General features: G+C 41.8%; 1 protein-coding gene and 1 pseudogene across 1 annotated transcript; one reads left to right on the top strand and one right to left on the bottom strand.

Moving 5' to 3' along the window:
- The first annotated feature begins 12,493 nt into the window (after positions 1-12,493).
- Positions 12,494-39,290, top strand: TNFSF8 (TNF superfamily member 8). Its single transcript, XM_003785244.2, has 4 exons — positions 12,494-12,982; positions 23,224-23,266; positions 37,360-37,431; positions 38,865-39,290. The coding sequence occupies exons 1-4, from the start codon at positions 12,788-12,790 to the stop codon at positions 39,257-39,259; spliced, it is 705 nt and encodes a 234-aa protein (XP_003785292.1). The 5' UTR covers positions 12,494-12,787; the 3' UTR covers positions 39,260-39,290.
- Positions 39,291-48,176: 8,886 nt separating this feature from the next.
- Positions 48,177-50,354, bottom strand: LOC100960240 (annotated as a pseudogene).
- Between the last annotated feature and the right edge of the window lie 21,735 nt (positions 50,355-72,089).

The raw sequence follows: 72,089 nt of genomic DNA, 5'->3' as shown, positions 1-72,089 counted from the left end.
TCTGAACATGACCTCCAGGCAGTTTTTCTGCATAGTTAAAGTTTGAGAGGCAGTGGTTTAGAGGAACCAGGACTTGAACCAATGGACCCATAGAATGGGCAAAGCAGTGAACATAGCCAATTTCTGACACTTTTTAAAAACTCCTCCTCTGGTGGCATCTATGGATCAGTGAGTAGGGTGCCAGCCCCATATACTGAGAGTGGTAGGTTCAAACTCAGCCCCAGCCAAACTGCAACAAAAAATAGCCAGGCATTGTGGCGGGTGCCTGCAGTCCCAGCTACTTGGGAGGCTGAGACAAGAGAATCATCTAAGTCCAAGAGCTGGAGGTTGCTGTGAGCTGTGACACCACAGCACTCTACTGAGGGTAACAGAGTAAGACTCTGTCTCTAAAAAAAAAAAATGAAACAAAACTCCTCTTCACAGCCAGCTTGAATCAATATTCATGTACATATTTTCTTTATTGTTTCCTGTGTTTACTTATAATTCTTCAATCACAACATTCTAACATTCTCTAGAAGTTTCTATAAGAGAGATTAGGTCCTTCAATGTTAACCAACAATTAATCATTTACCCCCTCAGTCCCAATGCATCATGGAAAACAATTACCTCTAATACTTTAAATGTATTAACTAACATATAGGCTTTATTTCCTACCCCCCCAAATGCCTATGAAGCTCCATCACATCAAAGCAAGATAAAGAGAAAAAAAATCAAAGTCACATGGCTTTGAAGGTGGGGGCTTTCCTAACCCCATGAAACTCAGCAGAGCTGGACTAGTCTTGTTCAGCCTGGACCCTTCTATAGAGAACAGAACTTTACAGGAGGAGTTTGGGACCAAGAGATCTTTCCCCACCTTCTTAGCCATGCCTGGGTTCTAGCTCTTTGAAGGCAAAGGAACTGCCTTCCATGGCTTTGCCAAATTGGCACAATAAGCTTCTTGGTCTGATAATTTATTCTCTTTCAGTTCCCATCAAGGGTTTCCATCCTGTCCAACTACTTGTCAGCTATGCTAACATTGTGTGAAGGACAGAATGGGCTACCACAGAAAGCAAACTTACAAATAAAGAAGAAAAGGGCACACAGTCTTGGGTCAACCACTCTGTAGGCTGGTTTTGAGACAGAAATTCATTTTATTTTTTATATAGTCCACATTCTTTGGAAAGAGGTAGTGAAAAGTAATACACGGTGTTCAGATAAGGAAACACTAGATTTTCCTATGTCTCATAGGAAACTACATATTAAAAAAGAAAACAACAGTATAACACGTTCAGTATGATTCCAAGCTACTACACTTATAGTCTTCTCTATGGCAAAGATTATGAGTTGTTTCCAGTACCTTCCTTATAAAAAGTAATATGTAGACCCTATAAACAATTTGGGACAAGTGAAAAAAGATATATAGTATTATAACAAAGAGAAAAATATGAAGGATCTCCAAAAATTTATGAAAATGCATATTATGAAAAGAACTACATATGAAGTTTAAGAAGTTTTAGTACCAAAATCAACATGTACTATCTTGTTATATCTAAACTGGATCTAGTTTGAGGCACTCTGAAGGATAAAACACCAGTTTGAAAATGGCCTCTATCAGAGAAACATGAATTCTGCTAAAATTAAAGCAGGAATGAATATCAAATGTATACTGAAGCTTAGGTGGAAGAACATGAAGTCAATGATACTTTATGAAAAGCCTGTGGGAGAATAACCCCAAAGCAATCAGCAGTTTACAAATAGATAATTTGTTTTAAGAAAAGATAAGATAATGTTAGAAATGAAGCTCACAGTGGCAGACCATCCATATCAATTTGTAAAGGAAAAATCTATCTTGTTTGTGCCCTCGTTGAAGAGAGACCAGTAATTAACAGCAGAAACAAGAGTCAACATTTCAACTGACTCAGCTAACACAACTATGACTGAAAAATTAAAGTTGAGTCAACTTTCCACTCAGTGGGTACCAAAACCATTATGCCCAGATAAGCTTCACCTAAGAGTAGAACTTTCAATGGAAATTTTAAACAACTGGGATCAAGATCCTGAAGTGTAGTCTTGAAGAATTATAAGAGGAGATGAAACATTGATTTATAGAACTTTTGTATGTCTTCTGTATGATCCCGAAGACAAAGCACAATAAAAAAAAAATGGCTACCAAGACGTGGGAGTGGTCCAGTGAAAGCAAAAGCAACCTGGTCAAGAGAAAAGGTCATGGCAACAATTGGGGGCATGCACAAATGTATACAGCTATCAATTAATAAAAAAAAATAGAAGATAAGAGCAATGAATGAACTGAAAGAATGTAGAATAAAGAAAAAGCAAGAATGGTTATTATACACAGTGCAAGGGGACATTTCAAAACAACTAAAAGTATAATATAAATGTCTTACTACAACAATAAGTGAGGTGATAGTTATGTTAATTAGTTTGATTTAAGCATTCCACATTGTATATCAAATTATCATATTGCACCCCATAAATGTATACAGTTACGATTTAACAAAAATTAAGTATTAAAAAAAAAAACAATTTGGGGCCATGTTTTAGCTATTTTTCTTGTTGACTTTCTGGAGGGCCAAAGAATGATAACATTTGTTTATTATGAGAGTATTTTGAGAAAGTTAGCCAGTTAGCCAAAGCATTAGCAGAAAAAGGCCTAAGTAATCTTCACTAGAGAGTGTACTTCCACCATATTCAGGTTCTTGCTCAATCCTCTCATCAAACAAGGGCAATTTTGCAGAGTTTTGATGGAAAATCATGAGGCATTCACCTTCCAGTCCTGATTTGGCATATTTTGACTTCTATTTGATAATGTAAAAAAGACTGCCTTGACATGGTTAAATTCCCAGGACCCTCAATTCTTTACAGATTGACTAAGTGGCTGTTACCAGTGCTTACAAAAGTTCTTCAGACTTGCTAGGCATATGTTTAGAAATAAAATTCATCATCTTTTAACGTTTAATTTCATTTTTTTCCCATGAAGTTTTTGAAGTCCCTTCATATACCTGGTAAAATTTGTACCTAGGGAGTCAACAGGAGGGAATATAAGAATGAAAAAAGGAACAAAAAACAAGGAGAAAAGAAAGAGCAATAGAGCCTGGAATTACAGAAGAAGGGAGAAAGGAAAGGGGGAAAAGACGTCTTCAGTGATTTGAACCAGAGGGATAAGAGGAGTTTTGGTGTCCAGATACGTAGCCCAGTGGTTTATTTGGCTAGGTTGGAGTCTGTCATTTCAAATTAACAAAAGAAAGGCTTGGATCCTTTCAACCAATGTAAACCAAGTGCCCACTATGGACTGGGAAGTGTTCTAAGGTATTTTAAACACACACTTTACGCCTTTAACCATCCTAAAAGTGAAAATGATTGCTGTCAAGTCATCAGTGAAAACGATTGAGACTTGGGGTGACTTAGTAAACCTGCCAAGGGTTACTAGTCCCTACCCTACTACAGGTGCACAAGAAGGGTTTGTGTCAAAATACAAAGAGGGGACAAGGGATTTGAAGTCATATCTGACCCCTCTTTGAATTATTCTTCAAATATCTCACAGTCTTCTATAGCTTCATTGAACGTCATTGAATTTCCCAGAGAGATGGTCCATCAATTTTCTTTCCCATTTTCAACAGCTCTTGTGCTCCTACCCTGATATTGACTGTCCCCTCGTTGGCCCCTCCATCCATAAGCATCAAGCAGTCACTCACACTTGGGCATGTTCAGCTTGGCAATCCTCTCTTTCTCTGAACAGCTGAAAGTCTGATGATAAAGCAAAATTAGGTTGGGACTTTTTTGTTCTTTTTCCCAGTAAAAACAATCATGTCAAAAAATGAATTGGTGCATTCTGTTGTGGTTCTTCTCTTTGTTTCCCCCTTGTCCCCTTGCAACTGAAAATGTGTGCCATTGCAAATCTAGTGTACCTGTCTAACCTGAATTCATTTGCTCAGTTACCCCAACCATGTAGGGGGTAGGTTGATTTTTACTTCACAACCAACATTACTGAGCTTCATATTTCAGAGAATTGAAAAAAAAAAAAAAGCCCACTTTAAAGAGAAAAGATCACTTCCTGATTTTGCTAACTTCAGGAAGCAATGCTTTAGGACATCTCTCAGCGCCAGCCTTTGCCCCCGAAGCCCGTAAAGCTATCACAACCAGAGGATAGAGGCTTCATTCTCTATGCCAAAAGTTTAGTTGAATAACTCAGAAATGAGCCATTTTTCATTTCAAGAAAATCTCAGATCCTCCTGGAGACCATTGTCTCTAGTGAAATAAGTCAGAAACAGAAAGTCAAGTACCACATGTTCTCACTGTTAAGTGGGAGCTAAATCTTGAGTACACATGGTCATAGAGAGCGGAATAAGAGACGTGGGTGACTCAGAAGAGCAGAAGTGGGAGGGGGTGTGGGATGAGAAATTAACTAATGGGTAGTACAGACACTATGGCTAAGGGTTACACAAAAAGCCCAGACTTCATCATTTTGTAACATACTCATGTAACAAATCTAACAAATCTGCACATATGTCCCATAAATCTATAAAAATTAAAAAAAATTAAATCTTAGATCCTTCCAAACATACTTAGCCCTCTCTTGCTCTCTGCCCCCCCATCCTCCTTCCCCTTTTCTTAAATAACAACTGTACTTTCAAATCTTTTGCACATCAATTACATTCAAGGCAGAATTCCAAGAGGGCATCAATTCCCTTGCACATACACATGCTACAGTTTCTGTCTATTTCTATTTTGAATACACATGAGTGTATATACACTCAGAGGCAATAAGTGGAGTGGGAAGAAACAGGAATTTGAATTCGGAGGATGAAGGCAGCAAGAGGAAATCAGAAGGGAAGTCAGGCCTGGCATCTCTTTTCTAGGACAGTCTCATTTTGGAACCTCATCATAAGATGAAAAGTAAAAACCTCTTAAAAAAATAGTGTTTTCCCCAATGTTATGTATTTTAAATTATTAGTTTAAGCACTTAAAATGGGAGCAGCTAGGCATGGACATGTTCAAATCATGTGTTATATTCTCAAGTTGTTGCCTACAATGTGCTTTGGGCGGGGGGAGTCCTATGTAGCCACCTAGAATACAGGTAATATAATTGTATAGTGGTTACAGCAACTTGCTCTGGAGTCAGACAGGCCTGTGCCAGAAAGACAGCTCTATCACTTACCAGCAGCAAGAACCTAGAAAAGCCATTTTGCAACGCTAAGCCTCAGTTTCCTTATCTGCCAAATGAGAATAATAGCACCCACGGGATGCTTATAAAACTAAGTGAAATTACGAATGTGATGAGCTTGGTACATAACACGAGCTCGCTAAATGCAGGCAGTTGTTGCATCCATAAAATAATTACTGTCACTCTCATTATTAACTGTAGATAGAAGTGTGTAATGAAACCCTAGAGAGAAAAACGGGGATCTGTTTTTTTACTGGAAGTTGGAGGAGAGAGCCTTAAAAAGAGACAACATCTGAACAACTTTTTAAAAAATGTGTTGAGCTCCAAGATCAAGAGATGTAAGGAAGAGCAGCGAAGATGTCACCTGCATAAAAGTGGAGTCAGGGGAGGGACTGGCAGGCACAGGGATCAGGCCGAAGCAGCACCCCTGGGTGCTGGTAGGAATGTAGTGGATCAGAGGCTGAACACAAAGTTTAGGGGAAGGCCAGGCAGGCCCTGCAAAGCAGCATGGCCAGTACTGCACAGGCAAGAAGAGGCTTTGGAAGATTTGCAACTAGAGGAAGGGAGTGGAAAGGACCTAGTAAGAGCCTGGAGTAGACTCTTACTCATTAAACTAGTGTAGAGGTTAACAAATTCCCCACAAGTGCACACACGTATTCATGATCTATGTGTATATGACTTAATAAAAGGAAAAAAAATTAACTTCAAGGAAGTCCCCTAGAGAACAGTACAACTGCTGAGCTTCCCCAGTGTACACATAACCCTCTGAACCGTCTATTGTTAATATCAGTTACATTATATGATAATTGCTTATTTGACTGCCCACCTTACCTACCTAATGATAAGCTTCATGAGAGCAGGAATGATAATCGCCTTGTTCATTGCTATGTTGACAGCCCCTAGGGCACAGTGAGTTCACACACAACTAGTGGATGATGTTTCTCCTGTATCTTATATTTGTAGATATGTAGCGATCATTCTTCAGCTTTGCAAAAATACAAAAAAGGTGCAGAATCGTTTCTCTTCTTTGAAAGACAGTGGATTATTAAAGACCATGTGAGTATTAGAGTTAGTCTATACTGACAACCCCTAGAGGCCAGAAAAAGTGATGTTCTTTTTATTTATTAATTTTTTCTTGAATCTCCCTCTTCCCTAAGATCACTTTATCGTTAGTTATGCACCAATGAAAAATCATAAAACTACTTTTCTTTTAATTACTCCAGTATTTCCACTTGGTAAAAAACAAAGGCTGTTATCCTAATTCATTGCAATGGCATGCTTTAAATTCATAGATTAAAAACACCTGGCATTTTAGAATATGTTACATGGGTCAAAGCACCATTTCTCCTTTGGAGCTCATCTGCTTTTAAAAACCAAAGAGAATTACACAATCCAATGTGTTTCCTTTTTGCCATGGTTACCAGGAAGCTCAGAGGTATACACGTAATGCTCAACTCCTAAAACTGTCACTAGGATTTCTTAATATATTTATTTTACCATCTACCTTTACGTCTCATCTCCTACCCTTTACCTTGTGTTAATGTCTGTAGTTCTTCTACACCTATACATTTATCTTAATTTGCTTGCAAACCTTCTTAAAGAGAGCTCTTACATACATATGTATCTCCAAAACACACACATATGTTTCTCCCAGATGTCTCCTGTCCCACCTTTCAACTCCCATGTCCTCAGCTAGTAGATCATTTTTGTCATGCACCAACCAGAACATGTAGCCCCTCTACAATTAGTCTGCCAAAAAAAAAAAAAAAAATCTCACATGAAAGCTTCAGTTATATAGACATTAGAGAAGATTTTATGTATCTTAGGAAATACAGAAAACACATTCTTGCTTTTTCCCAAACCTCTTTTGGTTATCCTTCCTTGATCCAGGGGTGTCCAACCTGAGGCCCATGGGCCACCTGCACATTATATGAAGACTTCTTTGTTTATCCGCGATGGCAAAAATCATGAAAATTATACAAAGACCTTTTTTTAATTATTATTATCAGCTTTCATTAGTGTTTGTGTATCTAATGTGTGGCTTAAGAAAACTCTCCTCCCAATGTGGCACAGAGAAGCCAAAAGGTTGGACACCCCTGCAGGGCCCACAAAGGTTTTCTGTAAAGGGCTAAATAGTAAATATTTTAGACTTTGTGGGCTATGAGGTCTCTGTTGCAACTACTCAAGTTTGCTGTTGTAGTGGAAATGCAGCCATCAATGCAGAAGCAAATGGACATGTAAAACTTCACTTACAAAAATAAGTGGGTACCAGATTGGGCCTTGGGCCATAGCTTGCTGACCCAGCTCGAAACCTTGCCTGCACTAGACCTGTCTTCACTGGGTTCTCCCAGTGAAGTGTCACTGGGGCTGAGCTCCAATGTCCAATCTCTTCAAGTTAGCCCCAGAGAGACAGAGGGCTCTCCGGTTAATGAGACAAAATCTTTCCTCCTCAAAAGACAGTTTAGCTGCAAGGAGCCTGCCCTTTTCTCACATACGCCAAAGGTCTTTTAAACATATTTTTTCTACCACATACAGTGAAAACCACAAGAGAACCTTGGCTGAATTAAAATTATTTCCATTTGATTCCAAATATGTATCGGTCTGCATAAGCAATAGTATTTTTAGAGCCTACAAGCATAATGAGGTTAGAAACAGGGCTCATTTAAGGAATTGAAAAACTAGTCTTTACATCAACATCACCCAGTTCCGTGACCCTGAACCTGGACCATAAATTTCTCCTGCCTCCATCTTCTCATCTACACATGGAGGGAGTAGCTCTGCCCCCAGGCCAGAGTCTGGACCAAATGAACCCTTGGATATTCTTTCTGGAATTGGTACAGGTAATTTCCCCAAGCCAGTGTTTGTCAAAACGTTTCAGGCAGCTGAATTCCCTGAAGTGACTGTCAGAACGCAGATTAGAGCACCAGACCCCAGACTGAGTTTCTAATCCTGTAAGTCTAAGAGGCCTTGAAGTTCTACCGGGTTCCCAGGTGCTACAGATGCAGGTGCTGTTCAAGGGTCATAATTGGGAACCACTGGTCTCTATGACAGAGGTCATTCTCGCAGTCCCTCATATGGGAAGGCAGTGGAGGAGGCACTACATTGACCCCTCTTCAATTTCTCTTCAAAATGAGGCCCCCTCTTGAAAGGATGAGAGATTAGTTCTGTTTGTCCTCTGACTCTGAGGTGCTACAGTCACACCTCAGCAACTCATACAGGCTGCAAGGAGGCCAGTGGTCATTCTCACGAGGCCACTCTCTGAAGAAGGATGAGAAAATGGAGGACAATTGAGAAGTGAGACGTCAAAATGCCATATCCTAAACCTTTCTCTTTCCATAAACACAAACGCAACAGAAGCATTGACAGAGGGTTGACCGTATTATAAGCCCCGCACCAGGCCTCCTAGACCTACAGGATTAGAAATTCAGTCTGGGGTCTGGTGCTCTAATCTGCGTTCTGACAGTCACTTCAGGGAATTCAGCTGCCTGAAACGTTTTGACAAACACTGGCTTGGGGAAATTACCTGTACCAATTCCAGAAAGAATATCCAAGGGTTCAAAGTGGAATGCACCAAGAGAACAGAATTTTTTCACAAGAAGATAGACAAATGACCAAAAAACATATGAAAATATATTCAGCATCATTAATCATCAGGAAATTCAAATTAAAACTACAATGAGATAGCAACTTATCCCTATCAAACAGCCATTATTTAAAAAGTAATAAAAGGACTTCCTGGTAGTCTAGAGGCTGGGATTTGGCACTTCAAAAAATCTTGGAACGGTTGCAGAGAGATAGGAACACTTATGCACTGTTGGTGGGACTACAAATTAGTACAACCTCTGTGGAAAACAGTATGGAGATTCCTGAAGGAAATAAATGTAGACCTACCATTCAATCCAGCAATCCCAAAAGAAATGAAGTCATTTTATCAAAAAGATACCTGAACTCAAATGTTTATTGCACTATGATCCACAATTGCAAAGATGTGGAATCAACCTCAGTGCTCTTCAGCTCATAAGTGGATAAAGAAAGCATGGTATACATACACCATGAAGTACTATTCAGCCATAAAAAGGAATGAGAGAATGCCTTTTGCAGCAACTTGAGTGAAACTGGGGACCATTATCCTAAGTGAAGTTTCTCAGTAATAGAAAAACAAACACCGTATGTTCTCACTATTAAGTGGGAGCTAAACGAAGGGCACACAGAGGCCCAAAGAGATACAAAGGATATGAGAACCCAAGAAGGGTATGGGGGAGGATGGGTGAGGGATCAAACTTACCTATTGGGTACAGTGAACGCTATTCTGACGGCAGGCATACCCAAAGCGTTGACTTAAGCATTATGCAAGTCGTCCATGTAACAAAAACATTTGCACCCCCTTAATAAATATTTTGAAATCTAAAAGACGGGGATTGGGAGAGCGCAGACAGCTGTCAGGAACCTCAGTCTCACGGAGAAGGCAATATTCACACATGTTCACACACTTGATGTTATACATAAAGACAAGTAGATACTTAGATAATTAGGTCATGTGGCCTGGGGATAGAGGCTTCCCAAGAGAGGATGTTGGTGGCTTTGAGCAATCTGAGTAAGTTTTCCCAGGGGAGGTGAGGTGACCTGGCACGGGCTTGGCAAGACTGAAGGATGGAAGCAATGGAAAGGCAAGGAAGATACGACAAGGAGCCTGGGTGGGCCTGGAATATTAGCAGAGAGGGTTAGAAGAATGGAGGGGGGGGGCTTTTAACCCGTCTCATCCTTTCCTATGTGTGCCCTTCTTCAAGTCATTCTCATTTCTGTGTCTCAACTTCCTTATTCAGAGGAATGAGGGCTTTGGGTTAAATCACAATTTCTTTACTTTGTTCATCTTGGAGAACAGGATGAATGAGCAGGTGGAGCACAGCCCTTCTCTCCGTCCCACCCATGATCCAGCCAGAGCAATTCTGCTTTCCTGTATTCTTATACCCTCTAAACAGTTTTGCTTCCAGAAAGGACTGGAAAATCAGTCAACATGAAACTCCATAAACACTCCTTCCATTTGCAAATTGGGTGGCTTGAGTAGAAGACAGAAAACAGTCCTCTAATCCAGGAGATGGACTCCTCGGTTGGCTGGGCTAATTCTGGAACATCTGGAAAGCAGAGAGGGGCTTAGACAATGAGGGTAGGAAATAGGGAGCCCTCGACGCTTGTGGGTGGAGGAGTATCTCAGTGAAAGAAGTCAAATTGGGCCCACAAACTGCTGTACTAGAAAATGATCTGAAAAATCTCAACTGCTTAGAAGGTTCTGAGTAAAAACAAAGGGTGATTTTCCCCCTTGTCAGCCTTCCCTCCTAGGACATTACACTGTATGCAAAACGGGTAACTGTAAGACAAACATTTTTTTCCACTGCCTTTCTCAGCCCCACAGGCCTTCAGGAAGACCTGAACTTCAAGCAAAGCCTTTTTATTTTTCGACACCCACAGCTTCCATTCAACAATCACAAGTTTTCCACTTTGATCAAAGAGGCTGAACAAGAGGGCCTGTTCTCAGCAGCTCTGGGCACATCACAGGCCCTTGCTACCCACTCACCGTCCGTACTCACCGGAGGACACAGTCTTCTCCCCAACTCAGCCAGGTCCATGCTCTGAAAAACACTGGCATCCCTCATTCCACTTCAATTACTAGATGAAGTGAATGTGTACACACACCTCTTCCCAAACCACCCCCAACTTGGGACTAAGGGAGCCTCAGCTTCCCTGACTGCAAATTGGGTATATTGCCTGCCACTCTGCTTAGCCCAAGAAAGCAATATGTTTCTCGATGACTCTTTCAGCTCCAGAATCTATGCTTCTGTGGATTCCCTGGGAAGGGCTGCCAAAGGCCACACTTAAAGTCTGAGGATACTCAGGAGTCTGGAATCTGTACAAGGATATAGATAGTAACAGTACGAACCTGACTTTGGACACAGGACACTTCCTTATGGGTCATCTGGGCTCTCCTCTGGCCCTCAGTGATGTATTGCAGCCAAAGAGTCAGCAGAAAAGGAAGGGGCACTACAAAGCCTGAGACTTCCAGGGAGATATTACAAGAAGGCTTCAAAGAGCCACACCCGGAGGCGGCATTTCAAATGGTGTTTTGCGATGGAGATCATTAGTAATCACAGATGTGACCCAGCTCATGTCTGTGTCATCTCTCTAAATTCCAGACTTGGCCCCAGGGGACCACTCCGGATTTTTAACAGGAATTGTCCAACACCATCCCACACGTCTATTTCCATTCACAGAGTCCTCTTTCATCATCTCATCCGATCTTCCCCATGACTGTAACACATTGTGTCACACATTGATGAGGGAAAGGACTTGTACAAGGACCAAAGGCAAAGGGGAAGGGCTGAGACCAGCCCTCAGATTGTCAGCCTTCAGATGCAGTGAAGATTGACTGACTTAGGATAAGCATCAAACCAGGCAGGTCTGAACATACATCCAAGTTCTTCCAGTGACCAACACTGGCCATTTGGGTTGAGATGGTTTTTATCCTCTCAGAACTTTAATTTTCCCACTTGTAAAATAAATATGTTACCTGCCTCAGAGGGTGGCGATAAAAGTGGAATGACACCGTAAGTAAAGCTCCTAGCACTGTGCCTGAGACAACAGGGGTTTGATTGTGTTAGTCACATACACAACACGCAGCACACACAGCATGCAGGACGCATCACACATGCCCACCCCGGACACGTCCCATACATACACGGAACACAACACACAGCACAGATACACGTGCTCCACCTGGAACACCGCACAAAACACCCTCCCTCTCCCCCCATGCCACGCCACACCGCCTCCCCTCACCCACCCTGACCATCAATTCCTTCCTCTTTTATGTGTTTTACGGCTGGCCCAGGTTCATCTCCAAGTTTAACATATCCCAAAACATTCTGTGAGAGTTTTTGTCCAAACGACCCGTGTTCCCAGATTCCTGCTCTTTCCCGGTATCTGCCCCCGAGTTTCATACTGCCATGAGCTTGTGCCCTTTGGATAAATCTTCCCATTGTGGGCTCTTCCTTTTCAGACACCTGGCAGCATCCCTCCTTTTAAAGCAGGTGCTGATATTATCAAACTGAGCCCTTTGGAGCTGTCCTACTGCAGTCCAAGGCGCCCAGACTCCCCGAGGCCCAGCGAGGACGCTTCCTCTGAGATCCCCTAAGCTCGGGCTCCGCTACAAGAACGTGAGGCTTCTGGCGCGTGAAGGCATTTTGTGGCCAAGGCTAAAGGAAACAGAAGTTGCTCTGTGCATGCGCGCACCCTCACTCTCACACACACACACACACACACACACACGCAGAGTAGGGGAACCGTCATTTTCCTACGTGCCCTCTGACATCAGCCACCTTCTCCGTAGCGACAGTTTCTCTGCACTCATATTAATCCCTGGCAATGAAAAATGAGCCTCTCCCCCACCCTTGCTGCCGCCTGTCGCCTCACGCCCCCAGAGAAGAGTTTCTCCACGAGGCAGTGGGTGAAGGTTTTTTTCCAAGTCACATGATCCAGGATGCAGGGGGAGAATCCTACTTGGAACCCAGATGAGCCCAGAACCGAATCAGATGAGGAGAGATAAGGTGTGATGCGGGGCGGCCTATATAAAGAATGGACGCAGGGCCGCGGCAAGCACTCAGCGCGGCGGCCCCTCCTCGGGACGCAGCCATGCACGTGCAGGAGGGCTCCGTGGCCAGCCATCTGGGGACAACGAGCCGCAGCCACTTCTTTCTCACCACAGCCACGCTGGCTGTGTGCCTGGTCTTGGCTTTGGCGACCATTATGGTGCTGGTGGTTCAGAGGAAGGTAAGCGGACTCCTCTTCCTCATTCTTTTTTTCTGATTTACATTCAATTTCCCCAATTGCAGGAGCCCCGGCAACAAACTAACAAGTTAGTTGAGAGCAAAAAGTAAAAATAAATAAAACCGTGTGTGTGTGTGTGTGTGTGTGTGCAGACACACACACGTGGTAGAGAAAGGAAGAGAAGAAACAGGAACTCTGAAATAATTTGGCTTGTTTAGAGAAATACTGGTGGGCCACTATCTCAAAACTGTCCAGATCTGCCTGAACCAAAACGGTGGAGAGGCGCTATTGGCCTTGGGAAATTAAGAGTAGGTCCTGCTGAGCCCGAGACCTGTATCTCGGAGGGAAACCCGATAACACATTGGACAGCCCCTTATCATCGCTTCGAGGCTTTCGTACCAGATTCTAAGGTCCTATATTCTCAGGGGAAGTGTTCCTGAGGTTTCTGAGGTCTCAGCCGTTGAGAAGAGTTTTGTTGGAAAGAGGGCACCAGAGAAGACCCAGGTTCCTTACAGCGCTGGGCATTTGGGTGTTGAAGCCCACCAGACAACTGCAAGCTTTGAATAACTTAGAGTGTCCCAAGAAACAGCATAGAGGCAGAAAAGAGAAAAGGTTTCGTTTGAAGTAAATGGTGCAGTTTCTTTCTGAAAACAGAAGAAAAGATGAAGGAGGAAGCTTCCTCATATTTTAGGAAATTGGTGTTTACAGAGAATCTACCAGTAGGTATTGTATAGACAATATGGTAGTGAGAGCATATGGTAACTCAGGACTAGTTTTATGAAATGAAGTTTTTGGTTATTTTGACTCTGCCAGAGTGAGAACATTTCTGCTTTTGACTTCCTAGCTCCCACTTCTGTTGATATTGTAATGCTAAAGAATTGGCTTTCTGCTGTCTTAGGCTAAATACTCCATAACTCACCAATTGCTAACAAAAGAACTAGACTTTAAAAGGCTTTGACATCATTTCTCAAGTGTCTTCAAGCTTTGAAATTTAAATGAAGCGTTGAAGCTCCTAATCTCCCTAATAGTGAAAAGGGGGAAATTGCAAACATTTAGATAGCAGAATTTATAAAACTTAAAATTTATCAAACTCATCAACATCTACTAAGAATAATAGTCGTAGAGACATTCTAGGGTTCCTTTTCTTCTGTCGCGACCTTACAGTTTTTGTAATTCTAATTTGTAGGAAGGTGTCATTTGTGAGCAATGGCCAAAGAAAAGAAATTGAAGAAGGCCTAAAGAAGTTCTTTAAAGGATGTAGCTAGAACTGCTAAGGAAAGAAAGATTGAGATGTTGGGAGGAGTGGTGATGACGGTGGTATTTCAAGCTAGACAGAGCTCTAGAATGGACCTCAACCAAATCCAACTTTTTGTTAAATGTATTTGTTCTATGAAAGAACAAGAGTGGCTCTTTCTGCTTCCTTTTTGTAAAGGTGGAAAATGAGAAACAGAGAGGGACTAGGGCTTGAACCAAGTCACGCTGAAAGTGGTGGGAGAAAGTGGGAAAGCCAGAACGGATTGGTTATTCAATGAGAACGTTATTCCCTTTGCCAAAAAGATAAACACAGAAGCACCAGGACACTCTGTCTCCACTCTTCTCTTGGGACCTTTCTCTTCTTCTTGTGGATCCATGTCCTTGATTTGCCCCTCATGTTTGGATATGTAAAGATTCCCTTCACAGTCTGATTGTATGGTTTGGTGTGCTGTGATTTCTTAGCCCGAGAAATACGAGTTACTTGCTTAACACTAAGGCCTATAATATTAATACTAGCTGTGATACATGAAATCTCAAATGCTTTGCACATATCATTTCCAATAAATGGTTCAGATATTAGTTGTTGTAACAACTGACAGGAAATGTTATCCCCTTGAGCTTGAGTTATCAGGAAAGGCTTCCTAGAGGAAGAGGGAATGTAGACTGACTTTAGAATAGGAAGAACTCAGACAAGTGAAAAGACTCTGAAAGGACCTCTGGGAAAGGAACCAATGGGAGAAAGCCAAGGAGCTAGGACTCATGTGCCCATTATTAAAAATCAAACGAGTTGGTGGCTACATTGCACTCTCTACATAGGATGGGAGAAGGAAGGACAATAAGAATGGCTTTACTGGCATAAGGAGTACATGGTTCTAGATCAAAAGGCACATGTATAGACAAAATTTAAAACAGCTGAGTCCTAATATATATAATATATATATATAAAGTAATTGATGGAAGGTGGGCATACAGAGCTACCAGGAGACCACAACTTAAGGAGAGAGGGTGTTTTTCCAGGCAAGTTTAAGGACACCTCCCTGGAGACTGGAATTTCAGGTTGTCTTAAGAAATGTGAACAATTTCAAACAGGCAGGGAAGGAAGAGGAGAAGAGAGTCATTCTGGGCCGCTGGAAGAGCATGAGCCGAGAGATGGAGAGAAAAAGATATAAGGTGTATAGGAAAATCAGTAAAGATTGCCTTGAGGTCTAACTTGAAGATCAAATAACTCGAAGGTCAAATTCCTTGAGCCAGCCAGAAAAAGGAACTTAGGCTTCAGTCTCAAATATTTATTATCTCCTGTGTATAGAATGTTGCTCTGAGCACTGGGTATATAGCCTTGGACAAAACCGACAAAATCCCTGCCCCCGTGTTCCTTGTGGGTCTTAAGTAGTGATGTCTTTGAAGTCTCGGTGGTGGCCATATTCTGTTTTATGTACACTTAACACTTAAACCAGCACATCTATTATAAAAGATTACATTTACATGGTTTAAGAAAAATAAAATAAAACATGAACTTTACTTGGTTTATAAATCAGGAGAATGAAAAGAAAGTAGAATCCTCTGACATCCTCCCCACCCAACCATCAACCCTCTTTGCTGAGGGAACCACCATTAACAGTGCCTTGCGTCCTTCCAAAAATCTGTGCGTCTACAAATACATAGTACATATTATCACAAACATATCAAATTGCATCTTGCTGTCTTCGTTTGATGGTACACTCTGTGTCTTAGAGCTCCTTTCATCTCAATACATAGAAGTCCATTGCATTCTTTCGAAGAGTCACATACGCTTCTATTGTATGAATGCTGCGGAATTTAATTTATCCACGCCTAGTGAGAGACATTAATGTTTTGCTCTAGAATTCTTTCTTGTCTTCTGTGTATGTCTGTAAGTGTATCTGTGGGATAAACTTCTAGTGGTGGAAATAGAATGCTAATTTTCACTTCAGTAAATGTTGCCAATCAGCCTCCAGTATACCTTTGATGAAATAAAAGACCTTCCAACAAAGAGACACCTCTTTCCCATTAGTAGGGAAAGAAAAAATTGATTTATTTGGTTGTGTGTTGAAGAGGCACAAGAGAGGATGTGTCTAGGTAGCCTGCCAGAGACTACAAAGTCAGGATGAAACTTCACAAAATCTACATAGCAGAGCAAAAGCAAAAACAATAAAACTGTTCTTATCTCCTCAAGAGACAAAGGAATACACAATGAGATAGACCCCTAGGCTAACACTAGAGGTAGATGTTAACATTTCAGGGGGGGCCTGAGGTCTTCAACTATAACAGGCATCACTATTTTTTTTTTATTAAATGATAGCTGTGTACATTAATGCAATCATGGGGTACAGTGTGGTGTTTTCATATACAGTTTGAAATATTTTCATCAAACTGGTTAGCATAGCCTTTATGTCATTTTCTTAGTTATTGTGTTAAGACGTTTATATTCTACTTTTAGAAAGATTCACTTGTACCCTTGTAAAATAAACCATATGAAAGCTATCACCTAATTATAGCCTAAGAATTATGGGGAGGGGGAAGGAGGGAAGGGTGGAGGGAGGGTGATTGGAGGCATCACTATTTGTAAACTTGGAGACTGGATTTATCTAGCCCCAGTGGAGAACATAAATGGTTACATTTGAAAAGGTTAAGTCAAGGGCTCAAGATTGTTAGGTTTTCAAGTAGACGGTTTCTAGAAAGAAAATGAAAGTAGCTGCCTCTTTTCCCTTTCTAAGTAAAGAAAGATCTTCCTGTTAGAAAAACGTATTCTCTTAATAAAAAAAAAAAAAAGAAAGAAAGAAAAATGTATTCTCATGAACACTCTATACCCCTATTTAAGGGTGCTGATTGGCGATGGTGCTGGAGTTCTTTTGGTTTGTTTTTAAGCTCAATTACGAGGTAGGAGTGGGTTGAAAATGCCCTGTGACACTTCCCTCTGGCATTCATTCCATTTATCAACCCATATAAAAAAGTCCAGTGGAAATCTTCCTGGGAGCAGGCAAGCCCCATGCTGCTGGAAGGGGAAGGCCCAAGCGGGCAGGGCAGGACCCTGTCATCTAGGAATTCTCTGCTAAATTAAGGAGATGAAGTCAAGCGCCAAATACCAACTGCTTGATTGCTGAGTGGAATGCCACAGAATGTCACAGACCAAGGACAGGGAAATTCTGCTTAGGATGAAGGGGAGGTTTACAGAAGAACTAGAACAAAAGCCAGGCCTCCAAGAAGTAGAAGGATCATGCTTTATGCCCAAAGTTTTATTTGGAATATTTGCAAACCTACAGCAAAGTAGAATGGCAAACACCCAAAGGACCTTTCACCTAGATTCTCACATCAGTAATCTGCTGTATTTGTGCTCTCTCTGTATGAGTATCAGAAAGTAAGCTGTGGACAGCTTGGCTCTCACCCACATGCACTTTAGATTTCTTTCTAACCTCAATTCAATTGTCATGGCCAAGAGAGTTCATGTTAACTCAGTAACATCATATAATAATAATATGTAGTCCATATTTTAATTTCTCCACCTGTCCAAACATGTCTTCAATAGCTGCTGTGTTTTGTTTGCTATGATCCAGTCTAGGGTCACACACCATGTTGTGTCAAGGTCTTTATAAATCCAGAACATTGCTATTTAAAGGGTGGTCCTGGGCCCTTGTTAGAAAGGCAGAATCTTAGGCCCTGCTCCAGACCTACTGAGTCAAAAATCTGCATTTTAACAAGCTCCAAGGCCCAATCTGCAGGCACATTAAAGTTGGGGAAGCACCAATGGGCCAATCTCCCCTGCCCTTTGTTGCTTGTTCAGGGCTGACTTTTTTGAAGGGTCCAGGCCAATTCTGCATGGAGTTGTTCACATTCTGGATTTGTCTTGGTGTTTACTCATGTTTCTAGTCAGATGAAACATTTTTGGTAAGAAGAGTACACAGTATACAGCCCTACTATGAAACTAATTTATAGCTTTCATATGAAAGCTATAACCCAATTATAGTCCAATAACAGGGGGAAAGGGGAGAGGGAAGGGAGGGGAGAAGGGAGGGTGGGTGTAGGGAGAGTAATTGGTGGGACCACACCTACAGTGCATCTTACAAGGGTACGTGTGACATTTACTAGGTGTAGAATATAAATGTCTTAACATAATAACTAAGAACATGCTGTGAAGGCTATGTTAACCAATTTGACGAAAATATTTCACATTGTATATAAAACCAGCACATCGTACCCTATGATTGCATTAATGTACACAGCTATAATTTAATTTAAAAAAAGAAGAACAAGAGTACACAGGTAATGCTACATAGTTCTTCTTATAGCAGAGACAGAGGGAGATGGCAGACTGACAATTTTTGGTAATTGTATGTTTAGTCCCTTGATTAAGGGAGTGACCTTTTGTAAAACATTTCTTCTTTCATATTAATAAGTAATATACATGGTAATACTTTGAAGACATAGTATCCCTCACTCAGCGGTTTTGGCATTTCTTGCTAATCCTTTGAAGAAAGGCTAACACACTGGGCTTCAAGAAGAGTGATTGCCTAATTGTCATTCCTTCCTCATGTATCAGCTGGCCTCTGTCTGTAGAGAAAAGTGCTCCATTGGAAGGAGGGTGGCAGGTGGATACAGGGCAGGATACTCCAGAGTGAGCAGAAGCACAGCTCAGAGGAAGGCAAGCCTGGGTATGAGAAGAGGAGTGCTAGGGCCAGAGCACAGGTCAGTCCGGACTGTAAGAGCAGCAGGGAGAAGGACTAGGTGGCAAAAGGCACTGATAGAAGAGGAGAAGACAGGACACCACCCTTATCTTCAAACCAGGCAGATTTCCTAAACCCCCATCTGAGCCCAAATCCACATTCCACCTCCGGTAGCCATCTCTCAGGACTGTATGTGTCCTGAGTAATGCCTTTTTTGTATTAAGTCATATAACATAGATCATAAATACATTTATGCACATGTGGGGTACAATGTGTTGATTTTTTTATACAATCAACATAGCTTTTGCCTCATTTACTTGATTATTGTGTTAAGACATTTATGTTCTACACTTGACAGATTTGACTGGTACCCTTGAAATATGCTCCACAGGTGTGGTCCCACGTTTTACCCTCCCTTTATCAAACTCCCCCCTCCCCTCCCTTCCCACTCCATTTCTTTCCTTCATCTTGGGCTATAGTTGTGTTCTATCTTTCATAAGAAAGTGTGAGTAAATATAAGTTGGTTTCATAAAAGTACTGAGTACATTGGATACTTTTTCCTTCATTCTTAAGCCATGTGGTCCATGGCCCAGCAACACTGGCATCACCAGGAAATGTAAATCACTAGAAATGTAAAAGCTAAGGACCTCTCCCAGACCTTGAGTCAGGGTCTGCATTTTAATGAGAACCTCAGGTGATGGTAAATCCTTTCAAGTGGGAGAAGCACTGCTTTAAGCCACTCTGGTCCATTTCCCACTTTTGCAAACCATGCCAAACCAGGTACTCCGAGAAGATAATAATCTTCCCCCTGGGGATTTTCCATGACCTGTATTCTCTTTTCCATTGAGTTTCAGGAGAACTTACTGCTAAGCTTCATCTTGCCCTGATCTAAAGAGGCAATGTAGTGTGGCTTTGAAGACATTGCCTTCAAAGTCAACTCAGCTGAGTTTGAATTCCTTCTGTGCTATCTATTCACTGCCTATGGGACCTTCTATTACATAATGCAGTCACTTCTCTAAATCTTAGTCAAGCCTTCTTCTTGGGTTCAAGGCAGTGCCCCAAATAGCAACCACTTTCAAGTACTTGTGAACACTTTATATAAATATCTTATTATGTTTGGAACAATTCAGTGGAAAGATCGATTATTAGCCTCTTATCACAGTGATTAAAGGAGGGAAGAAAACAGTCCTAGGCAGGGAAGATGATTGGGATGGGGGTCATTTCACCTGGGGACAAACAGGTTAAACATGACACCTGTGCCCTCCATACCTGGAAATAACTTTATTATTATTGTAATACTCTCAGACATCCACAGAGACTACAGAAAAATAAAAAAGAGGAAGTACGCTTAAGGAAGTGTAACTGGTTGGTAACCATGGAGATGAAATTTCCTCAGCTACTAAATGGAGCTGAGAATGTTTGTATCATTTGTTTAGATCTGTGTCCAGCCCAGCCACTACCATATTCAAGGCCAAGTTACTGACCAAGATGGTTCACACTTCCCCAGCCATGACCCAGATCCCCATTCACACTTCCCCAGCATGACCCAGATCCCCAGACAAGATCTGGGGGAGAATTCTAGGGCTGGGGGACACCTACCAAAAAGAGGTTGATGGACAACACTGAGTGTAATGCGTGGGGCATAACAGCCCCCAGCAAAATTTACCAGTCATCACCTGTTTAGACCCTGAATTCCACTTCCAAATTCAAGGACTGCTTCAGGGAGTAGAGAGGAAAGAGGAATGAGCTTTTCTATCCTTGGTTTCTGAAGACAGCATCTCTACTACGCAGTGAAAAGCACACTGGAGAATGTCAGACCAGGATCTACTACTGACCCACAAGTGGGCCTCAGTTTCTTCCTCTATAAAATTAGATTGCTGGACTGAAAGATGTCTACATTCCCCCTCTAAGTTTGATTCTGAAATCTTGACTACCATGCGTGGCTAAGGGAAGCTGTAAAGACCTCGTCCCAAGAGCTCTTCTCGTTAGGAATAGTCACATTTCTGTCTCGGGTGGCCTAGGTGAAGCCTTAACCAACAGGATTCCTTTCTGTACTGAGATGCTTTGCTTTTGAGATCCTCTGTCTGCAGTTAGAAAACAAAAAAAGCACTCAGGTGACAGAAGAGAGGCCTCCCTGAGCCCCTGTACATAACTCCTCCTCCCTGATATTAGCTCTGGCAGCCTCACTGCCTAGTCCAGGAGCTTCGGTATCACCTGGGAGCTTGTCAGAAATACAGAATGTCAAGCTCTCCCCAAACCTGCTGAATTATAACTGATTTTAACAAGGTCCCTGGGTGAATCACAGGCACACTGAAGTTTGAGAAACTCTCCCTAAGGCACTCTGATTCTTTTCCTTCATAGCTCTTGCCACATTTGCAATTCTAATTATATATTCATTTGAAATTCTCTAATGACTCCCTTCATGACTAAATGGTAACATCCAGGGGATGGCTTACAATAGCCACCATAATGTCCACCGCAGGCCAGGTGCCCATGGGCGGTGTGCTGAACCAACAATTCTGTAGTAGTTCCCGGCTGCTGGTGGCCTCTGGCATGATGGCTCCACTGGTTCTGCTATTCTAGCATTCCTCTCTCTGTCCTCAGATGAATTCCTGGACAGCTGATGAATTCAACAATCTCAGGATAGGTATTACTACCACATTTAAATGTAGATATTTTTCTTTGAGCATTTGTATATCACACTCCTCAACAATCATGCCTGAGAGTCAATGAGTTGTTTATTACATTTTGAACTGTTTGTTGTCTCACAGAAGCAACACAAGGGGGAATTTTGTGATGTCAGATTTTCCTATGATCTACGTGCGTAACTGCGAGACCACAAATGTACAGCATTGTTCATTAGGTTAAGAGCTTTCAGCTAAGGCAATACAGTTGCGGAATATTACAACAGAGAGGGAAAGACCTTCCCGGCCGAGTTCTCTTCCCTTCCCATGAGAAGCTGAGGTCCACATGTTGAAACTGACTTCTTTCAGCTCCAGATGGGCGCACTGCCACAGCTTTGCCTTCAGGAGACTTTCTGGACTCATTACCACCCACTTGGGCTAGAGAAGAAGAGGTCGTTTTGTTAGATAGCAAACCATCAGGGGAGGGTAAAGAACAGAGCTCCATTTATATGTTAGAATACAAGGGGATCTCCGGATGGTTCTAGGTGTTCGCGCCTCGAAACTAAAATGTGGTCAGCTGCTAATTTCTTGCTTGGGTAAAGGCTGGGAATGTGTTTTTACCCATGTAAATGGTCATCTCTCTACATCGTTAATAGTATTTCAATTCAATGCTCCAACCTGAGCAGGTTGAAAGATGAATAAGATACTTCAATAAGATTGGCAGGGCACCTAAGGCGTGTCTCCATGGCTGAGGTGGGAGAGAGGGGAGGAGTGATAAGGGCGGGAAAGTTAGTTTCAGAGGAATTTATTAGAGGAGAATGATGTCCCCTCCACTTTTACTGACTCCTTGCTAAGAGCACCCAAACTGCACCTTCCATTGTTCACCTTCAACATCCTAGCCCGGGATTCTCTCCTTTAGAAGACAATGTTTCTATCAACCTTTTATTTATTTGTGTAAATATTGGCATGTATATTTATGTTTATTAAATTATAAATAATATATGATGTAAATTTATACATACATAACATGCATTTTGTATGTATTTATGTTACAAATTTATAAATATTTGCATACTATGTTTAAATGTAAACGTGTAATAAACCCGTGAGGGCAGGGATTCAATTTGATTATTTATGGTATTCTCACAATGCCTGGCATATAAGCAATTCAGAATTTCCAACCACAGGAGAGATAAAGATACTCCTTTCCAGGTGTGTTTATAATATACTTTCATACTTCACACAAACATGGAAAAAATAAACCACATGTACTTCTATACTATACTTGATTATTCTTATGTTGACCAAAGGAAAAAAAAAAGCACCTTAGGAGAGGGAAAAAGCACCAGACCAGACTGGGAATTCCAAGTCCCAACTGTGGTCCCTGAGCTGCCGTGAATTTACTGTTTGGCCTCAGCCAAGTGACCTTATCTCACTCAACGCCATGTCTCCAGCCCGTGAAATGGGAATGGAAATCTTCATCTCCCTTTCTAGCAGGCAGGTTGTCGAGCATATGGATAGGAAGCCCACTGGAAACCAAGTCAGTGAATTAATTTTTAAAACTTAAGAGTCCAGTGGAGAGCCAATTGTAATTGCACAGTACTTTGAGAACAACCAAAATGGAAAAGAAAAAGTGAACTGTTCCAACTGAATATCACCTCATGCTGCCTTTTCTTTTCTTCTCTTCTAGGACTCCATTCCCAAGACATTTGTCAGCGACCCCATTAAAGGAGGTAAGATCTTGGAATCAGGAGTAAATGTGTGTGAACCATCTGGTGACACTATGAGGTCTGCTGCCTGACTGTCATCCAGAAACAGTGTATGACCCAGTGGTCTAGTATATGGGTTTGGAGGTGAGAGCTGCTCACGTCTGAGGTGATGCATCAGGAATCTTCTGAGTAGTCCCTGACCAATACTTTCATGCCCACACATCTCCCACCAGCCCTGGACACGCCCACTAATGAAAATTCTGCCTCTGGCATAGGCTGTCTCGTGGATAAGAACACAAGGCAGCAGTGTGTTAAGAGCCTGAAACCTGACATCAGGCAAATGGGGGTACAAATCTTGACTCTGCTTCCTCTCTGGGAGTCTCAGCTCCTTATCTGCTAATTGGGAGTAATAATACCCACCTCATGGAGGTATTGGAAAAGCCAGACCTCATCTATAAATTGCTTAATATAGCAACCAATTGGCTTGGCACTTGTAGCTCAAGTGGCTAGGGCGCCAGCCACATACACAGGAACTGGTGGGTTTGAATCCAGTCTGGGCCCGCCAAACAACAATGATGGTAACTACAACAACAACAACAACAAAAATAGCTGGGTGTTGTGGTGGACACCTGTAGTCCCAGCTCTGGGAGGCTGAGGCAAGAGAATCACTTAAGCCCAAGAGTTGAAGGTTGCTGTGGGCTGTGATGCCACAGCACTCTACCCAGCATGAAAGCTTGAGACTCTGTCTCCAAAAAAATGACAACCAGTACATAGTAACTAGTAGTAGCCAATTGCATACTGTTGAAAACAGACATCCTCCTTAGTCTGTATACTTCCAGTCATTGACATCACTAATGAACATGTTGTCTCTACCAGCTCCAGAAGGATGGTGTGCAAAGTTCCACTAACACTGAGGATGAGAAAATATGAGCTTATCTAATTAATGTCTTCCTTGATCAAAGGAGGAAAAGTGAGACCCAGAGGAAAAGTAAGGTGTCTTGTCCATGGTCACCCAGAGCCACGCGTAGAACCCAGTTGTCCTCATTCTAGTGCAATGTCTTTTCCACCCCAAAACATCGACCCTGTAAGCCTTTAGAATATAAACAGCAAGTGCAGCTGGATAAGCAAACAGCCAGCCCAGAGAAAGAAGTAAAAAATGGGTTAGCCGAGGCACCAGGGTAGGAACACGAGGGCATCCTTGGGACCAGAGGATGCACAGGACTGGGCACAGCTCCTTACGCCAGCAGCATCACACTTGGAATTTCCTTCAAGTCACCCTTGACCAGGCCCTTCCTGTGGTCTGTCACTCAGACACTTAGGAGATGGGAGCAAAAGGCCCCAAGATTCTGGATCTTTCAAGGCAGATTCATAATCACAACTTTGTCAACAATATGTCGATCTTGGCTAGAATTACGTAGCGTCTGATCTCAATTCCCAAAATGCCTGTGTAGACAGTCACATGAATGTAAACAGGAGCATAGTATAAAGCAAAAGTCGGCAAACATTTTCTCTAAAGGGCCAGATGGTAACTATTTTAGGCTTTGTGGGGCACAGAGTCCCTGTTGCAGCTATCGGCTCTGCTGCCGTGTTGCTGAAGCAGCCAGACTGTGGGCAAATGAGTAGGCATGGCTGCGTTTCCTTGAAACTTTGTGAATGGAATGAGGTGAGGGGCTGAGTTGGGCTCACAAAACTTTGTGAATGGAATGAGGTGAGGGGCTGAGTTGGGCTCACAAAACTTTGTGAATGGAATGAGGTGAGGGGCTGAGTTGGGCTCACAAACGGGGGTTTGCTGAACCCTGTAGTCACTACGGGATTTGAAATCAAATGGTCGAGTTAAACATGAACACAGCTTCTCACGTAACACATGTCGCAAAAATTATTGACCTGAGTAAATATAACTTTTCCCTCCCCACTAGCACCATTCTTTTACTGTCTTCACCCAGATTTTCCAAGAGAGCCTGGAACTTTTGATTTTTGACAGAGGGAGGCCATCTTCACCATGAACACACTGTCAGTGACAGGGAGAGTTTTCACTCTGTTTTGGGACCTCAGCCTTTCTGGAGCTCATTTCTCACCAGACCCACGGTGAAGCGCTTCAGTCTCAGGCTGCCAAGCTTCCTAGCTCTGGTTCCAGAATAAATTTTCATCATTCCAGAGTGAATCAGAAAAAAAGGGCAAAGTAGCCCTCTTTTCACATGACTACGCCTGTGTAGGTGGCACTCTGCCTCTGAACACTCCTTTGTCCACGTTGGAGCACTAAAATGTCCTTTCTTTTACAACATAAAGTTGATGGAGATGGAATTAAGTTGGTTTGCTTTTTGCCAGAGTTATTTTGTTTTGTCTTACTGATCACTACAGGCAAAATAAAAAGTCATCTACTCCTTATTGGTCCCTGAATTTTCATTTGGGGGAAAGATTTTTTGATCTTTCAAGATCTTTATCTTTCTTTTGATAAAGTTTAAAATTGGGGGAACCATGGACCAGATCACTCATCATCTCCCCTCTTATCCGGGGTATTCCATAACTGGGAGGAGCAGACTACAAACTAATTCAAAACTAACTTCAGGTGACAATTCAATGTTTCTACAACTCGATTTTTTTAAATATGTTAATAACAATTCCTCCTAGGGCTATGAAACTTTGTTAAACATCTTTCCATACCTCCTCTGGGTTCAGCTTAGCCTCAAGCTGAATTATAGGCACACAACAGCAAGGTGGGGGTTCGTATTCCCATTTCACAGATGTGGGGCTGAGGCCCAAGGAATCAGGGTGACCTGCCTAAGATCACATGAGGAATCTGTGGCCTAGTGAGAGTCAGGACTCCTCCCCGTGCTCCTGCATGCTGCGCTTTGGCTCTGAGATGCTAGTGACTAGCTGGATGTGGTTGCTAACTTTCTCCTCTTTTTCATGCAAGTTGGTACTTCCCTTAACTCAGCAAACCACAGATAGTATAGTAGGGTGAGGTGGAAAAATTGTTCCCAGGCCCCAGAACTGACCTCCCCTCCAGCAGGCCGCGTTTATCTGGGCAAGTATTTCCTTGTCACAGGTCTCATTTGTAACCTTAACAGCAGTGTACTAAGTGAACTGAAGGCCCCTGCCAGCTTTGACACTTGATGAGACTAATTCTCTTGTGCAGTATGTGAAGGTAGAAGAAAAAAGCCCAGTGACAATCTTGAGGAAATCTGAAGCCACAGCTTCTTTCCCCAATATGTGCATCTTTATGTAAAATTATTTTTTGTACAGCGAGGGGTCTCACTATGTTGTCCAGGTTGGTCTTAAACTCCTGGCCTCAAGTGATTCTCCTGTCTCAGCCTCCCAAGTAGCTGGGACTATACAGGTGCACAACACCACACCCAGCTATTTTTTCTTATTTTCGTAAAGACGTGTCTCCCTGCATTGGCCAGGCCAGTCTTAAATCCTGGCCTCAAGAAAGGCTCCTGCCTCAGCCTCCCAAAGTGCTGGGATTATAGGTGTGAGCCACGGCACCAGGCCAACAAGCCCATCTTAGGCACAAGAGTGGCACACTGGCCATTTTGAACAAAGCCATTGGAAGACATTCCGGGCAGAGGAGAACCAATTTCCAGAAACTCCTAGGAGGAAGCTCCAAGGGCAGCGGATGGTTTGTCACTAGGAAGGGGAGAAGAGGAAGCCAGACACTTTTCAGGGGGGCCTCTGCCACTTGCTATTGAAAATCTTCCACATCAGCAGGGAAGTAGCAAAGGCCTGGAGCCTGGGATGTGAGGCCACATGCACACACCACAGTAGCAGCACAGGAGTCACCTGGCTGCAGGGAAACCACAGGAAACCTGGCCGGTTTTGGTAGTGAAAGGATTTCTGAATCCTTGTACATAAGCCTCTCATTTCCATTCAGACTGGCCCCCAGCCGCCTTGCCCCCACTCCTCTGTGCTCAACATTCAGGGGGCCATTCCAGGGGTCCACTTCCCTTCCCACATCCCCTCACAAAATCTACAGAAATTCAAATTTTACTGATTTTGTTTTGCAGCATGATTTTGGTCCTCTGGTCCCCAGAACTTCTCATTGTCCTCTGGACCTTTTTATAACAAAACACCCCACCAAATGGCCATCCTTACCTCCACTAAAAGAATCCTGTAGATAGAAGTTACAGGCATAGAGGGGTTTACTGACTTGCCTAAGATTTCACAGCTGGTAAGAAGTGAGGTGAACCCACCTTGGAGCCCTCACACATAAGGGGATCGTGCCTGTGGAATATTTAGTAAAGCTCAGGGCTGTGACTACTTCTCCTGCCCCACCTACTGTCAGTGTCTGGGACTCTTCCAACACCCTTCATCTCTTGCTCAGCACCTACACGCCCAGCTGTCTGCTTTCATGTCTTAGAAACGTACTCTCTCTTTTTGACCTCTGGGGCAGAGGGGGCTGTGGCGGGGGGGAACCTCAGCACAACAAGGGACCTAGAGGCTGAATTGAAGCCCTCATTTTTGCAACCCAAGGGTTATGTGACTTTAAGGAAGTTGGAACAGTGCCAGACCACCTGCGGGTCCTGATAACCCCTCCGCACATCCCACAACCTCCCTGAATTCAGTCTTCAGCTGCAGACTGGGTACCAAAGGCAGGGCACTAGACCAGAATTTAGGGTAGCAACAGTCCAGTTCTGGCACTTGAAGCACTCATTTTTCCTTGGGTTTTCTGTTTCAAAAATGTCAGAAATGAGGGGGATTTTGCTTTTAGTATAAAGTTTCATGAATCAAACAAATATCTTAGGATTCCTTGACCACTTTATCTTCCTAAGATTTGCAATCTTTACAAGGTTTGGCAGGCTACCCTCCCCACCTCCCACATCCACCTGCTGCTGCCAAAAAGAAAATGTGGTATTAAAGACCAGGTAAGGTGATCTCTAAGATTTCACCTAGGGAAGCCATCCCAAAGAAACACTAATAAGAGCTTCCCATTGAAGTTCCTAAAACTAGGCCAAGGAGACTGGGTCCTATGGCCACAGTCCAGATGGCTGTAGCCCCATGGGGGCACGGTTACCTCACTGCTGCCTCCCTCTGCCCGACCTGGAAAGATTGCAGGCTAGCAAGCAGAGACATTGCTTCCATCAGAGGGATTGACCTGGATCCAGAATATCCAATTCATCAAGTTAGTCTTTTGTTGTTGTTGTTATTGTTTTGTTTTTCCACAGCAAGGAGGAGTGCTCCCACTCAGGACAAATTGCTTTCCAGTCACGGGTCTCTAAGAGCCTATTTCCTTCTCCATTTACCCACTCACTCAAAACCTGCTCTTACACTCACTTTTTAAGGCAGACTTCACAGGTATCAGAAATCTCTCTGCAAGAAATAAACTAGAAAATGGGCCATTCAGAATAAAGTGAAATAGGGTTCTGGGGAGGCCATCAGAGTTCTAAAGTCATCTACCCCTAATCTCCACACTCCTGCCACCAAGCAAAGAGAAAAGAAGAGAAGAGGTACAGGGAGAGAAAAGGAAAAGGAAAAAAGATTCCGATTGCTGAGATACATGTGAAATTTAGCATTTACCAATCTTTGCATCTCAAGGAAAACTCGGGGTTCTCCATCATGCAAATATTGTGGGAAAGGAAGGAAAGGGGGGCAGAGAAACGGAGGGAAGGAAGGAGGCAGAGTAGGCCAATTCCTTGAAATAGTTTCCTTATATATTTCATTCAAGCCATCTGGACATAACATGTGTTGTCCTAAATTCCTATAACCTGAGCAGCACAAGCCGTGGACCAGGGCATGGGCACCAACCATTATTTGGTATACTTTGAGTAGTAGACACCAGGCTCATCATTCTGAATTATCTCACTTCATCCTCCAAACAACTCTTCAAGGTAGATATTATTATGCCCACTTTTAGTAAGAAGAAACGACAATTCAGAGGCTGAGTGTCTTATGCAAAACCACACGGCTAAAAAGTAGCAGAGGTTGGATTTGAACCCAAGTCTGTCTGATCCCAAGCCTAACTTTCTAAAATTGCTACATACTTTTGCTCCTCAAATAGTTATAGGGTGTTCTTTAAAAGTTATTTAAAATGTTAGCAGATATTACCCTTTGATACCAAAGTCACCTTTTTCCTTTTACATTATAGATTTTCTTTTTATCTTTTTTTGTTTCTTTTATTATTATTATTATTATTTTATTGTTTGGGATTCATTGAGGGTACAATGAATTAGGTTACACTGATTCTATTTGTTCTCTATAAGTCCCTCTTATAATTGTGTCCTGCCCCCAAGAGGTGGGCCATACACCGTGACCCTCATCCCCTTCCTCCTCCCCTCTCCCCACTACCCTCTCCCCACTTGCTCACTCCCCTACCCCATTCCTTGTATTAGCTCATCTATTGCCTTCATATTAGAATTGAGTACATTGGATTCTTGCTTCCTGCTTCTCCATTCTTGTGATGCTTTACTAAGAAGAATGTGTTCCACCTCCATTCATGTTAATACAAAAGATGTAAAGTCTCCATCTTTTTTAGTGGCTGAATGGTATTCCATGTTATACATATATCACAGCTGGTTAATGCATTCCTAGATTGGTGAGCATTTAGGCTGTTTCCACATTTTGGTGATTGTAAATTGAGATGCAACAAACAGTATAGTGCAAATTTCCATATGATAAAAGGATTTTTTTTTCTTCTGGGTAGATGCCTAGTAATGGGATTGCAGGATCAAGTGGGAGGTCTAATTTGAGTTCTTTGAGGGTTCTCTATACTTCTTTCCAAAAAGGTTGTATTCATTTGCAGTCCCACCAGCAGTGGAAAAGTGTTCCCTTCTCTCCACATCCACGCCAGCATCTGCAGCTTTGAGACTTTGTGATGTGGGGTTAGGTGATATGGCAGGGTAGTTTTGATTTGTATTTCTCTGATGATTAGGAACAATGAGCATTTTTTCATAAGTTTGTTAGCCATTCATCTATCTTCCTTGGAGAAAGTTCTATATATGTCTCTTGCCTAGTGACATATGGGGCGTTGGGTTGTTTTTGTTGATTATTTGAGTTCTCTATAGATCCTAGTTATCAAATTTGTATCTGATTCATAATATGCAAACATCTTTTCCCATTCTGAAGGTTGTCTGTTTGCTCTGGTTGTTGCTTCCTTAGCTGTACAGAAGCTTTTAAGTTAATTAAGTCCCATTTGTTTATTTTTGTTGTTGTTGCAATTGCCACGAAAGTCTTCTTCATAAAAATTTTGCCCCAAGCTGATACCGCCAAGGGTTTTTTCCACATTTTCTTTGAGGATTTTTATTGTTTCATTCCTTAGATTTACATCTTTTATCCATCTCGAATCAATTTTTGTAAGTGGTGAGAGGTACAGGTCCAGTTTCAGTCTTTTACATGTGGTTATCCCGTTCTCCCAACACCATTTATTGAATAGGGATTCTCTTCCCCAGTGTAAGTTCTTGTTTGGTTTATCAAAGATCAGGTGGCTGTAAGAGGTTAGTTTCATCTCATGGTTTTCTATTCAGTTTGGAATATCTATGTCTCTATTTTTGTGCCAGTACCATACTGTTTTGATCACTATGACCATGTAGTATAGCTGAAAGTCTGGTAGGGTGATACCCCAGCTTTGCTTTTATTACTAAGAATTGCTTGTCTATATGGGTGGTACATTTCATAATCTAATCAAAGCCATCTATGACAAATCGACAGCTAATATTATACTGAATGGAGTAAAACTGAAAGCTTTTCCACTTAGAACTGGGACCAGACAAGGCTCTCCTCTATCACCACTACTATTCAACCTAGTGCTGGAAGTTCTAGCCACTACAATCAGGCAAGAAAAGGAAAGAAAGTGTATCCAAATGAGTGCCGAGGAGGTCAAACCCTTGCTCTTTGCCAACAATATGATCTTGTACTTAGAGAACCCAAAGACTCAACCACAAGATTCCTGAAAGTGATCAAGAAAGACAGCAATGTCTCAAGATATCAAATCAATGTCCACAAATCAGTAGCCTTTGTATATGCCAATAACAGCCTAGATGAGAAGCTAATTAAGGTCCCTTCACAGTAGCTTCAAAAAAATGAAATACCTAGGAATATACATAACAAAGAGGTGAAGGACCTCCACAAAGAAAACTATGAAACTCTAAGAAAAGAAATAGTAGATGATATTAACTAATGTAAGAGAGCATACCATGCTCATGGCTGGGAAGAATCAACATTGTCAAAATGTCTATACGGCCCAAAGCACTCTATGGATTCAATGTTATCCCTGTTAAAATACCATCATCATACTTTCAAGATTTGGAAAAAGAATTCTTCATTTTGTATGGAACTAAATTATAGATTCTGAAGGTGCTTCTTACAAACCTCAAATAATGTCAATTCAACCTGCATTTAGTATAAATAAATTCCAAGGAAATGCCCATAAAGTCAGATAAGTTTATTGATTGTTGCAGATATATTGCAACAGGTCAGGATTGAAAAGACCCCAAATCCCAAGGAAACTTCATGGGATTTAAATGATTTAAATGAATTCCAACTTGATCTCAAATTGTATTTACTGATCCTTTTCTATGTGCTTAACACTAAGCACACGTGGGTGGGTATTCCCCAAATGCTGTTGTAAGTCCTTGTTGTCCTTTGTTTAACAAATGGTCCATCCTGCAGTTCATTTCTTTGTCACCAATTAGCCTAGTGGCATCAAAGAAATGGTCAAGTTGAAGCCAATTGAAATTAACCTTACTCAGGTTAAGGATTCATTTTGATTCCACATTCTACTGAGAAGAGACTCGCCTGGATATTTTCCCAGGGGCATGAAAGGAAGATGCCAGGACATGGCAGATGCAGAGTCATTAGGATAATCCTTTTCCTTCTTGGAAGGATTAAAATGTTTTCAAAAGATGAAAAGAGGACTCTGCACGCTTTCTTGGAGCATCAGATGGCCTCAAACACTTAGGCACATAACTGAAAACCTCCAATCTATCAAATAGTGTCATGTGCTTTGTTTTAATGAGCATTTTATCTGCCAACTCACTGTGCTAAGTGACATTGCTAAACTGTGCCACTGTTAACAACAAAAAAAGAGGAGTAAAGGAGAGAAACTACCATTTGTTGAGCATCTTCTCTAGCCACAGGCTGGTCGCTGGACATCCAGGATGTCACTGCATCTTCACAACATCCATACATTTGGGTTGATGGTTACAATTCTCACTTTGCAGAGCCGATGACTGAAGCTTAGTAAGAAGTGACAGTAAGTCCAGAGCTAAAAGCTTTGATCAACCCAGGCGCTCTTTCTGAGATGTCTTACTCTTATATCAAAGGTGCAGCAGAACTGAAAGGTGTCTGGCTCTCAAACCGCATTCCATCTGGCAGGAATTATCAGCGTGGTTTGTTTTGCCACCTTGAGCATTGTTGCATCTTTATGGAATCCCAATTGCCCCTGACTTGTGACTTGGCTGGGTTCCGGCCAAGGGCCTGAAGTCATCTGCTGGCACCCTCCCACAAGACAGATCCCAAAGGCTCATTAGTGCTTGTTTTCCCTACACTTCCATCTGTCACATCAGTTTTCGGTTCCAGCATCTGCAAACACACTTCTTCCTGCATTTAAGCCTCCCTGCTCCATGGGAAGACGAAAAGACAGGGACAGAGCCTTAGATTAGGGATCAGGAGCCCTGCATTCTGAACTCAGCTCTGCCATTTATCTACTATGAGGTTTGAGACAAGAATCTCAGTTTCTCTGGGTTCAGTGGTCCCACTGACAACCAGGATCTCTGGTAATGTGGTAGCTCATGGCCCTTTCAGTTCAACTTTATGGAATTTTAAGGTTAAAGCAGATCTTAAGGTTGCTCTAACCCTGACCTTGAGGAACATAGTCCTTTCAACCACCTTGGGCATCCTCTCTTTCTCCCTGTCTCTCCTCTGGGCACCTGGCCAGAAGGGCTTCCTTGGTGTATCTTTCTCTTCAGCCTTCCAAACACAGCCAAAGAAAGGTCCATGATCCTTCAAGAAGTGGCCAAAGGTTGAGAAGACAATTGACAAAACTTATGCAAACTTTGGTCCTCAGAGGAATTCAGAGCGCTTGAGTTGTCTGAAAGATAGAATGTCCCCCAGAAGGAGCTTAGATCCCTGGACTCTGGTCCTGCCTCTGTCACTAACTCGCAGGGTGACCTAGAAGCAGCCTGCCATAGGGGTAATGCTGGGGAGCACGTGAGTTATGTGTCCTCATAGTCCTCATTTTCCCCATCCTGATATTCTGTTCTTCAAAGTAAACCCCTCCCGATGTCACATTCAACTGAAAAAATGAATGAAGTAGGAACATGTTTTATTCCCTGTGCGCTCAGCCTTCAAAATTCCAGGAGCATTGCGGGGTTTGAGTTGCATGTGACACCACCTATTTATAAGGTACTCTTTTTTTTTTAACTAAGCCTAGACTGGCGATCTCTCAGAGAACTTCCATTACTAAAAACTATGCAAATACTTATAGAACCAGACTATTCATAACTTAGATCTGCATGTGTCTGAAAATCTGGATGTGTAAAGGCACAATCTCTACCTAAGGTAAAGCAACAGGCCCAGAAAGGCAGACATTGGAATTGGGATGGATTCCCCTCTGCTTCTCCAGCAGGTCAGGCAGTGAACAGCTGAGTCTGCACAGGCTTCTAGAATAAGCTTGAAGGACCCTTCTAGATTATGACATGCATACAGTTCTTCATCTGGACAGGGACACTAGCAGCCAGAGAGGGGAAATCCTGGAATTCTGACTCCCAGCCATTAACTCTGCCACAACTTACAGAGTCCTCATTTCCCCCACACTGACGTTTTGTTCTTCGAACTAAACCCCTCCTGAAGTCACATTCAACTGAAAACTGAATGAAGTAGGAACAGGTTTTGCTCCCTATGCTCTCAGTCTACAAAATTCCAGGGGCATTGCAGGGTTTAAGCTGCATGTGACACCAACTATTTATAAATCACTCTTTTTCTGTTTCCACAACCAAAACTGAAAGTTATATCATGGACTCACAGGCTGATGAGGGGACTCAAGCCACATGGCTGATGGCCCATGTCATTTAGCTCTTGACAAGAGCCTCATGACCTCCAAGGCCACCCACTCCATGTTTGAACAACACAGACTGCTAGCTCTGTGACTTACAGTGTGACCTGGGTGTTCTTACTATAGGCCTTTCTACTGCTGTACCTGAAAAATGGGGATGACAGCAGTGTTCGGCATTAGCTGATGGCTTCGTCTCATCACCTGCCACTGGGAGTCCCAATGGTTGGCCCCATCAAGCAGGCTGAACTGTCTTCCTACTGACAGCCCTGCCATATGTCAAAGCATAGAGACTGTGCCCTCCTCTGGGTCTTCTCCAAGTTCAGCAGCCCATTCTCTCACCAGCTTTTGTAGTATTCTGCTTCCAGCCCTTCTTGGAACTGGCTCTGGCAATGTCCTATTAAAAAACTGCTGCCTGTGTTTTTCCTTTAGCTTGAAACTATCTAAAAGATTCTTTAAGAAAAACTAAAATGCCATGCCATTTGACTTCAGGAAATGCAAATGATTCAAAATAATTTTTTTTCCATCCTCGGGTTTCTCAGAATTACAGCTGAGGTCACCTCACCAAACATGTGAAGACCAAAGGGGAAAAACAACAAAGAACCTGCATGTGTGAGAGGCAAGCCTGGGCTTGCACTTCTACAGCCACCTGTTTACAGTGTACACCACCCCAGCCAGAGGCATGGGGTGAGAGCCCTTTGGCCAATGAGCAGAGCCTGTTCTTGGCCAAGATGCTGGCCTTAGCCCAGGACAAGAGTCTTATCTTCCCATCTAATCTAACCTGACCTACAAAGCCAGTGGGAGAATGAGCTCTGTGTTATTCCAGTCTGGAGGCAAAAGATAAGCCAGGCATCCCCATTCACCTCACTCATCCCCTAAGTATTGCCATGGTAGCCATAGAGGGAAACAGGAGCAATGGGCCAGATGATTCAACTCAACAAAGATGTACAGAGCATCTTCTGAGCTGGGCAGTAGAAATGGATAAGCAGCGGTCTCCACCCTGAAGGTTCCCAGTCTAATGGAGAAGGCAAACAGACAAACAAAGGGAGGGGTCAGAGAAGGTGTCCTGCAGGGGATGACTCCCAGCCAGTGGATTCCAGGTGGAGGGAATAGCAGGTGCTGGGGTGGCATGACAAACCATTATGGTGTGTTTGGGGGCTCTGCAAGCCCCAAACTACAGTAACATGGTCAGCAACCCCCACTGACAAGGGTGAATCTGAACAAGTCACTTCATCTTTTAAAGCTGCAGTTTCCTTATGTGCAAGATAAAAATAATTACAGTACCTCTCTCATAAGGTCATTGTGAGAATTAAGTAAAATAATGCACATAACATGCTTAGAATACCTAGGAAATTGCCATAATTAACATGTATTAATTATTGTTATTACTGCTATTATTATTATTACTATTGGGACATGGAGAGAAAGGGGAGGAAGGTAGGGGAGGGATGAGACTGGAGATTTCAGCTGGGGTCAGAACACATGGGACCCTGAGTGCCATGCTGAGAAGCTTGGACCTGATCCTGCAGGTGAGGGAAGGAAGATAGAGATTCCAAGGAAAGGGATTCAGCCAGATCTATGTCCTTGACTTGAGTTCTACAGCCCATAAAAGAGGGTAGGTCAGGGGGACTCTCTAATAGTAGTCACAGTCCATTAAGGGCATAAGCAGCCTTCGGTGTTCTGGTTATGATTCTGGACATCCCAGGAGTGTGGGCCATGGGCTGTAGCAGGCAGGACCAGAACACCTGTTAAAGGATGAGTGAGGATGCTAGCAAGAGAATGGCAGTTGGTCCACCAGCCATCACCACCAAGCAGATAAGAATGCAAACTGCCTCCTGCTTCTGCAAGGGGTACCTCTCGCAGTGAGCTTGTTCAGACAGCAGAGGGAACTCTTCACTTAGTTATTAGTCACCCCATGCCTCCCCCATGGAGCTGAGACTGGCCAAAGGGGTCTTCTCAGGCCTAGGCAGAGGGCAGTGGGGAAGGTTGTGTCCCCCACAGACAGTACTTAAAGAGGCAGTACTTAAAGCTGAGCAAATACACTAGGGTGTGGCTGCTCCACTCAGTGTGCCTATGGCTGCCTGGTCAGTGACGATAGACTGACATCACCAATGACATCATCAAAAATGTCCTTATCAGGTCAGAGATCTCCAGTTTTACAGGTAGGGAAACCAAGACTCTGAGAAGAGAAGAGATTTGCTCCATATAAGTCTAATTCATGAGTCCTTGCAGGAAATTTATAACTTGGTTCTTTGTATGTAATATGGTACTACCATAAGAAAAACCTAAGCCATAATCACTATTGAATAAATGAAAAATATTTTTATTTCTTGGGATCGAAAATGACAGAAATGTTGTTTACTTCTCCCAAGGAAGCTCCAGATAGTAGGCCTCCTGCTAAGATATCTTTAATATTATGCTCTCTTAAAATTGAGTGCAGAGATGTTTTTATCTCATTGGCTAGCAAAATGGCCTAGAGGAAGACATGTGGCCTCTAAAATCAGGTAGACATGGGCAATCTCAGCATTTCCACAGAATTGCTTGGCCTTGAGTGATGGCATTGGCCATCACTAGGTATCAGGGTTAACCCTGAAGGGTTAGTCTGAGAACTCGATTAGCTGATAAAGGTAAAAGTACCCAAACTAGTATCTGGTGCATAGTAGGTAGTGTAGCAATAGTGACAATCAGCACTGTCATTCTGACTATACTGCCTGGCTGAGTGATTTGAGACAATATATTTAATCTGTCTTATTCCCAGATTCTTCTTCATCTGTAGAAGGGACTTCATAATACCTCCCTCAGAGCACTGCTGCAAACATTAAGGTGAAATATACATAGTGACGAGAAAGGCACTTGGCACATTACAGAATCTGCTTGGGTCATATTTGTTTTCTTCCCTGACTACCAATAGCCTTCTGTGAAAGCCCAAGTGGAAGCAATCAATACAAAATAATTTTTTTTTAATTTAAATCTTAAGACAATTGATGGCAGAATGAGAAATAAAGAGTTTTCCTTTTATTCTCAAAATGGAAACAGAATGGTAATGGTCTCCATCACAGGATCACGGAAAAATATCTGCCGCAAGCAGTTCCCAGCACAGCAAAAGTCATTTAACGCGTAATCTCCTTATCTTTAGGAAATTGTTCAGAAGACCTCTTAAGTATTGTGAAAAATGCTCCATTCGAGAAATCGTGGGCCTATCTCCAAGGTCAGTAACTGAATCCAGGAAACTTACCCATGAGGCTACTTCTTAGGACCTTTCGGCAACTTTTAAGCCAGTGGCCACAATCAGAGGCCCGTGGCCAAAAGTGACCCACACATGTGTTCTGTTTAGCCTGCAAGATATTTTTTATAGCTTGAATTTGAATGCCTTAGAAGGGAGAGGGGGAAGTGTTACTCCTTAAGAAGCCCCTTCTTGTCAAAGTCTCATTCATCCTTTTAGTTGCCTACCTGGCCTCTGAGAGCATTTGTGTCCCACCACTACCACCACCACCATTAACTATTACCTATTCAGTTATCTGCCAGTTTCAGCCAAGTATATAGTCCTTTTCCTAATGCAAGGGAGTCAGGCTCTCAGTCTCTGCCTCCATGAAGTTACTCACAAGAGGACCACAAAATTGCCTCATTCCCAGATTGACAGCTTAATGAACATGTTGGCAGAGGGCCTATTTGCATATTGCAGTATGCTTCAGGTAAGAGGTTCCTTATAAATGAAATTGTAAGAGGCTCTTACACTGCAAAAGAATGAGGTGGAGATGGGCAAGGTTCTCTGAATAGCCATTCTGCTTATTCCAAAAATTCAATTTTGCAGTTAGATTAGTTCTCACTCTTCAATTAAATTGCAGCAAGGCTTAAAGGGAAAGCAAAGAACCAATTAAAACTAACATGCCAGCCTTCTAGTCCTGAAGGCACCATTACTAGTCAGTGCTAATTTTCACTTGTGGACTCAGAAACTTGGATTCTGTCAGCTTAGAGGGTCTGCTAATTCACTGCTTTTCTATAAATCCCAGATGGCAAGAGCCCCGTAAAGTACACGTGGATCCCACACAATCATGTTTGGCTGCCCACTTAAAGAAAAGAGACATTCAAAAATTCAAAGAAAGCACAGAGGATGCATCTTAATGCAAAAGTTAATGAAGATTTTCCTAGACATCTTGATACTTAAATTTGCCATTAATTGAACAATATTATTGAATGTCCTCTTTCTGATACTTTCTGCAATGCCTGCCAAACATTGGTCTCCACCAAATGCTCATTTGTGATAAAGGTATATGGTAATCCAGACCTTGTTGAGATCAGAAGTTCATAGTCTAAAAAGGGAAAGACAACTATAGTAATGACATATTAATATAATTAAATGGAAACCCATTCTATAGGAGGTAAAAGTACAGTACCATATATGTTCTGATCCTCCAGCTCTGAGCATTAGAGAAAAAGAAGAAGGGTGGTTTTCTACCTGTGCCTTGAATAATAAGGAGATCTTAGAAGGAGTAACAAGGATGATACTCAGATGGATAGAACAGCAAATAGCAGTATAAAAAACAGAGGTCTTGAATACAGAGCTTTGAATAAAGACTTAACGTCTTCCAATCCGTACCTTCAATTTGTTCATTAATTTATTTTTTCTACTTCTCTTCCCAGTGTCAAAGCATCTAAACCAAACTAAGTTGTCTTGGAACAAAGATGGCATTGTCCATGGAGTCAGATATCAGGATGGGGATCTGGTGATCCAGTTCCCAGGTTGGTACTTCATCATTTGCCAACTGCAGTTTATTGTGCAATGCCCAAATCATTCTGTTGACCTGAAGTTGGAGCTTCTTATCAACAATCAGGCAAAAAAACAGGCCTTGGTGACAGTGTGCGAGTCTGAAATGCAAACCAAAGGCATATACCAGAATCTCTCTCAATTTCTGTTGGATTACCTGCATGTCAACACCACGGTATCAGTCAAAGTGGACAAATTCCAGTATGTGGATACAAACACCTTTCCTCTTGAGAATGTGTTGTCTATCTTCTTATACAGTAGCTCAGACTGACCAGTTTTCTTTTGGCCTTCAGGAAGAAAGCAACTCTCTATAATACAGTATTTCATCCATCCAAACATTTGGGCAAAAAGAAAACTTTTAAAACAAGATTGAAACCACAAAGTGTATTAAATAGTTTACTTCTCCTTCTGTCTCTTGAAAAGATACAACTCCAGGGTTAAAAAGAGAGTTTTGAGTGAAGTTATCTTTCAGATAGAAGGCAGGGAAGGAATGAGGTGTGGTAAGCAGAGACCCCCAGGGGAATCAGAAGGGGTGGATACATGCCCCAGCCCAACCACTGACTTACTGTAGGCTCTTGATTCATTTCTTCTGTTTTGAGAGCCCCCAGCTAAATTGGGGTCCAGTACCAGAGTGGCTGGCAACAGTGCCCTAATGGGAAATGAAAGAGTGGGCTGGAAGTGGGTGTTCACAGTGTCCCTTTCACAGGGTAGATGGCCTAAGCCCTGATTGTCCAACCTGACACCAGACAGTCTCTCACATAGGAAACGTGTTTATACTGGGAGAGGTCCTTGTGGCCCTTGACTAAGCTAAGTCCAGTTCATGCCTGCCTGATCATCACTCTGGCCCTGAGAGCCTGCCCCTTTGTCTGCCACCCCTACCCTCTGTATCCCTGAGGAAAACTGGGCCTGGGGAAGCCCTGGTTCCTTAGATGGAAAGCACAAATTGAATATACCCAACATGAAAAAAAAGTTCAAAGGTTTATTACTCACAGGTCCTGAGTTGAGAGGGCCATGATCCTTTTCTGGTCACATGAGGTGGGAATGAAGAGTTAGGCAGAGAGAGAGAATGAGAGCGGGTGAGACAACTAGCATATAAGGAAACAGGGTGTGGGTCACTCCAAGTTTGAGGGCAAATGCCAGCATTGTCCATTTGAGGGACGCCTTGGGAAAGCAGGGAGCTGAGTCTGCTACACGGGAAGATGCCTCTAGGTTCTTATGACACCAGCTTGAGCCACTGGATGTGGTTTACATCTAGAGACTGTGTCAAGAGAGAATGAGCCCTGTGCTGTGTCTGGTATAAGAAAGTGAAAGCTGGATTCACAATGGATGCCGAGGAAACATAAAATCATATGAATTCACTATCCCATCTCCCTCCCTGGAACTCAGGATCCAAGTCTAAAAACTGAGAGGAGTGGATTTGAATCTTTCCAAAGTCTCTTCCATCTCAGAAGACCAGAAGTCAGGGCTGAGATTCCAGGAAGAATTCTGGAAGCACCCAACCAGAAGAAGACCCCCCCCGCCCCTGGCCACTAGCATAAAACCTATGGCATCAGTAGCATTTGGCTGTGTGTCTATCCTCTCAACAGAATCAAAACATGGGATGTCTTTCAGAATGGAGCAAACTGCAGAATTGCAAATAGGTAAAGGAGAGACCTACCAAGCTGACTGCCCAGGATACATGGGATCTAGGGATTCGGGAAACCATCTGACCAGGCCTGACTCCATTCCAATTAAGATTGACATAAGTCAGCAGCAGACAGGTTTTGTTTCCTGGCAGAAAAGTATCATGCATTCAACAGTGGTCAAAGTGATGTGGTCACTTAGCCAGGGAATAGCCACTACCATTCCCTGCCTGATACATTCCTGCTTCAAACACCCTCAGAAAGCCACTTCTGTGGAAGGTTTTTAAGTCCCCATAGAGTTGTTGACACACAAAGATAACCCTGAAAAATGGGGCAAAGGACTTCTGAGAAATGGTGTGGGTAGCCATAAGATTTCTTTAGCTACATCAAACTTGGCATCTCTTATCATCTTTGGAGGAGCATTTTATTTATCAAAGGACACTGACGAACCATTTGAGTGGAAGTGTAAGTCCCTGCTGTTGTGCTCCAATAAGAAAAAACAGACCCTTAACTACCATACAAAAGAATGCAGCAAACTGTATATTTCTCTCAAGAAGGTGGAGAGAAAAAAAGGAGTAAGAATCCAGTGAAGTTTGCTGGAGAAAGCCTAGAAGAGATTTAAAGAAACAAAGAAAGAAAATCAGCAGTGGTTTACGAATGAGAGGGAGTTGGGAGAGCATGGATAGCTGACGGAAAATGTTGAATCATCTGCCAAGCAGCATGCTCTATCTGCCTCGGAGATCTCCTCTACAAAATACTTAGTAAAGTCTAAATTTTTCTTTAACTCTTTCTGTGAGTAGATTCTTTGGGAGGAGTGGGCATTGGGAAAGGTATTGAGTTCAGCAAGCCAAGTGGTGTGTAGTGAAAACAGAGACAAGTTTTGAGGACTAGAAGCTAGACACAGGGGAACACCCAGCATTCAAGTTACACACTAACTGTGTAGGACAAATGAACCTTGAGTAAACCAACTCATGCATTCTTGAAAAGCCGTATGCTTAGTTTGTGCATTACGCATAAAGTAAGCAAATTTTCTACCATCTTGCATTCTGACTTGAGAAAAGTTCTATTTTCATTTTTCAACAACTGTCCTCTGAGCAGACATACCTGATTTTGCACTGCATGAGGTTCCTAATCTCAGTTTCTGAGAAGCCATTCTCAGAACAACAACACCTAAAAAGACACAAGAAGTACGTGACTAATATAGCAAAGCCGAAAAAAAAGAAAAAGAATAATCATAGCCATTAAAATCTCAATGGATAGATACATAGGGAGTGGATGACCCAGGAGGTTTAAAGCTAAATTGTGTTACTACTCAAGGTGAACCAGCCCCACCCCTGGAATGTTGTCAGCAGATGATGCCATCTGTACAACTGAAACAGATAATTCCTCTAGCTGGACCCCAGGCTACCTAAAACATACACCTCTTTGGTAAAAACTCAACTCGCGCTCTTTTCCACTCACCCAGCCCCCATACACACACAGTATATCTGCATCACTTAGAGAAAGAAGATGAGTTCATGAAAAATAACAGGAAGCATATTCCTGCCCCTGGAAAAACTGACAAAGCTTTCTTTTTCCACACTTGATAACTTTATCCTCACTTGGTCTCTCCACTACCCAGACACCTGCTGTAACTCTACTCCCTGGAATGCCTCTTATTCTGGGACAGGGGAGACACACTCCTTAGATAAAGAAAGAGGATAGAGAAGTCAGCTAGTGTCATCTCAGGAATGTTCCTGAGAGATCCTCTAACCATAATGAAGTTCAAGAAGCCCAGTGGGGAGCAGACACCAGTCATGGCCTCTCTTGTAGTTAATGAGAGTACTGGGGTTTGGACTCAGCCTCCTGACTCCAGCTCCATTATTCCCACCAGGGTTTACAGGGCTTCTTCTGTAGCCCTTCTGTAATTCCTCAGGCCATGTCTTTCCAGCCCTATGCTGGAGCAGTCCCTAGCATGCAAAGATTTCCTCTGCTCTTCCCTGCCACTGCCCCAGTCACTCCAGATTCATCATCTAACAAGAGACAAGATGGTCCCTATCGTCTAGGTTTAGTATATGGTCACTACCCGGTTCAGAAAAGGGTCAGGCGCCCACATCGTAAAGGTTCTGTCTCTCAGAAACTGATGATACATGGGAATGTCAGTATTTCTCCCAATAAAAAAATTAAAAGCTTGTTTTAATTTGAAGCTATATCATATATATATGTACATGTGTATCTATGTATGTCCATCTGTATGTGTATGTTTGTATGTATGGGCATATGTGTATGCATTTTTCCTAGTCATTGTTTTACAGGTCATCTGCTTCACTTGGAATCAGGGAGGAAGCCTGATTCCTGCTCTGTGCATTGCAAAATTTATATATGTTTGTATTTATTTTTAATTATGAAAAGAACATAAAATATTTCTCCCATGACTTATTAGGTTATTTAATAACTATTAATACTTTGCTATATTTGTTTCTGCTTCTATCTTTTATCTTCTAACTTTATCTTTGTAAAGATAAAATTCTACAGATAAAGCTTTACTCTTCTGTCCCTTACCCTGCTCCCACTCCGGAGATTACATCACCACTGCGTGAAAGTTTGTGTGTTCCCTTTACTTATGGAATTGTATGCTTGTTTTCATATAAGATCGCGTAGTACAATTTAATGTGATTTTTAAAACTTCAATAAATGGTATCATACTGTACAAACCATTTTGTGAATTAAATTCTTTTGAGTAATATTAAGTTTTTGAGATTTATCCAGAGTGACACCTGTAGGTCTAGCTCATTCATTTAATTGCTATATAGTCACTGTTTGAATACACCACAGTTTGTCCGTTCTCCCATGCATGAACATTTAATTTGCTTTTAGGTTTTTGCTATTACACACAATGCTGCAATAACACATCTCCTTGGACAGCTTTCACCTCTTGTTGCCATTTTTGAACACTGCAAAAATACTCTCGGGAAATAATAAATGATGCCCCAAAGCTACTAGTGAATCATAGCTAGTGAGGGTGTAGACCCCACTGTTATCGTAGCTCATGACCTGGAGTCTCTAGAATCTGAAGGCCTTTTTCTAAGTACTTCTCCACTGTGTGTATCCATTCAACAAGCACATCCTGACTGCCAGTGGTCACCAGGCCCCCTGCTAGGTGCCAGTTTACAATCCAGCATGGAGTGTGCTTATCTTTCTGCCAGGCTGCTGCAAAACCAGCACTAATGAACATGTGCTTGAAACTATGCCTTTCTGATGCCTCTGGGGCTTCCCTGTATCCAGCTTCTTCCTGGAGAGTAAAGAAAAAACAGCAGAGAGGACAAAGGACAAGCACAACCCTCGAAGGAGCAAATGTCTATACCTCGGGGTCTGCCCAGACCTCTTTCTCTTCACACTCCACACTCTCCTTGGGTGACTTAACTCACTCCCATGGCTCCAAATGACATCTTTCTACAATTTCTGCCAAGCATCTCTCCAGCTTTGACTTCCTCCTAAAATCCAACCCCATGGATTCAGCAGCCACTGGGCTCTGCTTACAGTTGTCTCTTGAGGCTCTGTGATAAGACATTGGCCTGCAACTTCCAGCCCAGTAGCTTTCCAGGGTTTCTTCTGTGCTTTTTTCTTTGTTTGTTTTTTCACCATGACCCATAAGAAACATCTTACATTGTCAACAAGGACCAAGGAAACAAAAAAGCTCATTGTGATCACCGGCACTGATTTTATGACGCCCTTATAAGTCACAGCCCACAGGTCCCAAAACACTGTTGTAGTGTGCTTTACCCCCACCCTAGAAGTCGGAGAGCCGGCACTGTACTTTCCTATTCCCTTGCAGCTCAGGCTCTAGGATTGTTTAATCTGAGATGGACAGGATTTTGGAATGCTCATCCAGCCAACCAGCAGCACAGTCATGGCCACAGTGGCTGGGTTTTCCACAGCCACGCTTCAGAAGTTCCCGTGTTCAGATGCTAACCTAGAAGCATTCCTTCTGCTGATACAGTCTGCTGCTGATGCACACTGCATCTAGATCCAGGGGCAGCAGCAACGACTTCCTGACTGTAGCAGTTTCCTGTTCACAACAGCAGTATTGTGGCTGTAGAGGGGGCAGCTTCCTGATTGCAAGATTACTGAAGAGAAAGCAGCTACCACAGCAACCCTGTTCCTAGGAGTGGCGGGAGAGGTTGCTCCTGAAAGCTCAACCTCAGTTCTATTTCCCAGCCCTCCTGGCAGTTCTATGTGCCACAGAATACCCTGTGATAAAGCCCTTCTTGCCAAATGTGCTGCAGTGAAGTCTGTTTTCTGCAACTGCCTTCTACCAGATATAATCTCAACATGTGCAAACAGACCTTACCATCCTTACGCCAAATTTATCACTCTCCCTATGTTATAAATCTCAATAACTACCTCAGTCCTTCATCTGTTTCCCACTCAGTCAACATCTGAGCAATTCCTGCAGTTTTCTAGTCCCAGCCATCATCAAGTCACACTCATCTCAACGTCTCTTCCCTCACATCCTTGCCTGCTGTCATACTCCTTATAAATCCCACTTCCAGACAGCAGTGATGACTTTTCTTGGATCTTGGGTTTGATAGTAGCAATGATCACTCATCAAGGTCTTACCTGTTGTATATTTTTCATGTACTCACTCATTTCATCTCCACAGAAGCCTGTGAGGTAGGCATTCTGATCCCCATGCTTCAGAGGAGGACAGTGGGAATCTGAGATGTTGACTAGTATGGCCAGCATCACACAGCCAGTGTGTGATAGAGCTGGGAATCAAGACCCAGTTTGCCTAATTCTACAGCCCATGCTCCAGTCACTATGGACACAGCCTTCCTAAACTGTAAGCTCTTTCAACCAGCTCTCTCCCTACTTGTCCTGCAAGCCTCTCTCACATCACAGTCATGCTCACCTCCTTGCCCAAATCACCTTGCACTCCTCCCAATACACTTCCAGCCCTCCGTGTTCTGTCTTACAGCCAGGTGTTTTCAGGTGCTCTTCCTTCTGCCTGGAATATCCATGTCATCCTTTTGCCTCATTAACTCCTATCATCATTCTAACTTCCATTTTAACATCAGCTCTTCAGGGTAGCTTTCTGACTCTTCTGCCTTTACCCAATTTCCTGCTTTCTCTTCCAATTCCACCATCCTTAATTGCATGACATTTTGCTGTTCACCTCTGGTTCTATCATTCCTCTCCAACATCCAAACCCCTACAAGATAGGAACCCTATCAATCTTTTGCACTGGGCACTCACAGCCCAACATGGTTCCTGGGACATAGTAGATGGCCATTCGTTGAGTGTTTCTTAAATGAATAATCAAAGAAAAACTACCTTAAATGCTCGTCCATTGCAAGGAAAAGATCTCACATAACATTCATTCATTCAAAAAGAGAAAAGAAAAAAACAACTCTTTTCAAAAGATGAATTGAAAGCCACCATTTTTCTTATTATTTTCAGCATTCAAGACATAAAAATGCTTGCTAGGGAAAGGAATTGTAGAAAACAGAATATACCTGAGCCATCTGAGAATGTTGGGAGAAAGGTAAATCTTTGCTTATTGTATTGAACCTGTTCTATAAGCAAAGCCTAATATATTTGCTGAGTAAGTCACCTCTCTTTCAACCCCTCTGAGATAGCTGTGATTTTATGATTAGAAATGATTATGAGATTTTGTTATGTGAACCACTCTTATGGGAGTTAGATGATATCTCAAAGTGGTTTTGGTTTGCATTTCTCTGACGATTAAAGACGATGAGCATTTTTCATGTGTCTGTAGGCCATGTGCCTGTCTTCTTCAGAGAGGCTTCTATTCAAGTCCCTTGTCCACAATGAAATGGGATTACTTGTTCTTTCTTATTAATAAGTTTGAGTTCTCTGTGGATTCTGGTTATCCAGCCTTTCTCAGAAACATAACCTGCAAATATCCTCTCTCATTCTGAGGGCTGTCTGCTTGCTTACTGTGTTCTTGGCTGTGCAGAAGCTTTTTAGTTTGATCAGATCCCAGTAATGTATTTTTGGTGTTGCTTCAATTGCCTGGGGGTCCTCCTCATAAAGTATTCTCCCAGGCTAATTTCTTCAAGTGTTTCTCCTGTACTCTTTCCAAGAATCTTTATAGTTTTATGTCTTAAGTTTAAGTATTTTATCCAGTGAGAGTCAATTTTTGTTAATGGTGAAAGGTGTGGGTTCAGTTTCAGTCTTCTACAAGTCACCAGCCAATTTTCCCAGCACCATTTATTAAATAGGGAATATTTCCTCCAATTTATATTTTTGGTAGGCTTATCAAAGATCAAATGACGATAAGTGTCTAGGTTCATCTCTTGGTTCTCAATTCTGTTCCACACATCTACCACTCTATTTTTGTGCCAATACCATACTGTTTTAATAACTATAGATTTATAGTATAGTTTGAAATTTGGTAGCATGATTCCTCCTGATTTGTTTTTATTTCTGAGTAATGTCTTAGCTATTGAAGGTTTTTTCTGGTTCCATATAAAACGAAGTACTATTTTTTCCAGATCCTTAAAGTATGACAGTAGTACTTTGATAGGGATTGCACTACATTTGTAAATTGCTTTAGGTAATATGGACATTTTTAAAATGTTGATTCTTCCTTGCCATGAGCATGGTATGTCTTTTTATTTGTTAACATCTTCATCTATTTCTTTTCTCAGAGTTTCATAATTCTCTTTATAGAGATCTTTGGAGAATACTCAGGGATCTAAAAGTAGACCTGCCTTTTGATCCTGCAATTCCTTTACTAGGTGTATATCCAAAAGACCAAAAATCACTTATAACAAAGATATTTGCACCAGATTATTCATTGCAGCTCAATTCATAATAGCTTAGTCATGGAAGAAGCCCAGTGCCCATCACCCCATGAATGGATTAATAAATTGTGGTATATGTATACCATGGAATACTATGCAGTCTTTAAAAAGATAAAGATTTTACCTCTTTTATGTTTACATGGATGAAGCTGGAACATATCCTACTTAGTAAAGTATCTCAAGAATGGAAGAAAAATATCCAATGTACTCAGTATTATTATGAAACCAATTTACAATCACTCACACTTTCATATGAAGAATAGATCACAACTACGGCCCCAGATCAAGGAGGGAGGAAGGGGAAGGGAAAGGAAGGGGAGGTCAGATCAAGGGAGGGTGAATGGTAGGACCACACCTATGGTGCATAATGCAAGGGTACATGTTGGATCTATTAGTATAGAGTATAAATGTCTTAACACAATAATTAAGTAAACAAGATGAGGTATATATTAACCAGTGTGATGTAAGCATTCTTATTCTATATGAAATCAGCACATTGTACCCCATAAATGCATTAATGTATACATGATCTATGTGTTTATGATTTAATAAATATATATATAAAGAAATGATTATGAGGATACTAACCTTAGAGAGTTTACTTCTTAAGATTTATTTTATATTTTAAGCTTTTATTTATGTTGTAGACCAACATCTTACACTTTATAATACACTCACATTTATATGCCAATTTATGTTTACAAGTACAAAAGGCAGAGAACTACAGAGATCCAAGCAACAGCATCTTTTACTACTGTCAAGAGAATTGATACCGTTGTTCCCGTTTCCTGTTTTCCAAATCCAGAAGGAAATGGTAAATCCACCCCATACATAGACTCCACTTTTGGAAGTTGGAGACTGTGTATAGTTTGGCATGAGTCTGGGTTTCCGCAGAGCTGAACTGAGACTCCATCGTGTTCCAGGCCAAATCATCCAGAAGAAAGTCACCCATTGCCATTTGAGTTTCATTGCTGTAAAGAACAAGCTCCCCAGGGTTTGAAACCAGATCTTATGGTCTGTGTCTCTGTGCTGTTCAATTGAACCTTACTTTCTAGAGTGGGTATGTTTTTAGCACTGCAGATACCTTCAGTTTGGGTCTCTGTGTCAGATGAGTCAGTACTTATGGAAAAGCTTGAGTGTTTCAGAATATTTCCCAGAGGCAGATGAGGGCTATTGTCTAAAGAGAAGTTTAAGTCTGTCTGTGTCTGTGTGTCAAACATCTTCAGGCCCAAGAAGTTAGAAATTCCCCTATATCCCTAGGACTGAGCTGAGATGTCTGCAAGTGAAAAGTCAGTTGGGGTCTCTATGTCCAGAGATTCCAAGACTGGTTCAATGTTCATGGTGCTAAGTTCACCCTCTTCAGTCTTAGTCTGGATAATTGAGGCTGAAAAGTATTCTTCAATGTCAAAATCTATTCTGGGATTCTGAGCTAGGCCAGATGGGAGCTGGGTGTCAGTCAGGTCCAGGATTCATGTCAGACAAAAAATTATGATTATCCAGTATCTAACCAGGTAGATGACTTGACAAGATGTTTTCTAAATCACTTAATAAATTCATGGTTCGGGTCTGATTATTTGTCATATTCTGTGAAGAAAGCATACTATTCTGCCCACTGAAGTTTATAAGGGTACATATTTCCCAATATCTTGATCTAAAGTCATAGGGTCATTCTGAGGCAACAAACCAAGGGTTACTCTGTCTGCTGCTAATGTGCTGCTTATAATACAGGCTGGCCATAAAGTTCGTGTGCCAATGTAAATGGCCTTCTGTCGGACTCTGCATCCCCCTGGTTTGAGTTTCTCTGGAGATACCCCTGACTGGAAGCAAGTGTCTATACATGGATCAGTCTGAGAAGCAATGCATGAAGTTGCTTTAGAGCTGAGCAAAAACATCTGCGTGTGAACGCTAATGGGAACAGACACTTGAGAATCAAATGGCAGCCTGGGAACAAGACCAGCCAGAGGAACCAGGGTGAGCCCCCTGTGTGGAAGGTATGAAGTTTTGTAAGGCATAAGGCATATCTGTCTGTGCACTGATGGAAGTAATGCTAGTCCTCTGACATGTGGTCCCGACTTCTTGTGAAGAATTAGATGGTTAAGAGAGTAAGCCTGTGAATCTAGGCCGAGGGTCAGGGTCCCTACTGAGGAGGGCACCAAGCACAGCCCCTGTGGCAGAGCCCTGATCCACACCTCACAGTGCAGGCTGGGCAGCTGAGTCGGCTGCAGGCACCAAGACAGACCCAGGAGAAAACCGCATCAGTGGCAGTTTAACCAAAGCCACTTTGGGCTTTGGTAAAAGCAACTTTTGAGGACATCTTGGAGGAGTTGTAAGCATCTGCTTTCTGGCATTTGAGCCCTAAGAATCTTCAGAAGCTACTAGCTTTATTTCCGAAGCTTCTGGCTCTTGAGTGTCTGGTCCAGGGCCAGGTGGGTTGCTCAATGATTCAATGGTCTTACTGGACAACTTTTGGCTTTGCAGGCAGTTTTCCTTTTTCTTTTTCTTACTGGGTGGGGCCCTGTGTTCTGCAGGGATCTCACAGCCGGTTCAGTAGACGTGGGACTGCAGTGCGGTTCTGCTGGCGTAGGGACAGCCACTCATGCACTGGAAGGTCTCGCCGCAGTCCTCTGCGTACAAGTCCCACTCTACGGAACGAATCGCTGCTCTTACCATGCTTCTTTTCAGCATGCATTTTCATAAAGTGCTGGCTTATGAGAGAAAATTGAGAAAATGGTCAGGGCCTCTAGGGCATCAGTTGGACAACGGTGCTCAAATCTTTTCTTACTGCTGGATTGACTATGTGGTTCTGCAGGCGGTGGCCCTTGATCACGTGCATGTGGGTCCCTGGCTGTTGGGCAGGATGTTGCCGCCACCGCACACGGTGCACGGGATGCTGGTCACACCGCCGGGACAGCTCGCTCACCCATAGCTGGATCAGCTCCTGGGCTGCGGATTGCTGCATCACCTCCGTGGGCCACCCGGGCTGCCCCTCAGTGGGGCTCCTGGAGCGAGGCGGTGGCATTGCTGGCTCCCATCACGGCTGCCAGAACAGAGGCAGCGGTGACTCCTGCCTGGCCCTGCTCCTCTCAGGCCCTGCCTCCATCTTTTAATTCTTTTTAGAGCCTGAATAGGGAAGAAGTTTTATTTTATTTTTGATTAACACATAATAATTGTACATACTTATAGGGTACAATGTGCTGTTTTAATACAGGAGTACATTTATCTGTAGTGAGAACATTCAAAATCCTCTCTTCTATTTTGAAACATACTAGAGAGTTTAAATCAAACTTTGGCGTATCTTAGAATCAACTGAAGGACTTTTTAAATCCTGAAGTCCCAGGCCACATCCTAAACCAATTAAATTAGAATCTCTGGATTAAGAACTCAGGCATCAAGATTATTTGAAACTCCCAAACTCTAAACCAAGTCTAAGAGTCAGTGATTTAAATCGTTTTGTCCAAATTGGGTCCTGGAGGCTGTGTCATCACACAGCTTATTAAAAATGCCTTATTAAAAACGTCTCCTACACGCCCACACTGAAACAGAATCACCAGAATCTGCATTTTAATAAGACGCAAGGTAGATTCACTTGCACCCTACAGTTTGAGGAACTCTCAATGATTTTTCTTGGTAAATGGAGAAGATTGTTAGGATCCATTACGTCTCCCCACTTCCCCCAAGATGACTCTTCCCTTTCTGCTGCTTATGCAAATGTGAGTGTCTAGGGTCAGAAAGTCAACATGATAGGATTCATTTATAATGTTCATTACTGAGTTTTTTAAGAATTGCTTTTGGGCCATCTCTCTCACTTGGGAATTTGGGGCAAGAGCAGGGAAAAGAATTTTGACCAATATGTTGAAAGCTTTGGATACACTTTAGAAGCTTGTTTGGGGGGCTGTACTTTCCCTATAGCCAAGGAAAGACAGAAAACAAGTTTGTGGGTGGCAGATGGGAATGAACAATGACGTTGGTATTTGGAAACCTGAGTGTGAATGGAGTTCGTGCAACTCCTAATCCTGTGACCTTGGCAAGCCACAGGGAATCTCTAAACTCAAATTTCCTCAGCTGTAAAGTGGAAATAATAATCCTTCCCAAAGCTGTTAGGGGAGCAAACATGTATAAAAAGCTTGAAAGGTATGTAACTGGGTGGGTATTTCATTATATTTAGAGTCTGCAAAGAAGTTTGACCTTGGGGAAAGGAGCAGCTAAAAACAAATCCATAGAAGACCAAGAAAAAGGAAAGACTCAAACCCACCGAAGCCTGTTCCCATCCTTATTTGGGGAAACCAGCCATTGGACCAACAAAGGTCTCTGTGAGGGATAGGATGCCTCACACTGCAGGGAAAACCAGACTGGGTAAGACACTTGACAATTTGGGAGACAGAGGGTCAGGGGTCCCCTCCCTGGGCCTCCTTGTGCCATTCAGAGGCAACACTGGCCATGCCGGAAATGAGCACTTTCCCGCTGAGCAGTGAGCACTTGAAGGGGGAAATCCTGAAGCCCAGCACCTAGTGGTATCCGGCATAAAGTCAGCACTCAGGAAATGTCTAGATTTCACTCACAACAGGAAGAGGGAATTATCAGCTGAGGATATCAGCTCATCTAGTTAAGAACATGCTGAATGGAAGCCTCAAAACCGGCTGATTTCATCATTTCATTCCCATCTCTAGAGATGCAGATGACATAACTGCCATGTGTGACCTTCTGACTATGCCTTCCGCTAACTCTCACGACCAGTTTTATTTTAACAGCCGGCCTGATGCAGTCAGAGTCAGGCGTAGCAGTCTAGGGAAGAAAGGCCACGACCCATCACAGGACTATTGCAAGATGAGGAAACATGAGAAAATGCTGAAGGAGGCTTGATTCCTACTGCCAAATTTATACACATAGAGCATATAGTCAAGTACGCAGCCCTCAATTGTATCTGATCTTTTCCTGCTCCTCCTTTTTTACTGTGGTGTTTATTTAAGCCACTTTTTATCATATATGTGTGCTTAGCAGGTTCAAGGCCTCCCACTGAAGTCTTCAAATACTGCAGCCTACTTCAAATACTGATCTTCATAATATCCTATAAGACAAAAACTGCCATTCTGTGTTCTAGACGAGGATACAGAGGCTTAAAGAAATGTGTAGAATATCCAAGTTTGAGCAGCTCATTATTGAAGACCCAAGATGCAAATGCTCACAGTCTGGCTCCCTAATCACACTGCACTCCTATGATGCCTTCTGCAATGGTACCTACTGATTTTTTTTTGTCCATAAGGTCCTTGGCCTTCTTTCTCAGCCTAGTTAACCTGACCTCACTCATGAAATCTCAATTCAGATGTTATTTTTCAAGAACCACAGCCAGGCTAAGTTAGGCATCCAACCTTGACCTTAATATATTCAATTCTACCTAAACATTTACCACACTGAACTAGTGGTATGATTATATGTTTGCCTCCCATGCTAGATCATAAACTTCTGGGCAAGAACAATGCAATATACTTCTCTTGCCAGAATCTATGAAGTAAAGTGATTCTTGATTCCAGATTATTGTGGCATGATCCCCATTCACACCCTACTCTGGACTCTGGAAAGGGACACTGCTCCCTTGAGGCTCTGCAACCTTCAGCTTTGATGATGCTGGTTGCTCCAGAAATGGGCTGCTTCTCCTTTTGGTCATTGTCACTACTAACTGGAAAATCATGAACTCAATGATACCCAGCACTGTAGGCTTAAACCCACATAGTCAGGAGATAGCTTACTCCCCACCAACAGAATCAGCTGGGCCTTTCTGCCATTTAGAATCGTGGCTCAACACTTCCTGGAGAGGGAAGCTTAGAGAGAAGGAGAGAGAGAAAGAAGTTTGACCACCCTCAACCCAAATTGCCAACTCATTTCCTGTCCTAAAATTAACCACTTCCCCAAATGAGTGACTGCATGGACATCGATTCCCTTCAGGGGAAAGCCCCACCCCCACTCAGGCTGTCATCTTACCCTATGACCCCCACCTGACAATCACCCAGTGGTCCAAAGTTAGTACCTTTTCCAAGTTGATATGATTCATCCTTACGTATCATCACCTTGTTCTAGCAAAGTTTTCAACACAGTGGGCATTTGATTTATATTTCTTGAATAAACGACAGACTGAATGAAAACCATCTTAGATGTCTGCAAAGTACTTTGGAGTTTACAAAACCATTCTTTTCAAATGACACAGATGAGAGAACTCTGGCATCATGAAGCAGAACTGAGAGCCCTAGTACACTGATTTCTTGTTTGTAACTATACCAGTTTCCTGGGTCACCATACCATACAGCCTCAGGGGCTTCTGCCTATTTGTGTAAATAAAGTTTTGTTGGAACACAGCTGTCTCCATTCATTCACGTACATCCTATGGCTAGTTTTGTGGTATAACAGAAGATTTGAGTACTTGCCTCAGATGCAGGAGAGATCCTACAGCCTAAAACATTTGGCCCTTTATAGAAAATGTTTGCTGACTCCACCGTATGTTACTGGTGACCCATGTTTACACTTAAAACACACACACACTCACACATCAGAAATTCACTCACAAAGAAAACCATTTGGCCACTCTCTCTATGTAAACATCTCAATATTGTCAGCTATGAAAGGAGAGTAGCCAGTTTTGTTGGAATCACGTATAGAATCTGCCTGTAAGTTCTGAGTAAGAGTTTCCATGTGTGTGAATGCAGGGCTTTGACCATGGACTTAGTATCTATCTTAACAATATGGAAAAGTAGCAAACTAAAACAAGAGAAGGCCTCAGAGGCAAGTCCACAAAAAGCAGTGAGAAGGAATAGCTTCCAGAAAGAGAAGAGACAGAAAAACCATGAGAAATAATAATTATAAAATCACAACTTTAGACCCTTTTGCTCAGAGGTGAAGGCCCTACACACCCTTATAATGAGATAATTCAGTCCAAATATAGTGCTCTGGTGCACATGGTTTTTGTATTTTTGTTATTATCATTAATTATTATTATTATTAATTTTGATGACCTGTATTAGAGAAAAAGCTTCCAGAAGCTTTCTGTTGTCAGTAACCTTTGGAGGAAAATAGTTCTGTCGGTTCTGGAAAAACATATTAATTAATTAATTAGTTCTGCATAAACAAAGTGACTATCACGTTTCAAATAAAAGGGGTTGAGATGAGAGAATGTGAACAACTTCATGATAATAAAACATTTGCAATGGAAATGTCTCTTTCTAAAATATGGATTCAGAGGGTACTGCTCCAGGATAATTGTTTGTTATTAGATGTGTAGGTTTTTCTGCAATCTGCTACCCATGGGAGTTTAGGACCAGAGACCAGATGGTGAAGTGGAGAGATAATGAAAATTTATCTTTCACAGATACTAGTAAAGTGGACTTAAGTGAATTTGATGTGAGTCACAGAACCTCGAGTATGGCCATGTTCTGAACTGAATTATTCAGACGTCTGAAAATATATTATCAGATATAATATTTTAATATTCATGAGTATCTTATGAGGTTGGTCTCGTTCAAACATGAGGCCAAACCACAACACTATGAGTAGATACTCAATAAAGACAAATTATTATTCCTCTTTGAATCACATGGTAGGTATTTATGAACTATTTACTAATTTGAATAGAAGCTGCCAACATTTTTTTTTTTTAAAAAACTTTCTATATTACATGTTTCCCTCTTGGTTTGAGCTCTTCTTTTGACCAAAAATGTTTTACCCAATACTCATTAATTTAGCTATAGATGCATTTTTTTTTTCTGAGACAGAGTTTCATTTTATCGCCCTGGGTAGAGTACCGTGGAGTCACAGCTCATAGCAACCTCCAACTCCTGGGCTTAGGTGATTCTCTTGCCTCAGTCTCCCTAGTAGCTAGGACTACAGGCAGCCACCACAATGCCCGGCTATTTTTTGTTGCAGTTTGGCTGGGGCCAGGTTTGAACCTGCTACCCTCAGTACAATAATTAAGTCCAGCCTCTTTGAAATAAGAATTGTGTTATGTTTGAGAAAGCACGTAGTATAGGGAAATATCATGAGACTTTGAAATTTAGTGAGAGTACTGACTAGCTCATAAATTTGGATTATTTTATGCTCTCTATTACGTCTGAAAATTTTTATGACCTTGGGAGTTGTAAATTGATAGTAATACAAACAATTCTCACCTATAAAAATGCAAATTGCGTCCCAGGCAGTGTAACTGATTATCACTCCCCGAATACTGACCAGTTTTGCAAATTTCTGCCTGTTTTTAACCCCTGCTCCATCCAAGAGCACCTGTTAACATCTACAGAGAATAAAAATTGGTCAGTACACTTTTCTGCAATTGCTAACGATGTCATACACACATGTGCACAAGCATACACACACTGGTGATTGCAAAGTCAACTTATGACAGTGGTTCGGCTATTTTTAAATAGTATTCTTATTGAAGAAATGTAATTATTTTGGTATTTAATCTGGATGCAGAAATATAGGGGAAAGCTACATGCTGCATATAAATAAGGCCTTATTATCCTCATGTTATTGATGTAGAGAAGCTGAGAATCAGAGATGAAAATCACCTAGCTGATAAATAAATACAGCCGCCAGCTCAAATTTTCAGAGACCAAATTAGTTTCATTCTATTTCTTAAGAAAAGCTTTCTTTATCTTTCTCTTTGAATATACAAAGAAGTAAAATCTCCATATAATAGAGACAAAATATCAGCACTTACTAAAAAAAAAAAGACAGAGAATCAGCACTTTGGAAAACCATTTTGGCAATATCTACTAAGGCTAAACATATGCTTGCCTTATGATTCAACCATTCTCCTCTTAGGCATATTTCTGCTAAGGAGAATCATCAAGGTCATATGTCCCCAAAAAGACAGACAGAAGAATGTTTATAAATTCTTTGTTCGTAATAGCCCCCAAATGAAAACAACCCAAAGTCCATCAACAGAAAAATAAATAATGGTATATACTCATACGATATAGTATTGGGCAGCAACAAGGTAGGAACAAAGCTACTTCTACACACCATAATATGAATGAATCTCCAAAATGCTTTGTTAAGCAAAAGAAGCCAAATAAAATAGCATATTCTATATGACGAATGAAATTCATGCATGATTTTACTCACGCATTGTTCAGAATGTGCAAAAACAATCTGCATTGATAGAAGATAGAATACAGTTTATACTGAGAGGATGAATTCTTGTCTATTTTATTTTATTCATTTATGTATTTATTTATTTTTGAGACAGAGTCTCACTATTTTGCCCTCAGTAGAGTGCTGTGGCATCCCAGCAACCTCAAACTCTTGGGCCTAAGAGACTCTCCTGCCTCAGCCTCCCCAGTAGCAGGGAACACCGGCGCCCGCCACAATGCCTGGCCATTTTTTGGTTGTAGTTGTCATTGTTGTTTAGCTGGCCCAGACTGGATTTGAACCCACCAGCTCCCCTGTAAGTGGCCAGCACTCTAGCCACTGAGCTACAGAAGCTGAGCCGAGACAATGAATATTGATTGGGAAAGGGTTGAAGGAAACTTCTGGGGTGATGGAAATGTCCTAGGTCGTGGTTACACTTGCACAGTCACTACTCCATATACATCAGTTCTACCAACCATGGATTGGAAATGTTGGAAATAAAAGATGAATGGTTATATCAGTACTGGACATGTATAGACTTTTTTTCGTGCCATTTTTCCCTAGACAATTCAGTATAACAAATATTTACATACCATTTACACTGTGTTAAGTATTATACATAATCTAGAGATGATTTAAAGTACCTGAGAGGATGTGTGTAGGTTATATGCAAACCTACACCATTTTATACCAGGGGCTTGAGCATCTGTAGATTCTGATGTCTGCAGGGGTCCTGGAACCAATGCCCCATGATACTAAAAGATACTACAAACACACACCTGTAAAAACTCATTGAGATGTTCACTTAAGATTTGGACATTTTTATCTCAATTAAAATACCACACTATCTTTTAGAATATTTTAAAGAAGGCAATAAAAAATGTCCACAGTTATGTCAATGCCAACCTCAAAGACCACCTCTACTAACTGTTTGATGTCTATCCTTTTTCCTAGGCTTATACATTTAAATCTTTTTTTCTCTCTCCTCATCTATTTCCCTATCATTTTTATCACACCCAAGGTTTTGTCAATTATAAAATGCACCATTAATTTCCGTACTGCCAAGAAATAAGGGAAAAAACTACTTCCAATGAAATTATAATGCAGCAAACATTTTAAGATATATCTTGATTTAAGAGATATGGAAATATGACAAAAGTGTGTCTTAGATTTGATAACATACGGTATCTTTCATATAGATATATATACAGATATAAATCTAGATACAGACATACAACATTAAATGCACAAAGATATATATACAAGCATATAATAACTTACATATGTATTTCCATTTGCAAAACAGACGAGACATATTAGTCTGTGACGTTGTTTGCCTAACAATATAACAAAGACATCCTTTCATGTCAGTACTTACAGATCTGTCTTTGTTGTTGTTGTTGTTGTTGTTGCTTTTTCTTTTAAATGCTCTCTAGTATTTCTTAGTAAAGACATAGGATAATTCCTATACCATTACTCCATTGATGGACCAGCAGGCTGTTTACAATTTTTTGCTATTTCAACAATACCACAATCAACATTTTTGAAAATACAGCTTTATGCACCTGAAATACATTGAGACTATTTTGTATATTAGATTCAACTGGAAGTGAAATTTGGTGTCAATGGGTAACACCATTTAAAGCTGTAACTAATATCCACAAATTATCCTCCATAAATGTGGAACCAATTCACTGCCCATCTCATGGAGCATAGTAGTATCCATTTCTCACACCTTTACCAGCCATAGATGCTACCAAGCCTTATTATTTTTGCTAATCTAGGAGGAAAAAATCATGCCTCATTGACCATTTTTTTGGAAGGGGAGCTTTTAAGAGAACTTAATCATACTCCTATAACAGAAATTGCCAACACTAATTTGAGCTAGAACTCTAGAAATAATGTTACATACACTAAACATGTTTAAACATGAGCTACTGACCATGCTGTAAAGAGGACTTCTGCTCTGAAAGGGGACTGAGACTGACTACATTTTACACAGGAGTTAGGGCCCTAGCAGCACCTGCCCTTCCACAGCCCTTGGTGAGGGAAATGGTTCTGGGCAATTTCCTAGGACGCCATGTTCTGTACTCAAGTCGTCACTGCCTGGTTTTTAGACTATTTTCCAGGCATGAGGTCCTGACCGATCGTAGAATGGTCGGTTAACTTTGAGTGAGTCTGGTTTGTAAACTTGGCTCCACAGAGAAAGCAGTGAGCAGATGGACACAGAACTCCAGGCTGCTTTGTACATCCTCTAATCCAATCCCTCCTCCAGAAACATAATCCCTTCCTCTACAGCCCTCTGGAATCCTGCTCTGGGGTCAGTAAATGCCCTTCAATTATCAGGCTTCTCTTAGCAAGTTTTTGTTACACATTTTTTGCCTTGGTTGAAACCCCGCTGTTCTCTGCGATACACTTTCCCGGCAGCCCTACTAAGTGGAAAGTGCTGTGTTCTCTCGTAGCCCATAACCTCAGAGTCTTAAGATGGGGGAGGCATCCTCCCTGCTCCCTACTTTTTACTATTATAAAACATGTAGGTTCAGAACTCACACCCTGTCCTTATTGCTATTATCCTCTGACTTCCCAACCACATCCCCTCGTCTTGAAGACCTGAGCTCTTGGCTCAGTATCCTCTTCACCCCTAGTCCTGTCCTCATCGACACTAAGCTCAACCTCCAGTGGTGACCCATTCAGTCCCTGGTTTCTCCACTCTATCTCAGCTACCCACTCCCATAGTCACACCTTAGATCTTTTCATGAACCGAAACAATAGCATCTGTGAAATATCAACTTAATCATCCCACCCCCTGACCACTAGCTCCTACCATTCCAGGTCACATACTCCAGAAAAGCCCCCACCACTCCCACTACCACAATTCTTTGACTTCATCCTCACATTTGGGTCATCATCCTTTGTCTCTCCTGACTTCCCTCCCACTCTTGTCCATCTCACACCTCATGAATAATCTTTTTTCTTTGTTTTTTATATACATATACTTTATGTTTATGGATTTAAGGTACAAAATCACTTTATTTTTTTCACTATTTCAGAAAAGTACAGGTGTACATACATTCTGGTTACATAATTTGCTTTCACACATTTTAAGTCAAGGTTATAAGTGTGCCCTTCACCCAGACTATGTGCATTGCACCAATTAAGTGTGAATTTACCCTACCCCTCCTCCTCTTCCCTCCAACGTAATTAATTTCCTGGCAAATTCTCTCAACTCCTTCACTCACAGTCCCTCCATCTCACTCCCCTGCACACACCAGCCACCACATCTCTCTTCTTAGAAGGTCCCCCCAAGCAGCTGTATGCTGTGGGAGGAAATAGTTGCACAACTGAGAAGACAAGTTTTGCATTAATGTAATGGCACCAAGTGTTAGAGGGCCCTTACCCCTGCCCAGAGCGCTGATCATCTCTCCCTAACAGGCTCAGCGTCCCACTCCCTGAGGTGAATAACTTCTCTCTTTCCATACCTCCCACACTTCCTCCTCCATCTATAGTTTCAACTGATGGCTTTGCCTCATGCTTGACTGGAACAGAAGTCACCAGTGCACTCTCAACTTCTCCCCAACCATGCTCAAGCTTACGCTGTCCATACTCACTTTCTCCTTCTTTTAATATGCCATGATAGAGGAAGTGTCCTTAGTACTAGTAAAGGCCAGCATTCCTCTTAGATTCTGAGTTAGATCCCTTGGTTACAGGCCTACCTTCTGTAGGACATCCTTCCTTGGTTATGTTCTTTCCCGAAACATGATCACCCCCATGATTGCATTAATGTTCACAGCTATGATTTAATTAAAAAAAAAAGTTAAGGAAGAAAAAAAAAAGAAAAAGAAACATGATCACCTCTGCTTCCAATAAACCATTCCCCTCAGCAAGCAAATGCATTCGGGTGCCTGCCTCTTCTCAAAGGCAAAGCACTACCCCTCCACTTCCTGCACCATTTTTCTAACCCCTACTTATTGCTGTTTTACTTACTATGTAAGCAAAAAATAAAAATACAAGGAAAGAATCGGATATTTATCTGTGTATTTTTAATGAATTAAAAGGACACACATCAAATGCACAACAGGTATCGTCACTGGGCAGGAAAAGCAGGATAAAGCTGGAAGCATGAGACAAAGGGAGACTTTGGCCTCCTCCTTTCACTCTCAGTTCTCTTTCCTCTGACTTCCACTCCCATCACTCAGTGAAAACCACTCTTCTAACGATCATCCATCAGTAAACTCCATGTTTATTGTCCTCATTTTCTTCACTCTCCCAACATTTGTTATAGTCAACCACTTCCTCCCTGTCACATGGTTCTCTTTACTCCTCCCTCCCCTCGAACTTAGGATTTGGGGGGGATCTTTCCCTCCTCCCTCTGTGGTCTCTCGCCTCATTATCTCTTCCTTGAAAGTGGCTTTAAGTGCCATCTATCTGCTATAACTAACAGATTTAAATTTCTGGTCCAGCTAACTCCTCTGAGCTCCATTCTTCAACTATTTCTCCCTGATATTGCCAATTTTAAATGTTCAAAGATCATTATTTTAACATCTTTCCCCATCTGTCTCTCTTTCTCCGAGCTTCCTAAATAAGTTTTATCACCATAAATTCAATTGATCAAACCATAAACCTCCCTTTCATTAATGTCTAGCATCTAAGAAACCAGTGTCATATGGTATGCGAGTATGCTCTCATATTTTTCCTCTTTTTTTCACCTCTATTGCCAGCGGTGTGATCCAAGCCATTAATCTCACCTGAATTACAGTAATAGGCTCCTACCTGTTCTCATCTCTTCCTTGCCACCTGCTCCCCTACCCTTGATGTATTCTTTAACCATAAAGAAGAATCTTTTAAAAATAAAAATAGGATCATGTTGATTGGTTTCTCCCTCTCTCTCTCTCTCTCTCTCTCTCTCTTTAAGACCTGGAACACTGTCACTAAGTTTGGAATCCCCAGAACCTAGATCAAGACTGGCACATACCAGAAGTGCTATAAATATTGGTTAAATGAATCAATGAAGTGGACCCGTTAGGGCATTCTATGATGGTTTAAAATCCAGACACAGTAAGCTAAGAAATTCCTAACAGAATCAGAAACCAAAGCACATGCACAAAAGAAATTAAAATAACAGCTGAGGCATTGTATATAAAATAGAGAAAATCATTAGAATTGGAGAGTGCTCAGCAGAGAGCCTGACCCTTAATAGGTATGGTCATTATTAAAAATGAATTTCATGGCAATAGCAATGGCACCTTCTGGGAATGTGTTGAAGCTTCCAGTGTCCCCATTATGATCCAGTCTTTTCGGGGATCCAGATGTGTGACTGAGAGTCTCTTTGTCCTTATGCCTCTGTTCATCTCTATAGCAGGCTGAGGGGCCTCCCTAGGTCTCCAGTGGTTAGGTGGCCTGTCCAAGTAATTCTCTAACATTGAATGTCACTTGAGTTGCCTGGGAGGCTCTTTGTTGTTACAACTGGAAAAATAACAGACTTTCAGAGCATGTATGTTTCTCCTAGGGCTAGTGGTCTGTCTTGTTCACAGTGGGAATCTAAAAAATGTGTGTTAAGAAGGATTAAACAGATTAGAATGCACCAATGGATTGATTTTTTTTTCCTGAATGCTTTATGATTTACTTCTTTCCTTTAGCAGAAAAGGGGAGGTAATTTCTTGTGAAGTCAATTTTGCAGTTAATGAAGCTTTAGCAGCAATATGTCCACCTGTGAAGTCACTATTAGGGTGTTACTGGGATAGACAACCCAGATTCCAAGGATTTCTTGATGGAATGGGCATCGGAAGTGCCCCCTGCATGTTGGCGCATGCTGCACTGTGATAGGAGGAGGCCTTTTCCACCAGAAACCAGTGACACCCTTCACACATCAGGAAAGCTGACCTGCCCATGGCCCCTCTCATGGCTGCCTTCCAAAAGGGCCTTAAACAGTCACCTGTTGTCTTTCTCTTGTCTTATAGTGGAAAAGACTAAGTTCCTGAAACTATCCCAAGTGATGCCAACCAAGTCAAGCCAAAAGTAATGATTGGACATGTCCATTTTTCACCTCTGAATTCCTGTCCTATAACTCATGGACTCTCTCAGTCACGTCGCCGAACATGTGATGGAACCAGTGTGATGAACTGGAAACCCCATGGGCATTAGAGCCAGAACTGCAATCATGCGTGTACTATTTTGTTTTGACGTCTGGAACAAATCACTTAACCTTGCTCTGTCCATTTTCTCATCCACAAAATGGGGGAAAGTCTGCCAAATTTGTTTTGTGTTTAAATTCAGTAGAGATGATGTAAGTAAGCCCCTGCTGCTTAGCTCACAGATGTCCCACACTGAGACAAACATGCACCCATTGTGCACCGGGGGACTTCTTTCCTGAACTTGACTATAAGACCTTGACCTATAAGGGTAATACTTTTTTGTTTTCCTAATTTCTTGAGTAGACAGTTTAGTTCATTTATTTCCTTTTCTTAAATTTAGCAATGAAATAATTAAGGCTTTTAATTTCCTTTGGGGTAAATCCCACATTTTGGTATATGGTCAGGCACTATGTTATGTTATTTCTGTCAACAGTGGGCTGTAGGTACTATGGTGTTGCCTTAAGATTACAATGGAGCTGAAAAGTTCATTTTGCCTGGTGATATCGTAGCTTCCATAGCACAATGCATCGCTTTTGTTTGTGGAGATGCTGCTATAAACACCCTACTGAATTGCCCATTGCATAAAAGTCCAGCAGTTCAACAACATACAGTGCACAATACTTGATAATGATAATAAATGGCTATGTCACTGGTTGATGTATTTGCTATACTATACTTTTTGTTATTATTTTAGAGTGTATTCGTTCTACATATGAATAAGAAAAGTTAACTATAACACAGTCTCATGCAGGTTCTTCAGGAAGTTTCCCAGAAGAAGGCTTTGTTATCCTAAGAAATATTAGCTCTCAGCAAGTTACTGCTCCCAGAGACCTGCCATTGATATTGATGACCTCGGCCGTGTGTAGGTCTAGGCTAATGTGTATGTTCGTGTCTTCATTTTTAACAAAATTTTTAAAATTAAAAGGAAACATTAAAATAGAAAAAAATATATAAAAATAGAAAGACAGAAAAAAATTGTATGGTATTAGTACAATTTGTATAGTATCGTACAATGTGTTTTAAGCTGTTATCCCAAAAGTGTCACAGTTGAAAACAATATAAACTTTATGGAGTGAAGAAGTGATACCAAACTAAGCTTAATTTATTATTGAAGAAAGAAACTTGTTTTTAAACTTAGTGTGGTCTGAGTGTACAGTGTTTATGAAGTCTACAGTTGGGCAGTAATGTCCTTGGCTTTCACATCCACTCACCACTCACTGCCTTACCCAGAGAAACTTCGGGCAGGTTTCTGTCCACGGTAAGTGCCCTATATATATGTGCCAGTCTGGCAAGTTCTATTCACGGTAAGTGCCCTACGTATGTGTAGCATTTTTTACCTTTTATACCCGTTTTGACTGTACTTCTTCTGTTACAATATGCTTAGACACACGAATCCCACCATGGTACATTTGCCTGCGGTATTCAGTGACATGCTCTATAGGTTAATAACCGGGATCAAGAGGCCGCAGCAGGTATACAGTAGGCTCCACCATCAGGTTTGTGTAACTACACTCTGCAAGGCTGACACAATGACAGAATCACTTAACAATGGGTTTCTCAGAACATGTCCCTGTCGTTAAGCAATGCATGACTAGGTGTTATTTTTATTATCCATATCTACTTCCTAGATGTTCTGACGTGGGCACTTTGGCATCCTCTTTGACACACACACACACACACAAATTTACATGGGAATTTGTTATTTATATTTTTTGTATATTAGTCAATGACTGAGGGGGTTGGGATTTTGTTATTACCTCTATGTTTTATTTTTTGACTTATTACATTATATAAAAGGAGCATGAGTTTTAAAGGCATGATCCAATAGAGATATAATGCAAGCCACATATGCAAGAGCTAGACAGACAACCCTAAATATTCTAGTACTCACATAAAAAAGGGAAAAGGAAACAGGGAAAAATCACATTTAACAGCATTTTCATTTAACCCAGTATATCCACAATATTATCATTTGGACATTAATCAATATGAAAATATTCATGAGATATTTTGCTATTTTTACACTGAGTCTTCAAAGTCTGATAGGTCTTTGACACTTGTGTCCCACCACAATTCAAACAAACCGCACTGAAGTGCTCAATAGCCAGATGTGAATTGTGCCTTAATATCCAACAGCCCGGGTCAATACTGATGTTTCTTTGGTGAAATTATTAGGGCATTTCTTAGGCCCGAGCCGTGGTAAAAGTTTGTTCCTCAGTGCTTATGAAAGATTTATCCTCTGTTTGTAGGGTTCAGTTACATACATGTATATAATGTGCCTATCCTCTTGGCCTTTACCTAAGTGTCCACTGGATCTGCCAAAGTTCCAAATTTTCTAACTGCCATTTTGATTCTGTCAAATTTTTCTTGGATTTTCTGAAGATTTTGCTTCCTACGTTTTAGTGCTATATTCATGGGTGTCTAACTATTCATGACACTTATATTCCACTATGAGTCACAAGCTTCATCATTATAAAGCATTCCTTTTTTACCTCATCAAAACCCGTTACCTTGCATTTTATTTTCCTGGTATTAATACCGTGATCTCTCTGTGGTCTTTTAGTTTGCCTTGGCCCACGTGTTTCTGTTTTATAGTTTCCATTTCTCTAGATTTCAAGTATGTTCTCTGATTCACTTTATTGAACTCAGTATTGAATCTGGGAGGATAGAGACTCTGAGTAAAGAGTTAGAATCTTCAGGGCCACGTGTGTGGCTCAAAGGAGGAGGGTTCCAGCCCCGTATATCAGAGGTGGCAGGTCCAAACCTGGCCCTGGCCAAAAACTGCAAAAAAAAAAAAAAGAATAAGAATCTTCTCTCTTCTGTAGTCACAACACAATTGAGCCTTGGAGAACTGTGAAGTGACACAGTGTATTCATCTTAATAACACTAATTACCTATGTATTTATAGCACACTGCGGCCCAGCCTGAAAATCACTTTCTTAGTTATTATCCTCTTAATTTTCACAGCCGCCTTTGAAGTAGAAAAGGCAAATATTGTCATTCATGGTGATCCTGAACATAAGGTAGTCTAATCTTCTCAAATATTTATAGTCATGGGTATAAATTAGCTAAAGTGCTTCAGAGACAAGCCGACTAATTCAATGTAAGGAAGATGGGCCAAACAAACCTACTGATTGGGGGAGTAGGGTGACTCTCTGTATGTTGTAACTTTCCTCTGTTTTGTTAAGGATAGAGATTTGGGCTTTTATTTATTTAAAAAAATAAAAAACAACACTGACTACACTGTATCTCATAAACTATGTTAGCCGGTAGGAATACAAATTTGAAGACGGCATAATCCCTGCTTCATCGCACTCACAGTATGCTTTACTTTAGAGAGTTCTTAAATCTTATTAAGTATTAATATTGACTAGAAAAATTTCTTAATTACAGATTCCCCTGGTACCCTTCCAGACACAATAATCATAGGGCTAGATCCCAGAAATCTGTATTTTCAAAACTCTACAGGCCCAAAGAGAGTTGAGGACACTGGCCATTCTAGTAAAACAATAAACTCTTGGCATACTTCCCAATTCTTAGAATATTTTTTGCTTACACCATTTCATTTAAGTTCTCTAGCAATAGTTTATTAATGAGTTTATTAAACACTGAGGCAAGAGTTTATTAATTTCACTTTATAAACATAAACATGAAAATGAAAAAACAGAGTCATTTTCCAAATCACTATTGGTGAATGATGAAGTAAAGCTTAGAACTGTGGTTCACATCCCCAAGTCCTGCGTGCTTTACTCTTCACCTGCCTTCATGAAGCCAAAGCAAGAAAGTGCAGGACATAAATGCAGAAAAGAGCAGCAGAAGAAAAAGTACGAATTATGTTCTAATTGCCGAGAGCTTCTCCTAAAAGCCCAGCACAGTGACTGACTTATAAGAGGAATTTGATAAATGTTACTCAATCGAACTGAAGCTCCTGTGCCTAGTGCCGGTGGGAAAACATCCAGAACCCAAACCCTGAGTTGGTGATAACAGTCAATCAGTCAGTCAATGCTCATCAAATTTCAAGCACTATTAATACTTTACATCAAATGTATATGCACATACACACAATTTAATCCTTACAACAACCTTATGAAGTAGGAAGCATTGGCAACTAAATTTTATAGGTGAGGAAATTGATGAACAGTAAAGTTAATTAACTTTCTCAAGGTCATAAATCTAACAAGTGTTAGAGGCCCAGAGATAATTTGTAACCATTTCAACGTGCAGCCCCCTGCACCATACTAGATCTCTACCTTTTAGCCATGTCTATAGCCAGTATTAAATTAAAACACTTTTTGGAGGAGAGTCCACAATTTCTTTTTTACTTACACCATATTCTTCACAGCTCCAGACTCATTCAGCCAGAAAAATCACGTCTTACCACATTCCCTTGGCATTGACCTGATTTCAAAATGTGCTGTTTGACACACGTAGCCAGCGTCACACCTATACGTATCATGCCCTCTCACTGATTTCTCCAAAACCAAGGAAGCCTGCTCAGCCCTAATGCAGCCTGGCAGTTTGAAAGCATACACATTTCCAAAGCCAACCCCTTCCCAGAGACGAACGAGACTTGATGGGTAGATGCTCCAGGCTAAGTAAGTGATCTTTCTTCACAGGACAATTCTGAGGTTTAGTCTTAGTTTCTCCGACTTGGCACCATTAATATTTTGTGGTGGGTAGATTTGTGTTGTGAGGGTGGTGGCTGTCTCATGCATCGCAGGATCTTTAGCAGTATCCCTAGATGCCTGGATGCCAGTAGTAGCACATCCCAGTTGTGATAGACAAAAATGTATTGCCAAATACCACCTAGAGGGAAAACTACTCTGGGCTGAGAACCAACTGTTGACCTGTTAACAGAAGAGCCTCAAAGAGATTCTGGGCCAGTTTCCCTTGCCCCCATAGTGACCAATTCAATGAAGTAACTTTTATTGGCTTTTTTTCTCACTGTCCTTCTACTCCCTGGGGTAACCTCCCAAATAACCTTTTCAACTGAATCCTTGCCTTAGGCTTTGCTTTCAGGGGAACCCAAACTCAGATAGCAAATATTAACAGACAGCCCTTAATGACATGCAAAGATACCGATTGATGGAAATGTGTCATTAACCTCCTAAAAGTGGAGAAAGAACTCACATTTGGTTCTGTGTGAGGCCCTGGAGCACATCCTCATGGCTCACTGAAGACCTATAGAGGATGCTTTCAGAACCATGGGCCTGGATGACAATTCTGTGCAAGAGGAAACTTGCTTGAGTTCTGTCACCTTCCCAAAGGTGGGTGAATCGTGCCATGGAACACAAATGGAAGACTTCCACTATATATGTGCAGTTGCTCAAGTCGAGAGCACTGATTCACAACTTGTCTTTGACTTATCTAACCCAGGATCTCTGAGAGTGAGGTCTGGACCTGTGTATTTTTAATTGAATCCCCTTTGGTAGTTCTGATGTGTGAAACTGCACATGCTCTCCAACCTGCCTCTCACAGGTGCAGGGCTGATGGGACAAGCGGGCCCCTCAAGGACCCATCAGAACCAGACCAGACCTGAAGTCCTGATTCCCAGCCCTGACACATGGCAGCTGGGTGGAGCTCTGGACTTCTCACCATGGCTGCTTAATTCCAAGGGACTGGGAAAGGTGGAGGAAGACAGAAGGAGAGGCCAAACTGTCACTTGCTCTGGGAAGCTGCCCTGAGAGAGAACCCAAATGTTCTTGAACCTGAATAAACCGTGCGAAGGGTCTGCAGAAAGTTCTTGCTCAGAAAATGCAGGTCATAAGGTATAGCTCTGGGGGAGGGGGTAATCCTTTATCTCAGAGAAGAAAAATGAATGAAGAAAATGGACCTCAGAAAATAGCTCCCAAGCCCAAATCAATACAGCCCAGTGGGAGCTGAAGCCCCATTGCAGCACTGTTCACAGTAGCCAAAACATGGAAGCGGATGAAGTGTCTGCCAGTGAATGAATGAATAAAGAAATACACACAGTGGAATATTTTTCAGCCTTAAAAAGAAGGCAATCCTGCCATTTGTAACAACACGGATGCACCTTGAGGAAGTTATAAATGACGTAAGCCAGACACAGAAAGGCAAAGGCTTTGTACTCTCACTTACATGTGAAATCTAAAATAAACAAACAAAAAAGCCCCCAAACTCATAGTAAAGGAGAGTAAACTGGTGGTTAGCAGAAACTGAGAAGTGGGAGAAAAGGGGAAATATTAGTCAAAGAGTATATAACCTTCAGTTTTAAGATGAATAAGTGCTCAGGACCTAATGTACAACATGGTAACTATGGGACTATAGTTAATGATGCTGGATCATATACTTGAAATTTCCTAAGAGTTTAGATCTTAAGTACTCTCACCACAAAAAAAGGGTAGCAATGAATGTTAATTAGCTTAATTGCAATAATCATTTCATGATGTACACATATATCAAAACATCCCAGCTTGGTGCCTGTAGCTCAGCAGGTAGGGAGCCAGCCACATACACCGAAGCTGGCGGGTTTAAATCCAGCCCAAGCCTGCCAAACAAAAATGACAACTACACCCAAAAAATAGCCAGGTGTTGTGGTAGGTGCTTGTAGTCCCAGCAACTTGGGAGGCTGAGGCAAGAGAATCGCTTAAGCCCAAGAGTTTGAGGTTGCTATGAGCCGGCGGTTCTCAACCTGTGGGGTGCGACCCACAGGAACTGTATTAAAGGGCCATGCCATTAAGAAGGTTGACCACTGCTGTGAGCAGTGACGCCACAACGACACTCTACCAAGGGTGACATAGTGAGACTCTGCCTCCAAAAAAAAAGAATCTCATCATAGATCCTAAATATATGCAATATCAACCATTCCTCAATAAATCAATGAAGGTAAAGCTTCAGACCTTTCCTTTTCTTCAGAATATCAGACATGGTTTCCCAAATGCTAAGACTACTGTCTAAGCCCCTTGCCAGGTCTCCTTCAATCTGGCCACATGACAGGTGTAGTTCTCTCTCAATGCAGTTCAGCTTTTTACCCTTGTATACCAGGTGTCCTTTGTCTCAGAAGGTGTCTAGAACAATGTCATGACAGTGTCTTATATTTTTACAATTTTTCAAGGCATACCTTCCTTTAAATAAATAAGGAAGGGGCTTGCCCAAGATCACACAGCAGGCCAATCAATACCAGAGACAGACCAAATTCCACGTCTCCTGATGCCTGATCCAGGTCGTGTCAGGAAAAGTCGTAAGAGAGAGTGGAAGTGCATAGCATAGTCAACTGGCCTCTCAACTACCTTCCGGCTCAGTTGCCGCCCCAAACCTGGAGTCCAAGGTTTCATAAACTGAAAAACACTAACACTTTCCCTAGTACAGACTGAGCTGATTTTCCTGTGGGGTCAAACTGTACATACTTCTCATTTACTCAGACAGTTCTCTGGAACAAGGAAAGCCTTGTTGAGATTTTGATTCTCTTCTTTCTCCCAGAGTCTCCAGTTAAGCAAAGCCATGAGGACTATTTTGCACCTGGCCTTCATGAGCTAAGATATGTTTGTGACCTGGGCACACATGTGCAGCCCAAAGCAACCATGAGACTTCCTTTATCTCCTAAGCAAATGGTCACTCTCCTGCTTCCATCACCATGGATAATCGCATACCCAATTCTCAGTGCTGTCTTCTTGACATCTTAAAACTAGAATAGCACTGTTAGTGAAGCTGAATGTGATTTCCTAGCTGAGTCTTGATTCTGAGGCTATGGAGAACATGGAACCATTGATGGAACGATGATAAACCAAAAACTCCCGTGACTTAATTCTAATCACTGGCAGTTTACCTTTCTTTTAACGCCTTGTTGTTGAATTAGGTCACTGCGGGCAGGGCCTGAAAAATGGCATTTCTGTTTCCCAGTGTGCATTCCCAGGGCTGGTAATAAGTTGCAACGGTATTTCCCAAACTTTCCTGGAATTGAAAAGAAAAAAAACCATCAGGAGTGCTTGATAAATGTACAGAAACCCAGGCTCATTCTCAGATCAGTACATTCTGGATAGGGCCCTGGAATCTGTATCCTTACAAAGTACTTCCAAATAGTTCTTGCTATTTGGGAAAGTTTAGGATCTGGCAAGTTTGGGAAACACTGAGTGACGCCATATACTTTTAAGCACACCCAAGAGAGAAATCTGCTTTCCAATAGCATAGAAGACATAAGGAAGCTTCCATCAGCCATGGAAGAAAACCCAGTCTTGGACCAGGAGTTCCCCTTCCCAAAGTCTCCCTCCCTCCCCATTCAGGCAGGGAGCAATGCTCCTTACTGCCAGCCTTCTCGTCTCTGTCCACACCCAATCTGGTCCCTTGCACTCAGCTCAGCTCTCTGAAACCTATCTGTCCTGAGTTAATTCCAGTTCCAGAATCCCTTACACTAGCCGGTACTGATTTCTCCCACCCATGAGTTCCTGCATCATGAGAGACGCTAATGGTAACCCCAGAACATATTAACCTTGATTTGATTAACGATTCTACACCGGTGTCTTTCCTCCCTGGATACCAAACTCCATGGGGGCTATGCTAAGACTAGAGTAGACTCCAAATAAAGCTACTGAAGAGAAAACCTCAGAGTAAGCATGAGGGTCAAACTCCAGGACAAAAATCTCTACTCCTCATCATTTTACTTCCAATGCTTAGTCAGTGCCTGACACATCATACACATCCTACAAATTTGAATAAAATTTTAAGCTATATGAGCTAACAAGCTAACATATCTTTTAAGCTACAAATATTTGAGCCTGTATGCAGAATTGAGATTACGATATCAGAAACTAGCCTAGATACAACTCATGGTTTGAATCTGGTTAGTTCCTCTGCACTACCAGCTCTCAAACTTTTTGGCCACTTCCCTGTCAAAAATTATTGATTATCTTAAAAAGCTTTTGTTTATGTGGGTTACATCTATTGATATTGACTATATTAAGAATTAAAAAGTATCATTTAAAATAGTTACTGTATTTATTTTAAAATAACCACAGCAAATCCATTATATGTTAATGAATTTTTATGAAAAATAACTATTTTTCCAAGACAAAAATAATTTAGTGAGAAGAATGTCACTGTTTTGTTAATGTTTGGCTTAATCAAAGTCAGCTGGGTTCCTACATCTGCCTCTGCATTCAACGTGTTGCCATGTCATACATAATGTAGCTTCTGGAAAACTCCACTGTATGCCCATGACAGAACAAGAGTAAAAAAGCCAAATAAAGGCTGGGCACAGTGGCACAGTAACCCTGACACTCTGGGAGGCCAAGGCAGGTGGATTGCTTGAACTCAGGAGTTGGAGACCATCCTGAGCAAGAGGAAGACCTCTGTCACTCCTAAAAATAGAAAAATTAGCCTGGTGTCATGGAACATACCTGTAGTTCCACCTACTCAGAAGGCTGAGGCAAAGAGGATCACTTGAACCCAGGAGTTTGAAGTTGCTGTGA

Source organism: Otolemur garnettii, unplaced genomic scaffold (genome assembly GCF_000181295.1).
Source record: "Otolemur garnettii isolate 467f Iridium unplaced genomic scaffold, OtoGar3 scaffold00014, whole genome shotgun sequence".
NCBI classification, from domain to species: Eukaryota; Metazoa; Chordata; class Mammalia; order Primates; family Galagidae; genus Otolemur; species Otolemur garnettii.
Note: the sequence above shows the minus strand (reverse complement) of the source record. Positions and strands in the feature narration are given on the sequence as shown.

What these genes read in the sequence shown, in the direction of transcription:
- TNFSF8 (XM_003785244.2), top strand. Translation starts at nt 12,788, where the DNA reads ATGGACGCAGGGCCGCGGCAAGCACTCAGCGCGGCGGCCCCTCCTCGG. An exon ending in TGCTGGTGGTTCAGAGGAAG is followed by an intron (nt 12,983 to 23,223) that starts GTAAGCGGACTC and finishes CTTCTCTTCTAG; the next exon opens with GACTCCATTCCCAAGACATT. An exon ending in ATCGTGGGCCTATCTCCAAG is followed by an intron (nt 37,432 to 38,864) that starts GTCAGTAACTGA and finishes TTCTCTTCCCAG; the next exon opens with TGTCAAAGCATCTAAACCAA.